The following is a 60,948-nucleotide window of genomic DNA, read 5'->3' on the forward strand; positions in this document are numbered from 1 at the left end:
TATCACAATGGTTGAAGTGCTGATTCATCCAGTCCTAAATGTAGACCAGATACTAAGTACAAGGGATACCCCAGACTTTCCAACTTTCCAAGGGTGATTTTTGAATGTATTTATACTTTTAAACCTATTTACTTATTCATTAATTCATTCTTTGTTTCTTCTTCTCTTTTCTTTTCTATCCCTTGAGTGTAACAGACTCCTTGTATATACTGCCTGTTGTGACAAGTTGTCATTTCTTTTTTTGTCCCAAATGACTAGTATTATATCTTATAAAAAAATGTCTAACTCTCCTCTTTGACAAGGTCTTGAGTGATTTATCTAATGATGTGGTTAGTTTCAACTGAATCATCCGTGTTCTTTCATCTGGCTTTTTTGGTGCACAGCATTGCTCAAGAATAGTGCTTTGAAATTCTGATTTCACACAGCCTTGGGCTAATATTTGAAGATTTATTTAGTGAAATAGAGTCTCTTTATTATCTAGTCTGTTTTTTTTTTATTAGAGTATAGTTGATTCACAATGTTGTATTAATTTCTGTTGTACAGCCAAGTGATTCAGTTATACATATATATATATATATATATATATGTCCTTTTTTAAAGTATTTTTTCCATTATGGTTTTAGACCAAAGTCATACTGTACTCAGGCTTTATCTTTCCAAAATAAAAGCTTGGTTTTTTTTAGACTATCACAGTGCCTAGCATATAGTTGGTACTTAACAATATTAAATAATATCGTTATGTTCATTATCAATCAGTCAATCAATCAGATATATGTATTAGGGATATGCCAGGAATATGCCATGTGCAAGATATGGCACTAAGCCTTGTGCAGACAGAGATGAATAAAAGAATACTAACATCCTTGTGGATTTTTTAGTCTAGAAGTGCTATCCAGTAGCACTTTCTGCGGTGAAGGCAATAGTGTATACCTGCACTGCCTGATACAATAATCTCTAGACACATGCAGCTATTGAACACGTGAAATGGGACCAGCATGACTAAAGAACTGAAGGTTAAATGTCAATTAATTTAAATTAAGTAGCCTCATGTAATAGTACAAATCTAGGCTACAGAGACAATATATAAACAATCTCAATACAGTAAATTAAGTGCTATATTAGAGGTATATAGAGATTGCTATGAAACAGAGGCAGAAGTGACCCTTCTTGGGAGAAAATTAGGAAAGGTTTTATATAAGTGATGACATTTAAGTTGGGCGTTAAAGGATGCATGAGAGTTTTCTGTGAGGAAATGTGGAGGGGAGGGCATTCTGGACACAGAGAACTCCATGTATAAAGGCAGAGAGCCTAGAAAGGGTCTGGCATACTCAGGATACTTTGAGTTATGCTTATTTAACTCCAAAAGCAATTAGAGTTAATGCTTAGCGTTAGAGTCAATGCCCATTTTTAAACAAATCTGCAATTTTTTTACCTACTCATCAATATAGCAGTCTTTCTACATACAGTTTATTCTCAACCTGTATGTTTTACAACGAGAATAAGTTCATAGTCAGCAGATTGGAGGGTTCCTCCACCCTTCAATCTTCATTCTCTCCTCCAAATTATTTTATGAACAGGTTAAATAAAACTGGCCTCAGGTATGATCTTTATGGGACTCCAATTCTTACCCTTCTCTTTATTTCTTGTTGCTAAGACATTTCCTTGCTTTTTCCATAATGTGATTCCATTGTACCTTCCCTTCACAATTCCCATGTCCAAATTAAAAATATGGCCTCCTTTGATTATGTGAACATCATTTTATCTCCACCTATACCCATATTTATTCCACACCTCCCCAAATATAGCAGCTTTGAGATTTTGGGATGGTTTACCTTATACCAAATTCCAGACTGTACTCTGGTTGTACTAGATCAATTAGATCATTGCTATCCTCTTCAGCATAGCTCTTGCCTCAGAGTCAATCTCTCAGGTCCAGTTGTGGTACTGCCTCGGACTTTGGTGTAATGATGTTTGGAAGAGATCCTCTCTCTGTCTTTGTATGTGAACCAGAAAGCATGTAGCCGTGATTCTGCTGGCAGTCATCTTAAGGCATGGAGGAAGGCATTGCTGAAACAATGTGCCTGAAACCTGACTATCCACACACATTGAATTTTCCTTTATCATTGGGCAGTTTTAAGTTGGTTTTTTATTATTATCAACAATGCATCCTAACAAACACACACAACTTCTTAGCTAGACTAACCTTTATTTCTTGATTGACTTCTGGATAAGTTCCTCTAAGGTTCTTAGGGTATTGATCTTCTCTATCTTGCCTATTTTATCCTTGAAACAGGCAAGAAGTTTCAAGATTAAACGATTAGCAAGCTCAAATATTAAGACACATCTCTTATTTCAATACTTACTTCTTGGCCCCATTTCAGAACTAGAGAATCTAACAGATGCAAGAGATCCCAAAAGTCATACTGATCAGCATGGTTGACTTGATAATTCATGACTCCTGACTTGGTCTAAGGCTGGTAACTTCTCCTCTGTGGCCATGGACTACTCTAGAAGGAGAATCTGTCCACGTATGATGCCAGGTTTTAAGAACTATTGGAGGGTTATCTTAGGTGATGCGGCACAGTTTCCTGACATCATAATACTATGAAATAATGGCAAATATTTGCATAATGCTTACCATGTGCTAAGAACTGTTCTAAGCACTTCATATAACTTACTTAACTCACGTAATCTTCATGACTACACTGTTAGTATACACTATTATTTCCACATTTTACATATGAGGAAACTGGGGAACAGGGAGGCTAAAACACTTGGGCAAGGTGAGACAGCTAGTAAACAGGAGAATCAGGAGTCAGATCCTTGCAGCCTTGTTCCAGACTCTATGCTTAACAAGTATCTCAATATAGTAAAAGCAATTCTTATATCAAGTAATGATAAATTTATAGAGGTACCTTTGGAAAAGCCCATAAATTTGAGCTTTTCTGATCTCCCTGAAGGCTTTGTGGTGATCCATCCACTCACTGTTTTTCATTGCCCTTGGGAATGACCAACATCTATGTACAAAGTTGTTAGCAAACATTAAGTGTGCCACTTCTGGACAGGAAGAGTATTACTTTGGGAAAGCTACCCAGCTCATTTGTGGCTTCAATACATCTGAGACTTGGTCTCAAAAACTGTAAGCTATGACCAATAGCATACAACTATACCATGGTCAAATGTGTCTGTACTTTGTGAAGAATATGTAGGCAGCTCATCTCTGTGGAAGTGTGATTCTTGATCCTAAAAATTACTTCTCCAACTATACTTCTTCAGGGCCAGGATGATATATAATTTTCCTTTATAGAAATAAATTTGTTTCTAAATACACATGTGATTTCCATATAGTAACTACACACTCAGAAGAATACCTAATATAAAATGGCTGACAATACCAAGTGTTGATGAGGATGTGGGTCAATCAGAATTCCCATATACTGCTGATAAGAGTAGATTTTGGCAGCGCCATTTTGGATGGCCGTTTGGCATTATCCACAGAGATAAAGATATGCTTATTTTTTAATTTTTAAATATTACTTCTAGGTATATAACCAACAGAAATACATACATATGCTCCCCAAAAGGCAAGCACTAGAAAGCTTTTTACAGCACTATTTGTAAAAGCCAAAAACTGGAAGGAAAAAACCCCCCAAATATCCATCAGCACAGTAGGCAAACCAACTGTGATATATTCACACAATAAAATACTACATTGATCTATGGATATGTGCAAAAATATGAATCAATCTCACAAACATAATGTTGAGTAAAAGAAGCCAGACCAAAAAAAGCATATATACTGTATGAGTCATTTTGTATAATGTATAAAAACTGGTAAAATTTCTGTGTGCTATCAGGTTACCCTTGGATGGGCAGAGCTGGAGAGGGGGCACCAGGGGGTTTCTGACATGCTGGTGTTGTTTTGTTTTTTAATTTGGGTGCTGGCTGCATGAGCAGTTTATTAAATTCAGCTGAGCTATACCTTTACGATGTACACACTTTTTTGTATGTACGTTGTATGTCAATTAAGATTTTTTTTAAAAAAACAAATTACACCCATGCAGTTTCCCTGAATAGTCTGGTGAATAGTAGAGACGTTCAGTGTTGCAAGACAGTGAGTGTGTTTGATCTTCCTTGGAGAATGACTCTTGATTCTGGGAAAAAAATGCCTGGCCAGATCCCATAACCTTTTAACCAAATACAACCAAATAAACCAAAAGTGAGCATTTAAAATATAACCAACCTATTTTTCAGATTTGTAAAATGTTTAGATTAAAAAATAAACAGGACTTTCAACTTTAAAAATTGTCCTGTTTTGACCTTTATATTAATTTTCTGGATAGTTGGATTTGGAATTGCAAACTTTTATGTGTTCATTTGTGGGGAAAAAATATGTTTGATTTGTTATGTGCTAGTGTTCCTAGCAGCATAATTTGGAGACTGTGTATGTTCTGAAAAATATACGTGATTAATTTAGTAAAATTCTAGAGTATTTGGGCTTTTTCAAACCAATAAAAGAGACATATATTGATAAATAATTCAGGTTGACCATTCTCTTAGGGTTTTGTGAATAATATACAATATTGTGATCAATGTTCAAGATGCCATTTTTCTTAGGAGTTCAAATTCAACTTCCTTGGCACAAGATACCATTCTGGATATTTCATATTCTTCATTTAATTTTTACTGCAACTACAGATATGGGTATAGATATTTATTCCCATTATACAAATAAGAAAACTGAAGCCATTGAAATTGTCTCGTCCAGCTAGAATTCTGACTCCAAATGTAAGACTTTTCCATCCTACTAGTGACCCTCAGAGATTGTCTTCTTCTGGAGACTGTCACTGCTGAGAAATCTAGGAGACAAGAAGCCTTATACTGTGCTCACCAAGGCACCATCCTATGCCCGTAAATCAGCATATGTTAGGCTAGAAGAAGCAGGTATGGAGAAAGTAATATGGGCCTGGGAAGGAATATGGCCAGACAGAACTTGCCAAGCAATTCCATTCCTTTCTATTAAGGATGAGGTCTAGGCAAACAAAATCCAATGCAAGGGTTTTTTTTGTTTGTTCTTTTCCTGACTCAGACATGATTTTGACTACCTCAATGCAGGGGAATCTAACAATCCTTTCTCTTCTGCACAAAATGTTAAGAAGGAACAAACCATGGGGCCCCTTTTGTCCTATGGACCTTGGAATTGCTAAAGAATGTGTTCATATTCCTTTGTCACAAGCTCTCTTGGAACTAAAGGGAAAAGAAATTAAATTCTGTAAACAAACCCTTTGGTTCCAGGAAAGAATTCACTTCGGCTCTGCATTCAATCAGGGTTGAATTGGCAGCTGCAAGATCTTTGGGAAGCCCCTGAGTAGCTTGGAGAACTGATGTTACATAAAAGAGTAATTGCTGTCATTTGAATTAATTAATGTTTGAGTTCTTGGGTGGTATTGTGAAAAGCAAAATATTTATTAAAGACTGGCCTGTGTATGTAAGGAAAAACTAGACCCCGGGGACAGTAACAATAACAAAAAAAAAAAAGAGTAGTGATCTCAACTCTCCTCCTATTAGGGAAAGAAGAAAAAAAAAAGGCTCTTGGGATGACAGACATTTTATTCTTTGTGCCTTTTTATTTAAAAGAAACAAACAAAAAAAACTGGGAAATGGCAACAGCAGGATCACTTAGGTATGTATGTCATTTTGCTCTTGATTTCTCCTTAGCTCTTAGAATAGTAGCTCTAACTGCTATTTCCTCTTTGAAATATCATTCTGCATGAATTAACTTATTTAACTGTGTGTCTAGTGAAACTTTTCTCTATCTTCTGTTTCTCTATCTTGAATTTGAATTGAGCAATGGCTAGACTTCGATTTGAAAGGTCAGCCTTCAAGAAGCTCTTAGAATCCTTCTAGACTCTAGGACTAACCTCTAAGTAACTACCATAAAAGCTGATGCCAAAAAGCTTTCACAGAGAGGGGTCATGGTTTCCGAATTTTAAGTCCAGGCCTATCATTTGACCAAAAGTTTTTCTGGTTTGTGTATTTGCTTATATTTGGTTGTCTACTTCAAAATAATTAAATAATTCTAATTGAGCCAAATTGAAGTACATCTGGGGAGTAGCTGCCCATTAACTACTCACTGTGTGAATGAAAAAATGAATGAACTGCCTTACCTACCTAAACCTGGTTCTGTCTCTGGATCTGAGAAAGAAGGCTTGACACTGACCCTTCCTTGCTTCATCGAAAACTTGTATGCAGCAACCAGATCTCTAGTTATTTTCATCATGAGTATTTCTCTGAAATTTCTTCAATGAAGGGACAAATTTAATGAATATGCAACCAGCTCATAAGAGGGGTTACAAAATAACAATCCATTAGCCAAATCCAGCCCCAAAACACTTTTTATTTGACTTATACAGTCTTTTTTCTTTAAATTAAAATTTAGGAATTGGGAGATTTTACCTAAAAATATAGGTTCTATCTCTTCTTGCAGTATGTCTATATTCTTGCAGCATCACATGGTGGATCAGAATATCATTCACTACCTGTTTTCGACAAGGCATGAGCCCTACACTTTGCTACAGTACATGTCTGATCTAAGAGGAGTTGCCCTGAATGATTGTATTTGCTCTGTTATCTTCAAATGTATAGTAAGTGCGTATTTCCCTGTACCACAAATTTAGACTGAGAGCTGTATAATTTTAGAAAAATGGAAATGAGCATGTGTTTTTCTCTTAATAAGAAAATGAGTTTTTTTACAGAAATTTAATAATTTTTCATTTGCCTGGCCCCTTTGGGTATTTGATTTTACAACTCTTGCCTTACTGTCTTTTTTCTGTGATGGAGATTCTATGCTTTTCATTTCTCAGAGCTTTACAAAAGCCAGAAGAGAGAGAGAGAGAACTGTTGTTTTCTGTAAAATAAATCTTTAGTATTTTTATTTTTCCTATCAGTGTATATCTGAATAGTGATAAACTCAAGCTGTAAGCTTATCAGAGACTGCTGACATATGGGTGAAAATCAAGGAGACGGAGTCATAGACAGGACATGAATGAAGCCAGTCCATGGCCTGAGGACCTGGGCTCACATGTGGGGCTGAGCCAAGTTGGAGGCTGGTAGGAAGCTGTGAATCGGAGAGTAAAGATCAGAGAGCAGCCAAGAGGGTCCAAGTCAAGACCTTACTGGAAGAGCAAAGTCAGAGCTCAGGAAACTCGAAGAGGAAAACATGTTTGGAACCTGTGTCCTGCCTAGGTTTCTAGGCTTGAGCACACATAGAAACTTGAGGCCAGGTTGGGTGGGTTACCTTTAATCTTTTTTTAAAAAAATCATATTCTAACACCCTTCCACCAAATAACTTAATATGACATAGGAATGGTTTCTTTAGCAATTTTTCTTAAAGTATACATTTTATTAAAGCGTAACACATACAAGTGTGCAGCTTAAGGACTTCTTTTTATACATGAACATACCATGTAATCAGCATCTAAATCAAAAAATAAAACATTACCAACACCTTCATGGTCTTCACAGGCATTATACTTCTAAGGTTAACCACTATCCTTATATAACACATAGATGACTTTTTCTTGTTTTGTAATTAATATATAACTGGAATCTTGCAGTGTATACTGGCTTTTTTGGTTCAATATTATATTTGTGAAAATCACACATTGTTGCACGTAGCCTTGTTTTACTGTTGTTGTATGAAAACACCGTAATTTATATATTCATTCTATTAGATGTGCATTTGAGTTGGTTTCCTTGTCTTTTTCATTTTAGCCATTCATGTAATTGTGAATTGGTATTTAAATTGTTTTTAATTAGCATTTCCCTAATAACCTGTAAAGTTGAGCACCGTTTATTATGTTGATTGGCCATTTGAGTATTACCTTTTAAAAAGCATTTTTTCATGGCTTTTGTCCACTTTTTCCTACTACATTATTCTCTTTTTTCCCTTTCTATGAGTTTTTAAAATATATGTATTCTGTATATGAACCCTTTTGTGATACCTGCTTTGCAGATATCTTCTCCCATTCTGTAGTTCATCTTTTCACTAGTGATGTCTTTTGATGAACTGATATTTTAAATTATAATGTAGTCCAATGTATCTGGTTTTTTTTTTATGGTCAGTGCTTTTTAATGTATTTTATTTAGGAAATCTTTGCCTACTTCAAAGTCATAAAGACATTCTTCTATACTTTAAGCTTGAAGCTTTAATTATTTTATCTGTCATAACATCTGTCTATCTGGAATTAATTTTGTTTACAGTGAGAAGTAGGGGTGAAATTTTTTATATGGATATCCTCTTGACACAGCGTCATTTATTAAGACCAACCTTTCCCCAGTGCACTGCAGTAATCAAGTGACCATATGTGATTTGTTTCTGGACTCTTCTTTCTGTTCCACTGGTGTGTGTGTCTGTTCTTGCGCCAGTGCCCCACTGAAACTGATTAACTGCTCTATAACAAGTCTTTGTATCTAGTAGTTTAAGACCGTCAGGTTTGTTTCTTCTGCAATATTGACTTAGTTATTCTTGGATCTTTTCATTTCTCACATAAATTATACAGACATCTTATTAATTTCTACATGTACACATACACACAAACTTGCTTGGAATTTGATTGGATTTGCATTATATTTATAGATCACTTTGGGGAGAAGTGACATTTTTACAACAGTGAGTCATTTTATCCATTAACATGATTTCAGTACCTGTTTTTAGGCTTTCAGCTTTCTCTCAAACTTATTTATATTTCTCAAAAAGACCACACTATCCTTCTCACAAGATTTTATTTTTTATTTATCACTATTTTCATAATATATAATTTTTATTACATACATAATAATTATTCAGTGTACGAAAAATGTTCAACTACAAAAAAGGGGAGAGAAAATCAATAATTCATTCATGATTTCTACCTTCTGGTAAAATCACCATGAGTATTTTCATGTAAATATCTTCCATATATGCCATAAAATGAGGACCATGCTATATACAATCTTGTATCTTCCTTTGTCTCCTAATATATTTCAGAGATATTTTCTCACTTGAATAAATTTCTATTTAAACACAACTTTAAAAATACTTAAATAGTACTCTTCCAACATATTGGCATCAAATAGACAATTTAACAGAACCATTATTATTGGTCATTTCAGGTTTCTTTGGAATCTTTCTCTATTCTGAATCATACTGGAACAAACATTCTTGTAAATAAATATTTGGTTTTATGCCTGGCTCTAGGATTCTATGAAACTGTTGGGGTCCCTCTTGCCAGGTGTCCTCATGAGAATGAATCATCTTTAAACCCTACATGACAATCTCTGATGCACCACCAGTTTGCCCAGGGAAGACAGCATGACCTGGGAATCCAACTGCTTCCTTAAGATCATCCAAGTATTGGATGATTATCCAAAATGCTTCATTGTGGGAGCAGAAAATGTGGGCTACAAGCAGGCATAGCCAAGCCACATGCTCCTGCATGGGAAGACCGTGGTGCTAATAGGCAGGAACGCATGATGTGGGAGGCTGCCGAGGATATCTGGCAGGCAACCCAGATCCCCCACTTCTCCTATCTTCGCTGACACCAAATGGTAATAAACCACATTTGGTAGTTTCCCACAGAGATACCCGGTGCATTTCCCCAATGCCCTCAGAAGCTCCAGAAGTGGCATGCACAGTGCCCCAGAGGACATTTAGAAGACATTGCTGGGCTTCCCTGGTGGCGCAGTGGTTGAGAATCCGCCTGCCGATTCAGGAGACACGGGTTCGTGCCCCGGTCCGGGAAGATCCCACATGCCGCGGAGCGGCTGGGCCCGTGAGCCATGGCCGCTGAGCCTGCGCGTCCGGAGCCTGTGCTCCGCAATGGGAGAGGCCACAACAGTGAGAGGCCCGCGTATCGCAAAAAAAAAAAAAAAAAAAAAAAAAGAAGACATTGCTTCACAGCAAGTTTTCCTCTGGTGTGTTTCTCATACTATAGGCACTTCCCCCGGCCCTTCCTCTCTTCTTTATGCCTCTCCTCCTTTGAGGAGGAAAAAGCAGTGGAGAGGGCAAAGGAAGTGGGCAAGCCAAAGTCCTACAACTGCTGTGGGCAAGTGTGCCTGGTTTTGTATAGAATCTGGTGCTCGTGTCTGTGGGAGTTTGATTCTTGATCCTAAAAGTTACTTTTCTGATTGCCCTTCTTCAGGGCTAGGATGACAGGCTTATCATTTGTTCAGCACTACTCTTCTGGGAATGATTTACCATTTATTTATATCCCATTCTGAAAAATCATTCCAGAGAGAGTTGTCTGTAATGGCATATAGGTTTAATGCCTGTATCAATTCCTCTTGTTTGGTAATGGGTAACTGGAGAACTAGGTGGAGAAACAGATTCCTCGTTTAGAAGAAAAGAATGCTAGAATAGTTTATCACTATTCATTAGGAATGTGTGCGCTGGGGGGAGTATATTTCTGATTCTGAGTCTATATTCTCATTGTTTAGGATGTTAAATTAGGGAAGGTATAGGAGGCTGCTGATAAGGACCATTAGGAAACAACTAGAGGTAAAAATTAGTTGAAAAGTATTAACAGAGAGCTCCTGACTGGCGCCTTGGCTGATGGGTCTAAATAATGTTTCCCTGAACCAACCCATTTCTCATCCTGTGAGAGGACTTTTCTCCCAGCCCAAATTTGTGTCCTTAAATTGCTCCTGATTTTTTCATAACTTCACCCTCACTTTCACCTCTACTCTTCTCTCTTCTAAGAAGTTTATTTTTCCTTCAGAAAGTTCCTTTAGCAGGAGGATTTGCAAATAATAGTAATTAAATTCAATTCAGTGCAACATATTAAGTCTTCATTTCAGTTGAGGGCAACCAAATTCCTCTAATGATAATTGTTTTAATTTATATACTTTCACGGAATCACACGAGGTACGTATACAAGCAAAAACACAAAAACGGTCACTTACTTCCAGTGGGGCTATCACAATATAAACTGAGTATTGGAGATGACTAATACTATGATAAAAAGAATTAACAGGGAGGCCACTTATCAAGAACTGTGATGGATCAGAGCTTTTACCCTCCTTGCAAGCTAACAAATTAGTCCAACGCAGTTTCCTGGAAGCTGTGAATTTCGTGTTTGTGTCACTTCCTCTTGCCCAGCAATTCCCACAAACGTGACTGGGAGAGACCCATCTGGATGTTTGCTTCATAGCTGAGGTCCCCTTGAGTTTAGGGAACATGAATCTAGTATGAAAGTACCACTCCCTCCTCTTCAAAGGGAGACATGGTATCTATCTTCCAAGGCTGCTTGCTGTATAAATATCCTTAAAAAGACAGCGAGAAACAAAAGGACTCTTTGTGTCTCACTCACAAGACATGCAGAATCACAAGAGACCCATGAAGAATTAGCTCTGCCTGGAAATCAAGGAGGGCTTCCTAGAAGAGTTGTCTAATTTTAACAATAAATTGGAGGTCACCAGGCAGAGAAGTAAGAGAAAAGACACTTCAGAGAGTGGAAACTGAGTGAGCAAAGACCTGGAGATGGGATGAGGAAAGTACCAGGACAATTTCCAATGACTAAAGACTAAAGTATTTTTCTCAGCTTCAAAGATTTAATCAAATTTTGATCATTATTTAAATTTATTTTTGCTCTAAATTGATGTAATCACGATCCCAGGTATGTTTGTGAGACAGATCATTGAGTTGAATGCACTGAGGGGTGGGGTACAGATCAGGATACAATCTGCTGGGATAAATATGTTTTGCCTTCTGGAGCCACACAGAATAAATGCCCCTCCACTCACCCCAAATTATGACAGCAGTGTTAACAGCTATCTGAAGACAGCTCCTTTCCCAAAGCCTTCAGTGTCGTCAGGTCTTTCAGCCACCCCGCATATGTCATGGTTTTTAAACTCTTCCCCAACTTAATCTTTTTCTGGACATATCCCAGAGCACTCTAAGAGTGTATTATCTGGAACTGGACAGAATTTTGGGGTCCTGAGTTCATCTTTTAAACTGCTGAGTATCTAAATGACTAACTCCATTGATTGTTTCTGGTTCTACTAGAATTCATGTTGCCAAGGCAACCAACTGAGCGGTAAAGGTATCATCCTATCAGCCCAATTGGTATTATATGGGGCTTTTGGACTAAGCTGGCCCTGCCAAGGAAGGTGCTGACCAATCTGGAGAAAAGAAATTTTGGTAGCCTAACAATCTTTCCTGAATTGGGGCCAGAGGACCATCTGCATCAATATAATGGGGAGGGGGGGAGAGTCGTGACTGATAAATGCAGATTTCTGGGCACTACCCCTAACAAATTAGTCTCCCAGCAGGTGGGGCCTGGGAATCTGCATTTTTAATAAACTCCTTTGGTGATATTTATGCACTCAAATATTTTTTATACACTTGAATATTTTTATGCACTGGACTATTAGAAAATTCCTGCTTAAGAAAGTCCTTAGGAAATGAGTCATTTTGTCCTGAAGGAGTTAATAGACCTCCTTCAGGAGCCAATGCACTTCCCAGCCCAAGGGAGGAATTCCCACCTATTCCTGCCAGTGTGTCTCCAACATCCCTCAGAGGAAAGGATAATTTATTCTCCTAGCTCATGATTAGGGGTGGAATGGGAGCTGAGATTGTTTCCTTTTGTCCTGAGGGTGACTCACACAAGTGACCCAGGAGTGGACCCTGTGTTATGCAGCTCAGACTTGATAATCCTCAGAAGAAGGTCCAAGTGGGTAGTCAGTCTCAGTGTAAGGACACATAGGTCATAGAGGTGAACAATACACGCTGCGCTTGGATGTCTAGAGAAAGAGACGAAAAATAAGGAGGTGGGCACACCAAAAAATATGCATCATAACTGGTGCTGTGAATGAAATAAGTGGAGTACAGTGAGAGAAGGAATAAAAGATGAATTGGGTGTGTTTTCCTTCAAGGGCAAAGAAAAAATGTAAAGAAAACACACTAAGTCTATGGGAAACCAAAAGGCAGGCAAATGCCAATGATATGTCCTGTAATATACATTTTCTGTTATATATGATTACATTTAACACATTGTGTCTTTTAGTCCTTACAATAATTCTTCTAGGTTAGATCCAATTACACCTGTTTGATAGATGAAAAAACTGAGAGCAGGAGGGTTTAAGTTATTTAATTTATTCCACAAACGTTTATGGAGCACCCTCCAGGCATGGGGTCATATAACCTGTATGATTAGTCAGTGTCTGGCCTCTGACTTCAGGATGCAGACTTTCTGTGATCTCTAGTCAAATTGCTCATAGCACGTGCCACAAGTATAAACGTGAAAATGTAAGTTACAATATAACTTAAATGTAAGTATAATGTACTATATAAACTAAAATATAAGGTTGTGTTTTAGTCTTTCTGTATCTTTTTTTTTTCTTTTTTCCCTTCTGTACCCTTTTTGAAGTAAGTTACTTCCTGACACTATAAGAGGAAACGTGATATTTTCCCCCTCCTCTTAAGAGTACAGATTTCTATTAATTTCCTATTTCTCAGAGCTTTATACTGTACCTTTCATTTTTCTTTTGCTGAGGCTGTACATCTTAACTTCCTACTATATTCAAGGTACAATACAGAATTCTTAGAATGGAATTTTTGTGTATTTTTATAGTTTTTTCCTGGGCATATATTTTTAATTTTTTTCTTTTATTAAAATATTTGAAACACTTATGACAACTGTTATTTGTTACACTTAGGTAGTGAGTACATGAGTGTTTTATTATTGTATCACACTGTGTAATATTGTATTATATTTATCTGTACCATATATATCACATTATATATTTAAATTTTTCAAAATAGAAACAAACGTTTTGCCCAGTTACAGTACTCCCAAATTCTTGGCACTAGGGATACAGCTCACAGCTACAATCCAACATCCAGCATCAACAAATGAGGCAAGCCCCAGGATAACTTAAGTCCAACACAGCAAGAAGGAGGAAGGTGGAAAAGATTACCTTGGGCTGACAGATACAAAACTGTTTTAATATAAAGGGGAAGGCAAAGCTCTAACTTCAGTTTTACGAAATCAAATTGTGATAGAGGTAAAATGCACCACCCAGAGAACAAAAAAAGAAATGGTATAATTCCACATTTTTCACTGTCCTCTTCTCTACCTCCCTCTAAGGCTTCCAAACACACAAGGTATTTATATCTCAAGTTAAGAAAAGGCCTTAGGGACTCAAGAAAGGAAGTGACTGGCTCGTTGCATAATAGTTTGGGGGCACAGGTTTCCTGGGAGTCACTCTCAAATCATAGCACATAAGTTCTCCTGTTGGACCTGGACTTCCATCAGAATAGTTGATGGAAGTGTTTCCATTTTTGAAAGTTTTGTGTTTGGAAGACAGTGAATTTTTTTAAATGGATTTTGTTTCCTAGAACAGATTTAGCGGTTTACAGAAAAATTGAGATGGTGAAACAGGGCATTTCCATATACGTAGCACCCCATTTCCCCTATTTTTTTATTGAGGCAACATTGGTTTATAACATTATATGTTTCATGTGTACAACATTATATTTCAACTTCTGTATACATTTTCCACCCATCACGTTAATAGTTGACTTTCTTAAAAAAAAAAAAAAAAAAAAAATAGTTGACTTTCTTTACCCATTTTGCCCTCCCCCTCCCACCTCTCCCACCCTGGTAACCACTACTCTTTTCTCTGTGTCTATGTGTTTGTTTTTGTTTCTTCATTTATTTATTTATTTGTTTTATATTTCAGATATGAATGAAATCATATGGTATTTGTCTTTCTCCATCTGATTTATTTTACTTTGCATAATATTTTCAAGGTCCATCCATGTTTTTGCAAATGGCAAGATTTTATCTTTTTATCACTGAGTAGTATTCTACAGTGTGTGTGTGTGTGTGTGTGTGTGTGTGTGTGTGTGTGTGTGTGTGTGTACTAACTACATCTTCTGTATTCATTTATCCATGGACACTTAAGTTGTTTCCATCTCTTGGCTATTGTAAACAATGCTGCAATGAACATAGGGGTGTGTATGTTGTTTTGAACTAGTGTTTTCGTATTCTTCAGATAAATACCCAGAGGTGGATATTAATTGGCTGGATCATATGGTAGTTCTATTCTTAATTTTTTGAGGAATCTCCATACTGTTTTCCACAGTGGCTGTACCAATTTACAATCCCAGCAACAGTGTATAAGTGTGCTTTTTTCTCCACATTCTTTCCAACATTTGTTATTTCTATTCTTTTTGATAATAGCCTTTATAATTCTAATTATAGATTTGATTTGCATTTCCCTAACACTGAACACCTTTTCATGTGCCTGTTGGCCATTTGTATGTCTTCTTTAGAAAAATGTCTATTCAAATCTTCTGCCCATTTTTAATTGGGTTGTTTGTTTTTTTGTTGTTGTTTGAATACTTTACATAGTTGAATATTAACCCCTTATTGGATATATGATGTGCAAATATCTTCTCCCTTTCAGTAGGTTGTCTTTTCATTTTGTTGATAGTTTCCTTTGCTGTGCAGAAGCTTTTTAGTTTGATGTAGTTCCATTTGTTTATTTTTGCTTCTGTTTCCCTTGCCTGAGGAGACAGATCCAAAAAAATATTTCTCCTTTATATCTGAATGATAACTTTGCTGGATAGAGTATTCTTGGCAGACAGTTCTTATCTTTCAGTATTTTAAGTATGTCATTCCACTGTCTCCTGGCCTGTAAAGTTTCTGCTGAGAAGTCTGCTGATTGCCTAATGGGGTTTCAGCCACTGAACTGCACTAGTTTATACTGCAGGGAACAGAAAGACACTACTCAACTCTCCCCAGCCCCAAGCTCCACCTAAGTTGTAGATCTGTAAGCAAACAAAATGATTATTGCTGTTTTAAGCCATTAATTTTAGGGTGGATTGTAAACAACAATTGATAACTGAAACACCTTGTCTGTGAACATGTGGATCAGCTTAGACTAGGTTTTACTACAGGAACAACTCCCCCAAATCCCAGAGACTTAATAACAGCAAAAGTTTACTTCTCACTCGTTTCCCTTGTCTGTTGTGGGTCAGCTGCAGTTCTACTCCAAATTATCCTGCTCTGGACCCAGATGAAAGAGCAGCCTCATTTCTGTAGCATAATGATGCCATAGTAAATGGCAAAAAGGAAATGAAGGAACCACACTAGGGCTCTTAAAGCTGCTACTCAGAAGAGGCACACATTTCCACACACACGCCATTGGGCAAAGAAATCACGTGGCCCAGACTGACAACATTTCAAATGGGGCGGGAAAGGATGATCCTCCTGCAAGAAGGAGCAGAAGTTGAATGTCCAGCCACACTGGGGCCTGCATATATCACTCTTTCACAGGGAGGAGTGGGGAACACTGGACAATGATGTGATCTGCCAGAGTGAACATCCTTATGTAGGAGAAAGAACAGTAAAGAGTCAATGGTTGGACACTTTCTAAATCTAGTTTCCAAAAAAACATTGCTCAAATTCAACACATTTCTTAAAACGTTGCCCACTATCCCAACCAGAGTTTAAGATTGTTTCCCTGTTCTCATAGCACTTAGTATTTCCCTCCTCAATATTTATCATACGCTTGTAATTACTCCATACTAGTGGGCAGGTGGTCACAAAATGAGTTAAACCTGAAGGCTTTCTCTAAAAGACGGTGAGGAATTGTTGAGGATTTGTGAGCAGAAGAGCAAAGCAATCTGCCTTATATTTTACAAAGACTGATCTGGGGACTTCCCTGGTGGTCCAGTGGTAAAGAATCCGCCTTCCAGTGCAGGGGACTTGGGTTTGATCCCTGGATGGGAAACTAAGATCCCACATGCCGTGGGACAACTAAGTCTGCATGCCACCACTGTTGAGCTCGTGCGCCTCAACGAGAGAGCCTGTGTGCTGCAAACTACAGAGCTTATGCACCCTGGAGCCCTCACACCACAGCTGGAGAGAGAAAACCTCACTCCACAACCAGAGAGAAGCCCGAGCACTGCAACGAAGAGACCACGCGCCATAACAGGAGATCCTGCATGCCTCAACGAAGATCCCGTGTGCCGCAACTAAGACCCGACACAACCAAAATAAAATACAGAAAATTTTTAAATGAATTAAATAAATATTAAAAACACAGTGTTTTAAAAAAGAAAGGAAGACGGATCTGGTGGCAATTTGGAAAATGGGTTCAAGTAGGGTGAGACTGGAGGCTGGCTAACCAGCAACTCTGAGGATTTTGTCTAGAAGTGTGGTGAGTAGAGGCTGAATAAATTGATAATGGGACAAAGATCAAGGACATGGTTAAACAAATATTAAGAAGTTCCATTGACTAGCATGGGAGATAGATAGGATGTGGGAAGTGAGGGAGAAAAAGAGGATGAGGATGCTTGAGTTTTAAAGCTTAAACGATTTCTCCTTACGACAGAACAGCTGGAATGTTTCCTTTCTAATGTTATCATTTCTGACTTTTCCAGAGAGCCTGATCTGCGAAAGTCTTCCAGGAACTTATGTTCAAGGCACAAGTTTTCTACTAGTTTATCAATGTTTGTGTCATAGCTCTTAGATATTTCTTACTCAAAATCTACATGAAAAAAGTCTTACACCAAGAAAGGAAGTAATGGCAATAAAATTTAGACCCGAACTCTGCTAAAATGTGTATCTGAGAATTCCTGGCAAGGAAGGATGTGAAGCCATCAGAAATGATGCTGTCTACTGCTCCATGACAAGTCATGAAAAGACATAGAGGGTTGCTCAGCAGGCATATCTGTCTACTTGGATGTTCTCCAACTGAGTGGCAAGGAGAAATTATCCTTTGAGGAAAGAGGAGGGAGAGAGGATTTATCTGCCTCGATTCCTCGCAATGGATGTTTTCCAATGGTCAAAATTTTCCCCACAAGGAGAAAATGCCCCTGTACTTCTGGGTTGTGTCATCTGGTCTTTTCAGTAACCTCTTGGGATGCTAGACTCCAAACCCTGATATGTGGCGTTCTGTTTAAACCCAGAAATGATGATCAGAACCAGAAATGCCAAGAGCGCGGGTGGTCGGTCAAGGCTGAGTCAACACACTCAGCTCGAGTTACTGGGTGGCCTTAGGTGGCAGATGACAGGGATAAGCAGAGTTTAGGGGACTGTACTTGATAGGTGGAGTAGTAGTTGGGGCCCTGGGAGATAGGTGGAGTTGAAGGAATCTGAAAGGGCTCAGAAGATTTGTACTCCATACATAACCTATTCTTCTTTTCTATGTCATTGCTGCACACTGAGTGCTCTGTTCACATCATCTAATCTTTTTAACCTTATAGACATTTTACAGGTGAGGAAATTAAGATCCAGAGAGGTTACATGTGTTAGCCAAGGCCACACTGCTAGAAATGCAGAACGATTTGGAAGGAATTTACGGGTCACAGTACTAAATTGGCAGGCTTGGAGGAAAGTCTCCTGCACTTGACTGTCAGCATCCTGAAGTTGAGACCTTGTCTGTTCTGTTGCCACAGATGGTATGCATTCAGTTAGTATTGCTTAAATGAATTTAATAAACAAGACACTCCATTACTAGAAAAAGTATTATATTTGCAATTCTTTCTCCTTAACTTTCCTATTATGTAATTTTTCAAAATCATAGGATTCTGGGCCCCTTTTGAATGCTGAAAAATATAGTTTAGAAGAAAAAAGAGAGTCTTAATTATATACAATGTGAATTTTCATTGGTAGGAATAATTCTCTCACCTACAGTATATTATTTATGGAAAAGTGCTCACCTAGAGCAGAATGGAAACCCCATCTCATCATTTAGAAACATTGTTAAATTTTAACAATATACCAGCAGATTTTTTAACTCAAATGTTATACTTTAAGCATGTAACCTTAACTCCTATATAGTAATCAGTCATCAACAGTATAAAAGCCTTTGAAGCACAACACTTAGTAAGTTATTAAGATCCCATAGCTTTGAAAGCCCATAATATTACAGATATTTTGGGTTTTCCTTCTTTGACAGCTATAATTAAGTTTTTGTTTGATGATAGTTTGGTGAAAATTGAATATGGAAACATTATTTAATAACACAGCATCTTGAATAGTATATATGTCTACCAATGACATATATATTCTGAGTCTAATATCAAGAAAGAAGAGGGAGATAAAGTATAAAATGTTGTTTGCAGTTACATGGCTTTTTTATTTCTCACGAATGTAAAAACTGATCCTAAAATTTATATGGAAATGCAAGAGACTTCAAATAGCCACAGCAATCTTGAAAAAAAAAGAATATAGCTAGAACACTCATATTTTCTTGTTTCAAAACATCCTGGCATCAGGATAGATATATGGATTGATGGAGTAGAATTAAGAGTTCATATATAAACCCTTATATTTATCATCAATTGATTTTTGACAAGGGTGCCAAGGCAGCTCAATGGGGAAAGAACAGTCTCCTCAACAAATGGTTCTGGGACAACTGGGTATCCACATGCCAATAAATCAAGTTGGGTGCCTATCTCACACCATATAACAAAATTATCTTGAAATAGACATAAACCTAAAGGTATAAAACTATGAAACTGTTAGAGGAAAACATAAGAATAAATCTTTGGGACGTTGGGTTAAACAATGGGTTCATAGATATAATACCAAAAGCAAAGATAAGAAGATAGATAAAGACAAGAAGATAGATAAAGTGGACTGTATTAAAATTAAAAAGTTTTGGACTGCAAATGATATCATTAAGAGAGTGAAAAGGCAACCCAAAGAACAGGAGAAATATTGCAAATCATATATCTGATAAGTGACTTGTATCCAGAATATATAAAGAACACTAACAATTCAGTAATAAAAAAGAAAAATAAGCCAAAAAATGGGTAATGGATATGAATAGGCATATCTCCACAGAAGATGTACAAATGGCCTATAGGCTCATAAATTATAAATCGACATCATTAGTCATTACTGAGTTGCAAATCAAAACTACAGTGTGATATCATTTCACATCCCCGTGGGATGGCTATAATTAAAAAGACAGACAGTAACAAGTACTAGGGAAAATGTGGAGAAATTGGAGCCCACATTCATTGCAGCTGGAAATGTAAAGTGGCATAGCCACTTTGCAGAAAAGTTTGACAGTTCATAAAAATGTAAACCATAGAGTTACCATATGATCCAGCAATTCTAGGTATATACCCAAGAGAAATAACATATGTCCACACAAAAACTAGTACACGAATGTGCATAGCAGCATTATTTATAATAGCCAAGAAGTTTAAGCCACCCAAATATCTATCAACAACTAAATTAATTGTGACACATCTATACAATGTATATTTTATGCAGTATTCACCTGTAAAAAGGAGTGAAGTACTGGTACATAGTAAAACATGGATGAACCTTGAAAATATTATGCTAAGTGGAAAAAAGCCAGTCACAAAAGGCAACATATTGCATGATTCCATTGACATCCAAGGTCCAGAATATAGAGACAGAAAGTAGATTAGTGGTTACCTAGGGCTGGAGGTGGGGAAATGTGGACTCATTGGTAATGGGTATGGGTTTTCTTTTGGTGAGGTGATGAAAATGTTCTAAAGTTAGATTATAGTGATGGCTGCACAATTCCATGAATATTTTTAAAACTACTGAACTACACACTTTTTAAAAACACCTTTATTGGAGTATAATTGTTTTACAGTGGTGTGTTAGTTCCTGCTTTATGACAAAGTGAATCAGCTATACATATACACATGTCCCCATATCTCTTCCCTCTTGCATCTCCTTCCCACCCTTCCTGAACTATACACTTTAAGTGGGTGAATTGTACAGGGGTGTTGAGGAGGTGGAGGGAACAGTTAACTTCTCTGAGCTTCAGTTTCGTCGTTTGTAAAATACTTAGTCCATACGTTTTTGTTGGAGGGAAGTGAAATGCCTGATGGGCATCTGGCCCTTGAGAAAATCAATATTCTTCAAGGAGGTGATTTGTAACCCATTTTCAACGTGGATTTTAGAGAAGATGGTGAACAGGATGGGCTGTTTCCTAGACAAATTGACATGCAACCTCAATTTAATACATAATTTTAGAGGATTCAAGGCTCCTTGAAGCCCATCTACAGGTCCTCTAAGTCAGTATTTCTCAGGGGGTCTTCACTGGAATTCACTAATGGAGAACCATGTTAGGAATTCAGATGTCAGCTTTGCTCCTCTGCATTAGAATCTACACATGAGAACAGTCCTCTACGTTTTAAACTTACCCCACAAGGTGATTCATGTGCCCTCATTACCATACAGATTAAATGACCACAGTCAATATGTCCTGCCTGACATTTTGGGTTATTCGCAGGAATAAGAGAATGCAGCCCATGTGCTCTCAGAATGTGCTTTTATGTGATTGGCTTGTCTTTCCCACAAGACAGCAAGCTCCCAAGTACTGGAAACTCTGCCCAGTAGCCTCCTTCACATACCCACACAGCAAAGGTGCTGTGATCTGAGTGAGTTCATCACAAAGGAGGTCCACTGGCTGGTGTTACAGGAAAATTAGCCTCGTGTGATGGCTTCAATTAGGATCCAGCAGACACTGTCATTATTTGAGTTTGTAATACCTATTTTTCAATCCAGTTCTCGGAAAAATAAAACATCTGAGATTTCTAAGTTTCTCTATGAACATAAAATAGCTCCTTATTTAGTAAAAGTTACAAAGTCAAAGATACAAAATCAGCAGATTAAACCAGTTTTTGATTTGATTGTGCTTAAACCTAACTTTCAACAAATGTGTATGTACCTTATCTGCATAGGAAGTGCCTTAAAAAATAACTTATGTTTTATATATGTGTGTATGCGTGTGTGTGCAAAAGACTAATCCCACATAATTCCAATGCTCACTGCCCGGAGATAATCATGTTTTAATTTTTCATGAATATCTGTTCATATCTATATAGAGATACATTTAGATATGGAAGAATACACAGTTTGACATCATTTCCTTGAGAAGCCCTTCCCTAATCTTCTAGCCCATCCCAGTCTAGATTAGGTTTCCCTGTTACACCAATTCATAGCACCTGTACTTTTTCTTGATATACCTCATTAGAGAAGAAATTATTTAATTAGTATAGATGTTTTCTGCTATATATTTCCACCATGAGATAAACTCAAGAATATATATATATATATATTTCTTGAAATATATATATTTCAAGAAATATATATCTTGAGTTAACAAAGGGTAATATTAAAGGTCTGTGTGTATGTGTGTGCTTCTGAAGCCAGTTAGCTGCCATCTCAAACATTTTGTCAAGAGCAATCATGAAAGCATCACGTGGAAACAATGAATGCTACTATAGCTCTCATTAGGAACCACTGCCTTTGGTAGACTTGAAACAGAATAGGGAATTCACACATACACAAACACACACACATACTCTCTCACACACACTCACACACACACACACACACACACACACACAGAGTTTGTGAAAATCGGTGTGAGGCATAGAGGATACCTGGCTGAATTGAGCCTGGTCTGGTCATCTTTACTGAATGTCACTGACAGCCTTCTCTAGATGGGGGCAGGCACCCTCTCATCTAACTCTAAATCTTATGTCAGACCCATGTTGGTTTTCAATGAAAGTTCATTAGGCTTCTGGTGAAGGTATGACTAAGAGTTCCTGCAAATGACACTGCTCATTATTTTAGAACTTTCTCTAGAGTATAAAAACTCAGTCTCAGCTATCAGCAGAAAGATGTATAAATTTGTACAAAGCTTTATCTTCTTAAAGCCTCAGTTTCTTCATCCTTAAAATGGGTGTAATAATACCTACCTCAAAGTCTGGGAATAAAATTCATTGATGGAGTTAGAACTGAAAAGGATTCTTGAGGGGCCCATTAATATTTCTCCATAAATAGAAGAGTAAGACTACCTCGAAGCTCTCCACATCTGAGACCCTCCATCCTCACTCTCTGCAGGAAAACATCTCACTAAACTTCCCTACTGAAACATTTGCTCTTAATGACAGTAAGGGCAGAAATTGAGGTAAGGCTATGAAATGATCTATTAAAGCTATTACCATTGTCACCTGTATTCTGGATTTTTTTTAAAAAAATTTATTGGAGTATAGTTGATTTACAATGTTGTGTTAGTTTCAGGTGTTATTATAGATCTTTATCCAAAGAAAACTTGCCCTAGAAAATAGAAGTCTGACAATCATTGTATATGTCACCTTCTGAAGCTGAAGAAATCAGAAAAGCCTTTGATTGTTACTATCAGATAAGAACTAGCTGGCATTACACTTCCTTTTCTGACTGTACAGAATTTAAATCTGCAGCTTCACTTGCATGTTTTTGGAAATACTGTTTCATGAAAGAAGCTGGACATAAAAGACCATATATTATATGTTTCCATTTATATGAAATGTCCAGAAAGTTAAACCCTTAGAGACAGAAAGCAGATTGGTGGTTTCCAGGGGCTGGAGGGAGGAGAAGGGGAGAAGTGACCCCTTAATGGTTACAGGGTTTTCTTTGGAAGTGATGAAACTGTTTTGGAACTAGATAGATGTGGTGCTTGCACAATACTGCAAATATACTAGATGCCACTGAACTGTACACTTTCAAGTGGGTAATCTTATGTGAATTTCATCTCAATTAAAAACAAAGTGAGGGGAGAAGAAAGGGACTTTCCAAATGCTGTGTTCTTAAAGAAGTCCTGTCTCAGTGAAAAGATGACTAAGGTGTGAGGAAGAGGTCAATCCCTAGAAAAGTTGGCAGAGCGAAGAAAATGCCCAAGGGCAGAGTGTACTCTGCACAAGGACTTGGCAGGATGGGGTGTAGAAAATGCGTTGAGATCCCCCCTCATTTACTGATTCAGGGTTCCACCAATTCAACAGATGGTCTTTACAAAGACCAAGTGCAATCAAGTCCACTTATTGTTAATTGTGTGTCTCCTGCTGTTAGAATCTCAGCTCCACAAATAGCAGAGTCTTTGGATATTTTATTAACATTTCAGTGAAAGGCTTAAAATGGTGCCTGGCTCAAAAACAATTGCTCAACAAGGATTTTCTAGAATACTAAAAATTCTGTATTTCTATTTAAGCACCTTCCTTTCTGTAGCAGTGTGAAGTCTGAACAAGGTCCAAGTGAAGCATATTTCTATAGCCCTTTTGGAAAACTTTGCTATCTCCTGTTGCCTAAGATGAAACTAGAAACACCCACATCCAGGTGCTGGGGTTGTCACGTCTGAGCTATCCTACTCTAGCCCCGCACCCAAGGGGCCAGACTGCACGGTTCTCCTGCTCTGTTCATCCTTTGAGTGGGACCTTCTCTGCTGGGGCAACAGCCCACTGGAGGAGCACCCTCTGAAGAGTAGGGGTGCCGAGGCTTTGCGTAGAAATTGTGAAAATGCTGCCAGTACTGGTCAAAAAATCCTGGTGGTCTGTGACAGTCATAGTGACAAGCAAAGCTAAGACAATTCTGTTGAGTCTGTCAAGTCCTGTTACCCAAATATACCCATAAATGGGGTAAAACTTAGGGATGCTCTACAGACTGTCCTAAATCTGATTATCACACAATAAATATTTCCAAATACTTGCTGTGAACATGAAAGGATGAACAAAATATACATTTCTGCTTTGATTAGTTAATCTATGAGGAGAGGGGATATCATAAAATTTTATTCAAAATAGAAAATAATTAGTGCCATTACAAAGGAAGTTAAGAATAACTTCTGTGCCTTAATCTCTCTCTTTCTACTGGTATGTATTTGTATAATGCAGTTGCTTAAATTATGGTCCAAGGGCCTTCAGCATGATGATTATCAAGGGTGCTTGGTAATATGCACATTCCCAGGCACGGCCCTGGATCTACTGAACACCTCTGGGAGCAAGACCTGGGAAATATGCAGTTTAAAAATTTCCTCAGGTGATTCTTATGCACATTAATGGTTAACAACTCGTTCCATAGTACATTATAATTTATTACACTTGCCCATGTATTTTCTTCTTGTTCCTCTCAAAGTCACAAGAAAGGCAAGCCAGATGTGTCTTTCATCTTCTAGATGAGGAAACAGTAACTTGGAGATGTTCAAGGTCATAAGTTAGTTTGTGGCAGAGCCAGAAATTGAACTTGGATTTGCCTGATTCCAGACTGAGTCTTCACCTACTACTCCAGGCTGTGCTTCGCCTCTACTAGGAAAACAAAAAACAAAAAAAGAATAAAAATATGAGATAACTGGGATATGTTTCGGTCGGGATAAGTCTTTCATACAAGCAGGGCAGTTAGTACTAGGAGAAACACTGCCATCTTGTGGCCAACTGAAAGCAAAGAGTAGCCTTGTTATTTATTTTTAAAATTATTTTAATTAATTAATTAATGTATTTATTTATTGGCTGCGTTGGGTCTTCGTTGCTGCGCACGGGCTTCTCTAGTTGCAGCAAGCGGGAGCTACTCTGTGTTGTGGTGTGCGTGCTTCTCATTGCAGTGGCTTGTTGCCGAGCACGGGTTTTAGGCACATGCGCCTCAGTAGTTGTGGTGCACCAGCTCAGAGGTTGTGGCTCGCGGGCTCTAGAGCTCAAGCTCACGCGTTTAGTTGCTCCACGGCATGTGGGATCTTCCCGGACCAGGGATCGAACATGTGTCCCCTGCGTTGGCAGGAGGATTCTTAACCACTGCGCCCCCAGGGAAGTCCCTAGCCTTGTCACTGAACAGGGAACATTTCCTCTCTTGTTGACCTTGGTGAAACTTTCATTGATGGATATGTGTTGAGCCATCCTCACTCTACTGATGCATTTGAAGGACCAGCAGACTAGTCCTTTGACCTTTGGCCTTTAATTTTGTAGTTGAGATTTTTTTTCCTCCTAGCTGAAGTTAGCTTGTTCATCTAGGGCAGACGCCACAAGATCATTAGTGCCATATGCACAGTAGATCCAAGGTATCCTGATGAAATATTTTCTGAGGCCAACATATCCTGGATCTCTAGATCCTTATTCTTTTTTTTTAATTTAAAAATATTTTTTTGCCCTGGTTACATAACCTTCCTAATGAAACCAACGTGAAAGAGAGAGAGAGAAAGAAGGGAAAGCACACAGCAAAAGCATGGGATGGAGGAAAAGACAAACAAGAGAAGTCAAAGAGAGGAGAGGGCAAGAGAGAGGTGATTTCATGCCAGTGCTATAAAAGAGGGTGAAAAGGAGAAAGCTGAGAAAATGGGGTGAGCAGGAGGGAAAGAAGAGGGTCTGCTTTCTTGGTTCGGTGGCCACCGGTGGCAGCCAGCCTCCATGTTTCTGGATTAGTGGCTCCAATAGGAGCTGACAGTTGATGACCGGAGACGTCTCACAAGGGAGCTAATATTACCAGCTAGATTCGTCTCCTCTCATTAAAAAAAAAAAGATTACTGTTGATATCAGGAAGTTAATCCCTCCCTTCAAACATTCTCATGGAAAAAAAAAAGAAGAAACAGCTTGGTCTTAGCTTCATCAATGTAAGTATTACCAGACAAACGCTCACTTGGTGGCTAGAAATTAAACATAGGACTTTTAAGCAAAACCTGCAGAAGTCTCCTGATGTTCACTGGGTTTCATAGTAAACTGATCTCTCCTACTTTAAAAATGTAAGGTAATTACTCCCACCATAGCAATATCAAGCTACCAACAGTTTAACAGTTGGCTTACAAAATTCCTGAGTGTTGAACAATTGACTCTTGTGAGCTGATACAAGTAGGCTTTGCTGTACCACTGAGCCATGCCTTTGGACTGCCTGTGCTATAAGGTACTACATTTTTCTATTGTCAGTTTGAGTTGGGTACCCAAAACATCCTAGCACTCCTACCCAGAACCCCCTTTTACCCTCTTAACAAGAGTCCTCCTCCCAGCTACAGATTTGGAAACTCAGGGGAACCTGATCCTACCCCAGGCTCAAAGAATGAGGCATGTGGATTTAGCCTACCAGCACATCTTACCCCCCCTACATAACTGTTGTCTTTTCTGGATGCTGTGATACACAGATAGGTCCTGGCAGCTTGTCACTATCAGTCCAACCAGTAGATCCATATGAAGAGGGCAAATCCAAGAGAATCACAAGGAGTCATGACTGGAGGCACTGGATTAGGTTAGTGCTTCTGAACCCTATCTCTGAACTTCTAGTAAAATATGCCAATCAATTTACATTTTGCTTAAGCATCTCAGTTGGATTTTTTATAACTATCTTCCAAGGTATAGAGTCAGGCACCATGGTATATACTTCATAAACATTTTATTTAATCCCCATAAAAACTCCAAAATATTGAAACAATTTTCCCATTTTATAGATGGGGAAACTAAGGCTCAAAGAGATTAAAACATGTATTTCTACCCTTAAGGAGAAAATAAATATTTAATCCCAGATCTGTAGGACTCTAGATTCACCACTAAAATAAACCTCAGGTCTACTTGGGAAACCCTACAGTCTCTGTTCTCTTGATTTCTATCAAAGGGCTCTATGTAACTGAAAACAACTTGAGTGTTAGTTGTAACTTAAAAATGTAAAACAGGGCTTCCCTGGTGGCGCAGTGGTTGAGAGTCTGCCTGCCGATGCAGGGGACACGGGCTCGTGCCCCGGTCCGGAGGATCCCGCATGCCGCGGAGCGGCTGGGCCCGTGAGCCATGGCCGCTGAGGCCGCTGAGCCTGGGCGTCCGGAGCCTGTGCTCCGCAACGGGAGAGGCCACAACAGTGAGAGGCCCGCGTACCGCAAAAAAAAAAAAAAAGTAAAACAAAACATTGTTTCTGATCATCTAATGATAAAATTGGGGCCTTGGGGTTAATATAGAATTGTAAGTGCACTTCTTGAGGGCCACCCCCTCTCAATCTGAACAAACAGCAATGATACACAACACATTTTAAAAGGAAAACTAAAAGGCACAGCCAAGCTAAAGAATAAGAAATCCTTCCTTGCTAGAAGAATGGAAAACAACAGCAAGATAATTAATGACCTGGACAGAAGCCAAAGCCTTGTGAGATCAATGCCTAGAAAGAAAGCAGAGTTTGCTCCTGGGTTTAGCCAAGAATAAATGTGCCCACCTGAGGCAGAGGACAAGACCCAGGCTCCCTTCTTAAAATCGGGGACTGAGGCAGAGCTTTTTGACTGGTGAAAGACAGCTAAACAGAACTTCTGCCAAACACTGCCTGGGACTATGGCTTATATGATGCTGTGGGGCTTGGGATCCGGTAAGACCTAGGCACAACCTCATGCCATGGAACTGAGCCAAGCTGCCCCCAGATACATGACTGAATATCTGACAGCCCCAGTGTCACCAAGGGCTGTGAGCTGCAAAACACATCTATAAATCCAGGCTCAGAACTGGGGACTCTGGAAGCCCTGGTAAAAGAAGGCACGAAACTACTAGAGTGAAGTAGTTATTCAAGATGAATAATCTGTTGAAGTGAATCTGTTATTCAAGATGAACCTACAGAGCTCAAAAATACAAGAAGAAAATCACACCAGAAAAGCCACACTACGAAATCAGCATGAAATTACTGCAGTTAAGGTTAAGATAACAAAGCAATTCTTCCTTTTTTTTTTTTTTTTGCTCCGGACGCGCAGGCTCAGCGGCCATGGCTCATGGGCCCAGCCGCTCTGCGGCACGTGGGATCTTCCCGGACCGGGGCACGAACCCGTGTCCCCTGCATCGGCAGGCGGACTCTCAACCACTGCGCCACCAGGGAAGCCCCAAAGCAATTCTTAAAAAGACTTTAAAATAACTGTAAGATCCTGAAAGAGATAAATGGTGGAATAAAATCTATTGAATTCTAATAAATTGCCAATGAAAAACAAGCAGAAATGAAGCAGGTACAAGTGAAAATGTGAAAGGAGCACTTAGAAATGTTAAGAATGAAAAATGTAGACAACAAAATATATACCTCAGTGGATATAATACTCCAGCCTGATTAGTAAGAAAGAAAATAGTTAATTTGAAGAGAATGACGAGGAATTCCCCCAAATGCAATATATAGACAATTATATTAAAAAATAAAAAAAGTAAAAGTAAGAAACCTGAAGAATAAGCCAAGAAGCTTCACCAGATAATACTAAGAGTTTCAAAAGAAACTCTTCTGAAAGAGAAAATAGCTGAGAATTTTCCAGGACAGAAGCTACAGCCCTATCTTTCTGATTAAAAATCTACTCTTATGAAATAAGTTAAGTAAAAATAAATCTACATCAAAGCTCATTGTAGTGAAACAGCAGAACACCAAGGGAAAGGTAAGGGAAACTTTAAAACTTATCAGAATTTAAAAAATAAACATTACCTTTGAAGGAATGATATTTAAACCAACAGTAGACATTCCATCAGCAGCGATAAATGTAAGAAGACAGTAGATTAACATTTTCAAAGTGATGAGGGAAAACTGCAAATATTCTGGCATAAAATTCTATACTCAGATAAATTACCTTTCAGGAGCGAGGATGGAAAAAATTCTAAGTTGTATTGATTATATACCTTATCCAGACAGCTCTATAGAAACTGATGATTCAATAGCTAAAAAATTTCTGATCAAATTGAAGTTGGGAGAACTCCATATGCAAACCAATGAGGAAGACCAAGATGTCTGAGTAAGCAAGTCTCACCATATGATCTACGACCTCTTTCTACAAATAACCTTTTTTTCTGCAGCTCATGGGTGACACTCTTACCCAGGATGTCCACCACAAAGAGGACCAGACCAGGTTCACCACAATAAGGGTGATCTTGAACCAAGGGCCACCTCAAGCTCTGGATCATGGCTGTGATTATTGGGAACGGTCACGCTCAAGTGAATCTATGAGGGAAAGAGCCATACCACCAAGTCCCAAGACCTTCTCAACTTCCCTCATCCTCCCAAAGGAACGTGAAATTCTCAGATTGGAACTTACCAGAGTAGGTACAGGATGTTCTCTAACTCAACTTCACCTTGCAAAGTACAAGGTGAAGATACTGTGGATTCTGTTCTAGACCACCGCAATAAAGCAAATATCGCAATAAAGCGAGTCACACAAACATTTTGGTAGCCCGGTGCATATAAAAGTTATGTTTATACTATACTGCAGCCTATTTAGTGTATAATAGCATTATGTCAAAAAAATGTACATACCTTAATTTTAAAATGCTTTAGTGCTAAAAAATTCTAACCATCATCTGAACCTTCAGCAAGTCGGAATTATTTCTACAACAGTAACATCAAAGATCACTGATCACAGATCACCATAAAAAATATAATCATAATGAGAAAGTCTGAAATATTGCAAGAATTACCAAAATGTGCATGAAGTAAGCAGATGCTGTTGGAAAAAAAATGGCACTGATAGACTTGCTCGACGCAGGGTTGCCACAAAACCTGTTTGTAAAAAACACGGTATCTGTGAAATGCAATAAAGCAAAGCACAATAAAATGAGGTGTGCCTGCAGGATTTCTGCTTCTGGCCGTGAAGATTAACTAGTATCAGACTTGCCCCCCCTGATGTCTAGAACCAGAAAACCAGGTAACAGACAGTGCGGACTATCCCTTAGAGAAGAGAAACTAATGATCACTCAGCCTTCCTGCCCACAAGCCCTTTCCCGATCCTAGTACAGGAGGAACTCTAAGCGGAGAACAGTCATCTTGTCAAGTTGAGGGGCAGAGGTTAAGTTTAGGAGGCTGAGGCTGCCAGGCTTTTCGGAATAGAATACTGAAAAGAAGGAAGCTACAAAGAAAAAGAGTTCCAGAAATCGGTACAGAGATTCTCCGGAGTCTTTGGCTGATATACTATGTGCACATGCAGAGATAAGACTCCAAGAGCCAGCAAAGGACAGCTACGGGTGCTGTAAGCAGAACAATTCCCAAAGCTGACATAGGGGTAGGAGACTGTTGACACTCCAACCAACCAGAGTGAAGAGATCCCACTGAAAAGATGCAGAGAGTACTGGACTTTAGTAGTAGGGCTAAACCAGCCACAGAGTTAAGGTTGCCAGATCTGCCCTAACAAAGATATAGACCTGAACTATCAATGCCGTAACCAGTCCAAACTGAGATGTGCTTGTAAGTATAAATAAAATACAAACCAGATTTTGTGGGCTTTACTATGAAAAAAATGTAAATTATATCATTAATAGTTTTTATACTGCTTACATGTTGAAATGATAATGTTTGAAAATGATGGGTTAAGCAAAATATATTATTAAAATTAAGTTTTAAAAAAGAGAGATAGTCCAGTGGTCACTACGTAGCCAGAAATGGAAAGTATGCAGGAAGGATTATTTTAAAATCCCCATTTAGCTTTCTTACCAGTAAAACCAACCCTTTGAAATATTTACTTTCTTAACCACACGTTCAGTGCCTGATATATAATCCTGTTATAGTAAATCCTCCCATAATAACTAATTATGTGTTGTTTAGGAGAGGGGTATTTTTGAGAGTAACAGCCTATGGAGGAAATTATTTAACTACTAAAGGGCTTTAAAAAGGAAATACCTCCTAAGAGGCCAAAGGAAGGATGAAAGATTTATAAGCAGGTTACATTTAGCAATAGATAGAAAAAAGAAAACAAAAACAAAAAGGCCCCACCAAAAAAAGAGATAACCAGAGATACCAAAAACATGATTTTAATTAAATAGTTTTACCTATGTTTTCTATTTCCAAACATAAGAGGAAAACACCTTCCATCAATGGAAGCTCTTTAGGTAGTACTGAGTATCTGTTTCAGCTTATAACTGTCTTCAGCTTACAAGTATATAAATATTAATAGTATTTATTAACATTCACATTTAGTATAAACTTTTGAAAGTGTTTAAACGTAAAAGTAAGGAAGTGGTAGTGGGGAGAGGGGCTTGCTTGTCTAAGAAGCTACAGGAAATAACCAGAGCAATTCCTGAAACCTGATATGATTTCACTTTTGCTATATATAAGCTGCCTTTGCATCAAGAGAGAACACATGGGGAGTTACTGAACATTCTGTGGCAGATGGAGCAAAATAAGAATCTACCTTGTCAGCTTTGGTGGTAGACATGGGTTCATGCTATGCCACAAAGCTACCTTCCGTAAGAGCAGTTAGTCTCTCCAAACTAAATTAGGTGTTTCCAAGAGCAGTCCCAGCTTTGCGTGAATCAGTTGTTTCTTAGGGGGGTGCACAGGCCACCAAGACGCACATCAAGGAGAAAATGGAGAGGTGCCAATGATTAGTAATTCTTTCCTGATCAAAATGTTTCGACACCTGAGAAAGAAGTGGATTATTTTGATCCAAAGTGACAAACAAATATAAAATAGCCAAGCATTATAACTGAGTCTGCGTTTTCTATGTGAATTCAAAACTGAAATATTTCCCCATGAAATGCCAATAAGCTGTGCAAAGACCTTTGAGGTAGAACCTTATTAAATTCTACATTCAGAGGTATGTGCAAGCTTTCCCTGAGTATTCTCCCCTCAAAGCTGTAAACAAAATTTACAAATATGGTAAAATCTCTAGAATTATCAGTGGAGCTGGGGAGGTAATTCAGGGGCAGTTGATTGTGACATGACAACAAAAGATCACATCTACTGATTTATGGAATGAGGTCAGCCTGTGGATAGGCATTTGTATTTACATATGTTAATTACATTCATACTTACAGAATCATATGTTAGATACTTGAACATGATCTGAAATCTTTTGTCCTTTGCATACGTTCTTTTTTTTGCACACTTTACATGCCCCTGTATTTATTCTTAACTGTGTCCATCTTCCCAACTAGATTTTAAACATCCTTGAAGGCAGAATCATGAGATGCTCAAAGCCTGTAAATATATTAGCTCTACAAGTCTAATAAATGAAAAAAGAAAACACACCCAGTAAAAAAAAAAAAAAGCCAAGCAATATTTACAGCTTGCAGCTACCCAGAACTTATTCGAACGTTAATCTTTCTTTAGTATATTCTCAGAACTGAGTTAGTTGTTTTTCACTTTAAGCCAAGCTTTCATTTTCATTTTGCAAGTTTGCATTTTCATGTTCACTAGTAATGTCCTTCTGGACTATATCTTGAATTTTCTCTGCAAGAGCATGAAGTTTGGCTTTTCTGAGACTTTTAATCAAAGTGCAATATGCATCTTTCTTCCCATGACTTTGATACCAATTACGGAGCAGTTGGACCTTCTGTTCAGCTGTATCTTGGGGATTGTCGTGCTTGATCTCATCTATTTTAGTTTCCTCCATACCATTCTTCCGAACAAATTCTTTAACTTCAGTTATTTTCATTTGTTCAGCAATACTAATGATATGTTTTACCAAGTCAATGTCTGAAAAATAGAGAATAGTCTCTGAAAATTTGTTTTTCTAAACAAAATTCCCACTTCTGAAAACCATTTCTCTTCTTACAGTACTTAAGAATATGGGTAAGTCCTAGAGACCTAAAGAGCCAGTCAGGGAAAAACAAAAACAGAAACAACCTCCTCCTGTGTCCCCAGTAATTTGCCCCATTACCTGGGCCAGATACATAACATCTCTGTGCCTTCTTTTGTCATCTATAAAGTAAGAGGGCTGGAAAAGAGCATCTCTAACGTCTCTGTGGATTTGATGATCAATGACACACACATCTAAAAGGCTGGCCAAGAGTTTATATGACCATCTTATCACTGACCCACAGGTCGAAGAACAGAACAGAATAGAATCATGAATGTTGTTACGGAACTAGGATACACTAATAATAACTGAGTCTACAATTCAGATTAGCCTCTGAGTCAATGTAGGCAGGAGTTCTATACTACACCTACCTGCTTGTGAAGGAAAATTAAGCCTTCAGAATACAACATTTTATGTTACCTGAGTGTTGGTTATACATTTAAACAAACTGCTTAATAAATCCTTTTTGGTGAGCAGGAAGAACTGGACCCTCAAGAAATGGCAAGACCCCACTATATGTTACTGAAATTTGCAAAATTCTTTAACTCTAAAATTACCCCGTGACTCCTAAGGAAGCCATCTCGATGAAATGAAATGAAAAAGTCTTACCTGTGACATTCACTGGCATCATTTCCTGGGGAGAAAAAAAAAAACGGAGGGAAGGAGAGAGATAAAATATATTTAGAATACTCTAAATGTAATAGAATACTCTAAATGTAATAAAATACTCTAAATGTATAAATTTAGACTAAATGATTAAGGAGGATTCTTTCACCATTCAAATTTTTATTCTGAAAGTTTGCAGCCTAACCAGAAACTAAGGAATATTGGCTTTTTTTTTTTTTTTTTAACAGAGGCAAGGAACCTAAGTAATTTGTGGAATGTGCTGAAATTATTCTTTATATAGACTCATGAAAATAAACATAAAAACCATAATCATTCTAAAATTTTCTTTATGGTAACTATTCTAATTTTTGACATGACAACATAGTTTAAGTTGAAATGATTTTTTACCATGTTGATTTAAAGAACCCTAAGCCCCACCGGCCCCAAATGAGAAAATCATTTTTCATCAAATGAACTGGTTACTCTCCCCAGTGTATCTTTTGCTATATGTGTGTGTGTGGTTTTTTTTTTTTTTTTTTTTTTTTTTGCTTCTCTGTGCATGGCTTGTGGGATCTCAGTTCCCCGACCAGGGATTGAACCCAGGCCAGGGCAGTGAAAGCCCCTAGGCTACAAGGGAACTCCCTCTTCTGCTATTTGAAATGCTTTGATTCCATGTTGTAAAAAGACATGGTGACAGATAAGGTAACAAGTGTCTGGAGAGAGCTGAGTTGTACCTTTACAATGGCTTTAAGTGTTATCTCTGTGCCTGGACTTGGATACTGAATCCCTGCTCTGATAAAGGATGTCTCTCTGCATTTCTCTTCAGGATGATACCAACATGGAACATGGAAGCTTGGCCACATCCTTTTCTCAACTCCTTTTGTGTAAGTGAGAATTTATTATTAAGAATTAATTCTTGTTATTTGTATAGAAGCTTCTTATCAACTGGGCACCATATCTTAATTCATTTTTGATGCCCCTCTAACCCATGCACACACAGGCATCATAAATGTTTGTTTTTAAAAAAGTAAAAGTAAAAAGCTGAATGACTTCCTTCTCTATTTTTTTAAGAAAGCTGATGCATGTTTCAACACTTACAGTATTTGAGGCTATAGATTTCTGGTGACCATTCTTTCTATTCCTGCGCTGTCTTTTCACCTCTGAAAGATCCAAGAAATTTCTATCAGACTCAGGTCTCAGCCTTGTAGGAAGCATGTGAGAATATACTCTCATACTAAGAGAAGTGTGAGAAGGAGAAACTCATTCATTGAAATTTAAAGCAACCAAGCAACATAAGAGGCAGATTCGTCCGGATTTTGAAAATTCCATCCCACCGAGTCAAGTGGTCTAGAGATATGCCACACCTTAAGGGAGCCATCCAGTTACCACACACTGGCCTAGCCTGAAGCTGGCTTTTGACTTATCGTATGGCCATCACCACTCCCTCTCACTGGCTTGAAGCTGGGCACAGAAACCATAGGCTATGGAAAGTCGACATCAGTTTGCCATGAAGTGGCATTTAATGCCCCCAAACTCAAGTACACACACTCACAAATAACTCAAATATATATACTCAATAAGTGTATGCCTTCAAGTCAGTATGAGGTGGAAGAAAGAAATCTAGAAGTCTCCAAGCACAATTTAAGTGTTTAAACATTGAGTTTATATTTTTAGTTAAACAATCTCTAATGGCAAGGCAGTCTCTTTATCTTCAGCTGACCTGGAGAAACAGTGATTTGTTCCAACAGAAAAAGAAAAATTGGATGTTTCAGAGTTATTGAAAGTTGGCACCACCATGTGTTGTATGAATGATCTAAAGGGATTTTTCTAGAGTAATTATAAGTATATCCAATTTTGGTTTACGTGCTGACTTTACTAAGTAACCCTAGCATAAAAGGTATTGCCACAGTATTTTAAGTTAAGGTGGAGAAATAATCACAAAGCATGGAGTCTGGACAAGGGAGAGGAGGCACAGACAGGGGTGAATTTATCAAGTGTCCCCTGCAATGCCTTCACTCCTTGAATTCTCTTTGTGCATGGGATGATCTCAGTGTAGACTGAAGGACTACTTCCGATTCTTGGCCAACTCAGCTACTGCCTAAATACAAATACCCTTGTTCATGGGGAGGATGGGAACACCCCATCAGTGCCCCAGAATGGTTGCTCAAAAACAGTAGCTGAGAGATAACATCATCTGTTCTTACCAGCTCTCAGGGGTGCATTTAGAAGCAGGAATTTAACACCATACCAGAGCTGCCTACCTGGTAGGAGCTTTCTTTCTCCTGGTAGGTAGGAGACAGGAGGGAATTCCTGTGAACAACTACTTCCCAAGTTACTTCAATCTACAGTTTGAACAAAGTAAGAACTTACCCCTGTATATTAGTGCAGATATTGGAATGAGGATCAGGAGGGCCCATAAACTGTGTAAGTTAGATCTGAGTCCTGTAGTTTGGAACACTGGACATGGTAAATGAAAGTAAGCAATTTTTAAGGTTAAAACATAGTACTCTCAAAGAATCAAAAGTTTTGGATTGGCTTTTCTTCATATTTTACAGTGGGGTTGGAAGAAAGGAGAATATAATCATAAAAAGAAATAATTACCTTCTCTGCATTTGGTATTGCTGGTTGGTGTGCATTTCTCAATGATTCCATGTTCACACCTAGAAAAAAATACAGAGGGAATTCAAAAAGCCTGGTGGACTGATTCCTTGATCATTTTCAATGACACACTATAAATCCAGGGCCATTTTATTCATTTTTGCATTTTTGGCAAACACAGTCCCTCAAATATTTCTAAATTAGCCTCTACACTGGTGCAAATTCATAACATAATTTGGTTGTTTAGATGAAAAATATCCTAAAGAATGACTATGGTTTAAAATGCCTTGAGGTAAAAGAAGGTATTAAAACATCAACATATAAGAAAAAGGATGAAATAGACACAAAAATAAAGTTTAATTTGGCTATAAACTGTGCTCTTAAAATCATAAATTGCCAAAAGCAATTTCCAAACATTCCCATAGAACAATAAAATGGCCAGACAATAGCCACTGCCCAGGCTGCTGCTTAGGGAGTCTACCTAGGTGGTCCTTAAAGGTTACCCATTTTAGCATCAAGTGGTGATTACAACACTCAAGAGGTTCCTGTGGGATTTTCTTCAGACAGCCAAACACTGACAAATTGTCTGAATTATAACCGGGCTCTGCCTATTACTTAACTAGGTGAGCTTGGGCAAGTCACTTAACCACCATGAGTCTGTTTTCTCATCAATAACAAGGAGATAATATTACTTGCTTCAAAGGGTTACTGTGAAAAGAAAACTAAATCAAGATTATGAAGTATTTAGAATTATTATTATTATTATTATTATTATCATTATTTTACTACATTAGTTCCCCTCCCAATCCCCACTTACACTGTCTCCATGACCATACTCTCAGACACTTAGGCTAGAAAGGAGAGTCTAGGTTAACGGCACATAATTTAACATTTTCTAGTAAATAAGAGACATAAGGCATTGTGTCCCTGCTTTTCAAGTCTACTCAGTGAACTCCTAAAAATTTCCCAAGGTGAATTACAAGTTTAAGGAGAGGCACATGAATATAATCCTAAATATTTATATTTATACAAAACAACATCTTACAAAGCGAAAGCTGTTTTTACAACACATATTACCCAGTCTGCTTTTCACAGAAATTAGGTTGATAAGACAAATGAATATTATCTGCATCCTATGAATGACGAAACCAAAGCTCAGAGAGGTTAAGTGATTTGCTCATAATCACCCAATTAATCAGAAGAAAAGTGAAATATATAATCAGGTGTTCTATCTTTGGGTCAAAACCAAGCTCTTTTAGCATGAAAGACAGGTCTTTCATGATCTGACCCTGGCTCCTTCTCAGTCTTTCCTACACTCCAGCCAGGTCGTCTGCTTTCCAGAGCTTCCTTTCATCTCTTTGCAGCGGCTGTTCCCATGCCTGAAATGTCCTTTCCATCCGTGTACACCTGGTAAGGCTCTTTCTTTCCTTCAAGACTCAAGCCATGTGTCATATCTTTACCCATCTCCCCAGGCAGAGTTGAAAGCTCTTCCTATATAATTCAACACCCTGAGTACAAGTCTCTTCTTGCCACGTGGTGTGAACACAATAATCACTGCTTTTCTTGACACTCTCTGCCTCTAGCCTTAGACCTTCAAAGCCTGGCCCGTGTCTTCTCATATCGTTGGCTTGAGCAGCCAGCACAGTATCAAGCACATAGGAGGTGTTCAATAAATGTTTAGTTATAGGATGTTTGGGTGAAGAAATGGTTATCTAGTTGCTTGGAGGCTTCCCTTTAGGAAATCATTCTCTCTCAAGATATACCTAGTGTTTTAACCAGAGAAAGACTAAAACTTACGTGGTACAAGGGTTACAGTGTTCGCACAGAGATACGTTACAAAAAAAGTTTGGTTTACATCTGCACTTGGTATTCTGGGTCCGGGTACAGTTTTTTTCCACTTCTAGGCCTAGAAAACCAATTTGCAGACTATTAATTAGAGCAGCTAGTTATAAATGGACGATGAAGAGGATGGGCTGGAGCTGCATGGATTTTTGAGACCCAGCGCTTATGCTAGCAGTCACACCATCACACCTTTAGTAACACAACTAGCATTTAAATGCCAAATAGGCAACCCCAGGTTGAAAGAGTTGAAATCATTTAGCAGAGTTTTAAGTAGACAGACAATCCAGCAACGTAGACAACCCCACCTGTCCTTAAATGGCTCCCTTTTTCTCATCTAGAGCCTGGCTACTCAAAGTATGGCTTATAGACCAGCAACATCAGCATGACCCGGGAGCTTGTTAGAAATGCAGAATGTCAGGCCCTGCCCCAGACCTCCTCAATCAGACCAATGCCAAAACCCTCACTTAGAGATTCCGATTTTATTGCTCTGAGACGGGACCTAGATGTTGGCATTTTTCGGAGCTTCCTGTTTGATTCTAATGTACAGCCAGGGTTGAGGAACACTGCTTTAGAGCCTAAATAGGGATAAGAAAAGCTTTACCTCCAGAGAGTTCTTGATGTCTAACAAAACTGGGAATACTTCCGTTTTATTTTAATCTGAACCCTCAAGATAGATTGGGATATCCATGAAAATTCAGGTCCCCAACTGGAATTATCAGGACAAACCAGATCCCCAAAGAAGGGGGAGCAAGCAACCCACCCACCTCTTGGGTTCCTCTCTCCTTGTATCTGCAGGCGTCTGAGCTCTTTCTGGCTAAGAACAAAAGCCATTATACAAGCATAAATCAAAGCAGGGAAAAACAAGTCCCCGCAATTTTGATTGGAGCTGATGGAGCCTGTCCACCATGTTCACATTTAGTCAATTCTCCTACATCTGGGAGAACTGCCTAGACTTGACTCATAAATGTCACCCAGTACCTGGCCCTGCTTCACCCCAGCCAGGCCCCTCCTATCCCTCCTGTATGCTGACATAGTGCCAGAATAGGTCCCAATTTCAGACTGTATTATACATGGTGTTACATGCAGTACCGTGATTGGCCCCTTTCGTTGGTTTTTTAAGACACTTACCATGTTCTCCATCACAAACTCTACATCTTCTGCAGTTATAAGAATGATGGTTCTTGTCTGTGTACTCCTCCCCCTCTGCACAGAGCACACATTCTGGCTCACCTCCATCAATTTTGCAACCGTCATTTTTCCGTTTGCCTGCCCAAGAAAAAAACCGGAGCAAGTGTTTAAACACGAAGTAGTCATGCAACAGCAAGGGAAGTCATCAGGGATGATAATAAAACAGGAGTTGAGGGGCTAAGCTAATGAAATATAAATATAGTAGGGGAGAAAGTTGTTGTAAAAATCGTGGCAAGAGACAGAATTTCTCCCAAGACAAAAGCTAAAAGAGTCACTAAGGAATATGCCTACAGAAATAGGATGATTAAAAATAGGAGCATATAAAACAGAGGTAGAATGACCAAAAGCACTAGAAGAGACGCCTTTACCAACATTGGGGGGAGGTGAAAAGAAGGTTGTTAGGTATATATTCATGGCAGCGATGACTGCCACTGGCCACTGAGGTTACCTAATTAATTCTGCTTTCTCTGACTTATTTTACTTTCCAAAGTCCACAAATCCTGACAAGGACAGTATTGTTTAAGGAAGAGAACATTTGAAGTTCTAAAGACTTTGGTCAAATATTTAATAGCAACAATATCTTTAACAAAGTGCTTAATCTGGGACTTCCCTGGTGGTCCAGTGGTTGAGAATCCACCTTCCAATGCAGGGGATGTGGGTTCGATCCCTGGTCAGGGAACTAAGATCCCACATGCAGTAGGGCAACTAAGCCTGTGTGCCGCAACTACTGAGCCCGTGCACCACAACTAGAGAGCCTGCATGCCGCAACTATAGAGCCCTTGTGCTGCAACTACTGAGCCCATGTGCCACAACTAGAGAGAAGTCAGTGCACTGCAACAAAAGATCCCACGTGCCTCAACTAAGACCCGACACAGCTAAATAAAACAAAAGAAAACAAACAAAAATAAGTGCTTAATCTCTCTAAGCCTAACTTCTCCCTGCATATGATGGAGGTAATCATACTTCTCTTGCATGGCTAACATTACCACACAGGACCTGCCTAGTAAGTGTTCACAGTTCCCTTTTCACTCCCCTTTCTTTCTATTCCTGTGCCGTTAAGAGACAGAATATGTTATGATGTGCAGGCATGAACGTATTTACAACAAAATTTATTACCAGGTTTGCTATCTTAATACGCAAAAGTTTAAATCATATTCGCATTTACTTTTATTTACTTTAAAAATAAAATGAGTCATTGGATTTCTATTAGTAAGCATTATACAACAATACTTTCTGGAAAATTCATTTATTTAAGAAGTGTTTATTAAATACCTATTGTGTGCCAGGCACTTTCTAGCAGCTGGAGATACTGCAGGAAATAAGACAAAGCCTGGTCTCCAAAGGCTTCACATTGTCAAGGTAGAAGCAGGCAATGAACAAATAAATACAAGACAGCAAGTGGTGGTAAGTGCTGTGGGGAAAGCTAGTTTAGGGCAAGGGAATAGAGAATGAAGACGAAAGAGATAGAAAATATAAAGGGAAATCTGAGAGAAAAGCCTGACTAGTGACTGTAATTATTATGTTATAACTAATTAAAAAGAATAGGCAAAATCTAATCTGCCCCCCTCGCATGTACAGCAAAAATAATTTATGCTCTTTCCCCAGGTACGTGACTTTCTTAAAAACCTCACAGCATTCTTTTTTTTTTTTTGGCCTTTTAAAAGAAAATTTATTGTAACATTTCAGACAATTACTTTACATGACTATTCAGAAAATATTCTCATTTTAGATCCCATGACAACAACAACAAAAGATTAGTAGAACAACAACAAAAAAGATTAGTATACAGAGAAGGTGAAAGAAGGAACATTGGATATCTATATTAAATTTGAAAAGAAAATTCCTCAGTAACAGTAGCTCCTTGCCATTCATGAGCAATATGTTATAAAACCAACACAAATACTCAGTTTCACTTATTCCAGTATAGCATGTAGTTTCCATCCAGAAGAATGCAAGTAAAATGTATGTGCACCCATCAGATCCATAACAATTCTTATAATGGTAATAATAAATGATAATATTAACACTTATTAAGCCAAGGACTCTGCTAAACACTATTAACATATTTCCATTTAATGTTCACAATAATCATAAAAGGTTAGAACTATTATTATGTCCATTTTCCAGTTAAAGAACCAGAGTCAAAGAAGTCAAGTAACTTGCCAAAGGACCTGGAGCTTGTTAATAGCTAGGAGGAACAACCATCCCTGTTTGCCCAGGATGTGGGACTTTTAGTGCTAAAATTGGGGATGTCTCAGGCAAACCAAAATATGTTGGTCATCCTCTAATTGTCAGATGAAGGATTTGAAAGCAGGGTCTGATGCCAGAACAGAACTTGAGCTATTAAACATTATTCAATATCTGCTTGGTAAAGATTTCAGCTACCATGTTACAAACTAAGACAAAACTTTGAAGTGCTACTACAGCTGGTAAAGTGTAGGAGTTACATTCCAAGACTGGAAGCTCCCTGAGGTCAGGAGCTCTGTCCTGTTTCTCTGCCTTCATCTCACAGTCTCCGTGGCTTGTCTGCTACACTGGAGAATGTGTGCCCTGGGACATGGTTCTTCACTTGCTTTGCCTTTTCCTTTTTAACACTGGCCCATAACTCTCTCTCTGAAGTCAAAGCTTCCCCATTTGCCTTCCTGGGATCACTCTATGAAGGAATTATTTACTTGGTATGCCCACTCTGGATGCCAAAAACCTAACTGCAAATGGTGATTAGTACACAGTTCAACACATTACAACGTCTTTACGTTTTCCCTAATTTAGGACTTTGAAAAGGATTAGTCAATGTGGCAGAGATCCCTGATTGTCACCCAATATCCATTTTCCCTTCTCCCATAGGAATAGGATATTTACCAGGGGACATGGCTGCCCTGAATCAAGACTACATCTCCCAGCCTCCTTTGCATGGCTATGTGACTAAGTCCCAGCCAATGGGATGTTAGCAGAAGAGTCCAGTAATACCTTCCAGGATGTTTCTCAGAGCTGGTGTGCAGTTTAAGTCTAAAGTGTAATCTGCCGTATGTGCATGAACAGCAAAAATAATGTATGCTGTCTCTCCTAGGAACATGACTTTCTTAATGATATCACAGCATTCTTTTTGATAAAACAAAATACTACATAAACAAATCATGAAATTTAAACATATACAATATTTTAGTAAACAAAGGCAATGATAGGTCAATAGAAAAAAAATACATTGTGGAAACTCAGAACCAAATTTAAATACAGTGCATAAGGGTTCTGTACCATTGCAACAGTATGTTTAAGAAAACCAAGCCAAAGTACAACTTTAATTGCTTGACAGTGGAATTACACTGCTTTCTAAATGAATTGGCCTCTTTTTTTTTTTTTTTTTTTTTTGCGGTACGGGGGCCTCTCCCTGCTGCGGCCTCTCCCGTTGCAGAGCACAGGCTCCGGACGCGCAGGCTCAGCGGCCATGGCTCACGGGCCCAGCCGCTCCGCGGCATGTGGGACCCTCCCGGACCGGGGCACGAACCCGTGTCCCCTGCATCGGCAGGCAGACTCCCAACCACTGTGCCACCAGGGAAGCCCGAATTGGCCTCTTTAATGAATTACCTTGCAGCATGTGCCTGGCACAATGCCTACAGCATGACAGGGATATAATATCACAAGTTCGTTCTTTCCTCCAATGTATACAATCTAAACTTATCAAAATATTTAAAAAGTAGTTGTTTTCTTGAAAAGAATATTTTAAAATATATTTGTTTCTGAGTATAATAGTACATATGCTCATTGTAGAAAATTTGGAAAATTTAGGAAAGTGTAAATAGCACCTATACATCAACCACTCTGAGATACTGTTTTCATTTTGGTGCATTCCTATGCATATAAATACACACATATATACATGTGAGTATATGTGTGTGTACATATATATGTGTGTATGTACATATATATACATATATATAATGTATGCAGTGTACAATAGAATCCTTCTTATTGGATATGGTGATGTGATGAGGACTTTTTTGATTAAAAATGTCAGTTCACATAAGGGATCATTGAAAAAAATACTGTCAATATTTCAATTTATAAAATATAACTATATAATTATTTGCCACTCTTGTGATGGAGAAACAAGTTATTAGAATTCCACAGTCTTTCTCACTTAAGTCACATCCAAAATGCATCGCCTATGATTTCCTTTTTCTTTTTGGGGGGGCAAAATCCAACTTCATCTTTATTTTATTTATCTATTTATTTTTGGCTACGTTGGGTCTTAGTTGAAGCACATGAGATCTTCGTTACAGTGCACAGGCTCTGTAGTTTGCAGCACACGGGCTCTCTAGTTAAGGTGCATGGGCTCAGTAGTTGCAGCATGCGGGCAAAGCCCCGTGGCATGTGGGATCTTAATTCCCTGATCAGGGATCGAACCCAAGTCCCCTGCATTGGAAGGCGGATTCTTAACCACTGGACTACCAGGGAAGTCCCTGATTTCCTTTCTCCCTTTCTTTCTTTCTTTTCTTTCTTCCTTTTTTTTTTTTTTTTTTTTTGCGGTACACGGGCCTCTCACCGCTGTGGCCTCTCCCATTGTGGAGCACAGGCTCCGGACGCGCAGCCTCAGCGGCCATGGCTCACGGGCCCAGCCCCTCCGCGCGGCATGTGGGATCTTCACGGACTGGGGCACGAACCCGTGTCCCCTGCATCAGCAGGCGGACTCTCAACCACTGCGCCACCAGGGAAGCCCTCTTCCTTTCTTTTTGATGGAAAGAAAACTTAAAGACATCAATAATCTGTGTGAAAGGCTTTAACATTTTTGTGATTTTTCCATGTATTTTGCCTCCACCTAATTCGTTAACATTTTTTTTAGTAACCCGACTTTACTGAAATTCTCCAAAGCATTCAAAATAATTTTCATAGAAATAAAATCTGTTTTTTCTGTGTATTCATATATTGATTTATGTAATATTTAATTAAATTACATATTAATATCACAACACCAATGAGCATAAACAAATTTGGAAGCAATCTGAATATTGATAAGCTTAAAATTTTTAAAAAAAGGAATAGAAGTGGAAAGAGTGGTTAGTATATATTGGACACCATCCAGGATCTTTTAGAGATGGAGCAGAGAGAATTAGTTAATCCAGCCAGCAGATCAGTTAGAAATCTCTTAAGGGAATTTATATACATTGAGGCTTATATCAGAAATTTATCAGAAAACATGACTTTGATTCATACATAATATTCCAGTCTTTGAATACTCCAAAATTTACTTAATCTTACATCATTGGGTATCATAGTGAAATGTCATGCATACATTATTTTCTTTTCTTTTTGACTATTTTCTTAAGACATTTTTCTATAAACCTATTACTGTATCAGTGTATTTTCAAATTTTTGATCCACATATCCAAATTTCCTTCTTAAAAGGTTTTTTAACAATTTACATCCCAAGAATGACATATGAGAGTTATCTCACAAGCAAACTCACCAGGACTGAGATCGCTTCTAAAACAAAAATAAAACAAAGCAAAACAAACAAACAAAAAGCAAACAAAGTCCTTAACAGTTTGATATTCAAAGCTTATTATCTTCATTTTAATTTGCATTTTAGGTTTTAAAAATAGGAGTAAAAGTGTCAGTTCACAGGAAAAATAGATGGTGTTTAGCAAGTTACAAAAAAGCCAGAAAGCCATTCTTCATTCTCATTTGGAGAAGAGTAAATGTGAGTACGCTTAAATATAAATGGGTTGGATTATGAGAGATTTTCCATAAGGGTTATTAAAACCTGGAGAGAAGGCCAAGAAGGACTGTTAGAATCTTTTTATAAACAGGGCCTGTGCCTGTTTAGCAACTAGAGTGCTGGAGGCCTGGAAAGCCAAACATGAAACTTACCACCATCCTTTATGGTTCTATTAATCTATCGCATATGCCCATGTGTTGTTTTCCTTTATCTTCCTGTTTTCCTTCACAATACAACTGGGAGATCCATATCTGTATAAAGTAGTAGTCAACTCTACTCCATGTTGAAAAAAAAAGTCTGCCCAATTGCATTTTGCTTAGCTTCCTTCCAACTTGTTACTGTTTGATGGATTTCTAATCTGAAATTGGTTTGCATTTCAAAAATACTGATTTTAAAAAATGGTTGGTTTTTGTCCGTTGCTTTCCTAGCTTATCTAGTTATTTGGTTGTAAAATGCAAATGTATTTTGCAGGCTTCAGTGCTAGGACAAACAGCTTTCTCAGAGACTTTCTGATCGAAGGGAAGTGTTGAGACATCTCTTAAGGATAGAAGTCCCTTGCTTTCAGAGCTCCACAATTATTATGATATATTCTAACCAGTCTGATGTGCTAAGTTTTAATATCCACAAATTAGTCTGCTTTTGCTATTGAAAAATGGAGCTAAATAAATAAATCCTCTCATTTCTGAGGTACATGTCATTTATAAATTATATTTACTTATTCTCACATCCAACCAGTGTGATAAAGATGACATAAGCTGGTCTTTGGAAAATAATGTCATTATTTTTTTTCCTTCCCAGTCAGGCCATAATGCAGGAGAACTAAATGCTGTAAAAACACTTTCTTCATTATTATTAAATGCTACTCCTCACCCTGATTTTCATTCTGATCGCTAGATTTTTGTTGTATAACATACCAGGAGGACACGGCTGACAACAAAATCCGTGCTCACGATACAGGCCTTCATCGCAGCTCTCCCTTTTAGTAATATTCTTACTCAATTTCAGCATCTCAGAGTTGCTATCAGCCACATGAGCATTATCACCTTTAGACAATGGTCCAGCAATGGAGGTAAATATCTGTAAAAGAAAAACATGAAGAGAATTTTACTGACTTCTGAACTAAGCAACTTGGTAAATAGGTGTAAGCCGCCCCAAATGGCTGTATTTTTATTTGCCATGCACAGGCAAAATCAACGTGCGTTCCATCCTTCCACTGACTCATCTCCGAAAAAGGAGCAGATCAATTGCGTGACAGTCCAGACCTCGGGTTCTCCAAACTACCCGAGAAACAGCATCACGGATGGTAGGAGCCACAGCTCTGGGCTCAAAAGTCACGGCTCCCACTTATCAGCCCTATGATTGAGGGAAAAGTCACTTAAACTCTCCAAGTCTCTGTTTTGTTATCTATAACGTGGAAATAATCTCTTCTTCATAGGTTTGTTGTGATGATTAAATAAAATAATGCACTTCAAGTTCTTAGCACAATTCCTCACACATAATAAATAGGTGCCTGGTAAGCATTATTATTATTATAAAGTTCCAGTGAGGAACAACATAGCAGAGTAGGAAAAAACATGAAATTTCAAAACGACTGTGGTTTGAATCCCAGCTCTGCTGCCAACGCTGGCTTTGGGCAAGTTGAAGGGCCTCACTGATCCTCAGTTTCCTGATCTGTAAGTGACAACAGTACTTTCTGTCTTGAAGGGTTATTGTGAGGATAAAAAGTGATCATTTCTCCCAAACCTGGTACTTAGCTTACAGCATGTTCTGTTTCTTCCTTTTTTATATATAGCAATAGAATCTACAGTTTTGATGAACTCCTTCCTGGTTATCTAACCATACGATAAATCCAACAGGATTTTCTTTACTTTTATTCAGGAAAAATGAACTTCTCTTAATAGAGAACCAATCTTTAATTTATTATTTGTCCCTTGTTTTCTGGAGACAAAACCCATAGGTCCAAGTGACACTGTGTCAAATTTATCTTAGTTAGGCTTGAGTTCCTTAGAAAAATGAGCCTCTAAAATATATGGAAACATTTGGGGGTAATGTCTGTTTGATTCCTTTCTCAGGTTCTCTAAACATTTATTGTTTGTCTCTCTAAACACAAATACAAATAATTTTTCATCTTATGTGGAATAAGTAAATTCATTGCTAAGCATCAAAAAATTTTAAACTGGTTCTGAGGATTTCTTCCTCAAGGTCATTTTTCATAGTTTTCATGGCATACTTTTTTTCTTCTACTTTATGGCATCTTCTGGGTCAAGGGAACTAAATATTCTTCACGTATCAATCACTGCCACAGGGGTCACCACATCTTCCCTTTTAGCCCTTCCCCCTTTGTCACCAAAGCCTGAATCCCTTCTAAGTCACAAGATACCATGGGACCTCCAAGGAAGGAGGGACGAAGGAGATGCGGTTGCCATCTTTTCCTCCTGGGATGCATGTATTGATGTATTTAAAAATACATTCCGGGCTTCCCTGGTGGCGCAGTGGTTGAGAATCCGCCTGCCGATGCAGGGGACACGGGTTCGTGCCCCGGTCTGGGAAGATCCCACGTGCCGCGGAACGGCTGGGCCCGTGAGCCGTGGCCGCTGAGCCTGCGCGTCCGGAGCCTGTGCTCCGCAACGGGAGAGGCCACAACAGTGAGGCCCGCATACCACAAAAGAAAAAATAATAATAATAAATAAATAAAAATACATTCTAACATCCAGACTCCAGGAGGGAAAATCACACCAAAATATCAAAAAAATACCTGACTTATCCAGGGTCACTCATGAGCAAAAGGTAGAGAGCTAGGACTCGTCTGAGTCTCCTCACTCTTATTACAGTGTTTTTTCCCCTACACCTAACTCACCATAAAATATAGCTTACTTTCTCTATATGAACAATTCTATGTAAAGAATAATTGGAAATGGTAAACAGATCGGAGGAATTATGCCTAAATATACTGGCTTCACTATCAAACCACTGCCTTTTCAACCCAACAGACATTTCACTAGCACCTTCTAGGTGCCAGGTTCTGTGAACACAGAGACAAGTAACATTGATTATAATCGAAAATGAATGTTAAGTTTCCAAAAGCAGATTTGCACATGCGCATATTATTTGTAATGTATTAATCACTGGGGGATTTTTTTAACATTATATTTGCATGACTCTTACTTTTAAAAACACATTTGAATCTATGATCTTCTTCTAAAGCAGCTTTGAACAAAAACTATTTATTAGTATCAATTTCTCTTTGCAAGATGACAGTTCCCCACTTCTTACCTTTTCTACAGAAGGTCATCCTGTCATCCTGTTAATATTCGTCCCTCTTCTAGATCAGAGCATCAATAGCTAATGAACAGTAACTGAATTGGACACTTTAGGAAATAATAATGTGATTGAAATCACACCAAAGGGTTAACTGCTAAGACGGGAAGGGCTTTCAAATGAAAGTCACTCACCTTTTAGGATCCTTATTCTATAACAAACTTTGTTCTACTTGACAGTCAGAAATTAAATATACTAACCATGTAACATTCCAGACATTGCCAGCACATGAAACTTCTCAAACAAATGTAAAAATCTCTGTAGCCAGAAGAAATCAGTAAGTCCTTTTTGCAACAGATAATGGAAAACTGAATCTAAGCAACCAAAGTGAGTAGAAGCAATTCCTTTCTGTTATCAGCCACCTCTGTTGATGAGAAGAGGTGAGATATTACTTGCTCTCCTTCTCTTTCAATTCTGGTTTCTCACCAGAAACTGAAGAAAATGACACAGATTTAAACTCAAAGAGATCTGAGTCAAAATTGGGTAGCCAAAATTGACAAGTCAAAGGTGCTCAAAGTTGATACCCAATAGTGTGTGGGTGTGTGTGGGTGTGTGTCCCCTACAGCTATAGGTCCCATCCTTTCCTTGGTAAGCTAATTTCACCCAGCAGTCATGTGACAATATTACAAGCAGGTCCACAATTCCTGGTTTAAATGATCAAGCACTCAGAGTGCTTAACATTTATGTAATGTAACATTTATGAATTGTTACCTCAGTGTTATTTCTAAAAAAAACTGTGCATATACTAAACGTTCTGGAGCTGTCTAAAAGAAATGTACTTTCTAATTTTGCTTTAGTTTTGAAGTTTTTGACTGGAAATCAAAACCCACTGTCCAAAATACATTCAGAATTTGAGAAATGTGAATCTTGGAGTAGAACAGTGAAAGACATAAACATCACTGGCCATGCAGCAGATACCAGTGCCAACTCCTCTCATATTTGATCACACCTGCTTCACAGAGCTGAATTTCTGGAAACATTTCCTACTTAGTTCAGCATCAAAGAGTTATGTCAAGGATAAAAAAAGATAGATGGGTCTAAAGAGCATGTTCTAACTCTTACAAGATATTATGTAAGCAGTGTTCCACACAGCTTGTACTTTTTTAAGTTTTTGCATTAGCTCAAGTTTGTAGTATGCAAAGATTTAACCCAAACTTTCCAGGCAGAAACTGGGGTGTTTTTGACTGCGACAAGGCAGGAAACCCACAAAGAACTAAATGATCAGAATGCTCAAAAAATTGTTTCCAAAAAAGCTGAAAAGGCCAGAAAATGAGTTAAATAAAATATGTGAAAAGTGGATAAGCTAAGGCAAATGATAACCAAATGGGAAAAAAGGAATAAAATTAATTTAAAATTTCTGTCATGACAAAGATTAAAAAGTCAGAGAGACCTCAATTTTATATTCTGCTGGGAATAATATTAGCTAACACATTAATCAATTACTTAAATGAGTAAATGACTAGCTGGGAAGGGCTTTCCAGGCAGGTCACACCCAGAGGAACTTGGCTTAGCCCAAATGGGGACATACCTAAGGACCTCAGCAAAAGCATTATTAGCAGCTAGCTATTAAGAGAGATAAAGGTAAATGTCTCCTGAATCACACTGGTAATTAACATGTTGACCACTGAAGCCATAGTGGGATCATACAGCCAATCATAACCATAGACGCTGCAATCTCATAGAATCCTGGAACGTCAAAGCAGAAAGGGACCATATGAGCATCGGCTCAGCTTCAATATAGATTATTAAAATGGATCTCTTTGTGTCTTTCATTATCTACAGGATTTTTATATTTTCTGCAAATCAGAAAATTTGCTTCTCTCTCTCCTCCTGAATCATTCGTGAAAATGTTAAGTCAGGAAACCAAACCCTAGACATTTGCCTGGCTTTTTACAAAGTTCATTCACATACATCACCTCGTGGTCATCACAATAAATCTACACATGAGGAATTATTACGGTCTTATTTTATAGCTGAGGAAGCTAAGCACAGAGTATATGAAATGACTCATCCAATAACCCACAGTTAGGACTGGCTAAGGGAGGATTCCACTCTTCTGGCCCAAACACCTCTGGGCTGTTTCAAGTTTACAAATTACTTTCCTAGTTGCTTTCTCCACTTAGGCACGCAAACAACTCAATTTGCTTTCAGACAATTGTTCTCCAGACGCCTGTGTGTTAATTATACAATGAACCTTCAAAGCAAATGCATGTCGAAGGTGGAGGGAGTCTGGCAGGAACTTCCTGGAAACCAGAAGTCAGTCCCCTGCCCTCTAGTCTGGGAAAACTGCAGCAGGACTGTCCAGGTTGGGGTTCTGGCTGGCAGGGAAGGTAAAACTCCCCAGCCTTGGTCTGCAGCTTGAAAAGAAGGGGAGTTTAGGTTTCCCTTCCTCCAACCTGGGTGCCATCATACCCACTGTGAGTCCCTTGCAGGGGTGGGGATCTGCGATGCACAAACAGGAATCAGAAGTCCTCCTATCCTCCAATCTTTGCATTTGCTCCATTTGAAACTCTCAGAAACAGGGTGACGTGAGAGTTTGTCCCTTGTATCAGATGATGAGAAACTGAGAGAACAGTTGGATTTTTATTAATTCTCTGCATCAGTGATGAATCACTTTTCATAGCCAGCCTGGTTACTACACAGAAGAAACAAAGCAGGAATGGAGCAGGAATGGCCAGACCCAGAAACTGATGACCACCCTTGAGGTATATCACTTCGCTTTGACAAGCTCTCCACACTTTCCCAGGAATCATAAACACCCAAGATTTAATATGGCAATTACAAATAGAATAACATTGCAGTGACTGAATTAAACAAACTACTGGAAGAAACTGAAAATCCCATTAGCATTACTTCAAAGAAGCAGTGCAGCAATTGGCCCTAAGAGATGAGCTAGGGTTTGAAAAGGAAGTTTAAAAAAATCACCTTTTTTTTTTTTTTTTTTTCTGTTCTTAGTGAAGTTCAAAGCAAACAGGAAAAGAATTTTAAACAGCAGAGGCAAAGAAAAGGTGTCTGGTGGTGAAAAATGGCAGCCCTTCAAATGGCAAGAACAAGTAGACATAGTCTGGAACAGTCAGTGAGATTTTTCAATACTGAGCACACACTTCAGACTGATTATAAATATTCAAGCTGACTACAAGCTCTCCAGTAATCATGGTGAAGAGTTTTAGAAATGACCCAACCCAAGTCCTTCATCTTATAGGAGAAGCTATGCCCCAAACTGGTGGTAGGGTGACTGGTCCATGTCACACAGCTAGCTCAAGAGAGTCAGACTCCTATGGGCTGAATTGTATCTCCCTCACATCCATATTCCTATGGTGAAGTCCTAACCCCAAGGACCCCAGAATGTCACCATGTTTGGAGATAGGGTCTTTAAAGAGGAAATTAGTTAAAATGAGGTCCTTGGGTGCACCTTAATCTGATATGACTGGTGTCCCTATAAGAAGAAACTTGGACACAGGCACAGACAAGGGGAAGATGACGTGAAGACACAGGGAGAAGGCCATTGACACACCAAGGAGAGAGGCGAGGAAGAGATCGTTACTTCAGGGTCTAGGCTCCTTCTAGCCTCCAGAACTGAGAGAAAATAAATTACTGTTTTTTAAGCCACCCAGTCTGTGGTGCTGTGTTACGGCAGCCACAGGAAATAAATACAGGCCCAAACCACCATCTCTTAATTCCCTCAGATTCTGGATTTGAGGGAGGTCAGTGGTGCATACACACTTGGGAATTCCTCATAGCTCAGCACTAGGATTTCCCATCTTGAACTATCACTGAACTAAACAGACAAGAGATTGCAAATAGTCTTCAGAACCGGCATCATCAGGGGCCCATAGGAACCTGAATTTCTTCCCAGTCTTACAGGCCCCACTAGGGGGTTGAAATCTCACTGTCCCCTACTGTCCAAGACACAACTGGAACAACAGGCTAGTTCTGGTCATTCGCTTTTTAGACTTTCAGTTACTTATCAATACTTTAGGAAAAAGGAATTCTAAAAAGACCATTAATAGTTCACCATTTCCAATTGTATAATGCATCTCTAATATATTTGTGTAAAGGGTAAGGAAATAGTCATGACATTTTGTAGTAGGTGCATTATTGAAAAACTGAAATAAAAACAAATAAAAGAAAATTTCCTATATAAAAGAGATAAGTGAAGATTCCATTCGTTCTTACTTTTTTTCAAAATGTGTAAATAAAATTACACAAGGTAATCTTATTCCAGTAACGTTTTCATTCTTTCTTAAGGCTAGTTTCTTGGGAAGACCAGGAGAGAGATAGTTGAGGCAGTAGGAGTACATGACTGGTTAGACCCCTGACTGAATCAAGCCATAAATAAAACAAAATTAGGAAACCCAGAGAATTCCATCTGGGATTAGATTTTGAGTTTAGTACTAGAGTTAGAAAAATCGTTTTCAAAACCCTGAAAGACATTAGAATCATGTAGTGATGGATTAAAAATTTTAAAAACGCTTAGGTCCCAACACAGACCTAAAGAATCTGGATCTCTGAGAATGGGGTCTCCTTATGATTATGTTCAACCTTGTTACTTAATATTTAATAACCCTGGTGGTTAACTTTGATGCTCCTCCCAGCTGAAGACCAACTGAAGGAAGCACAATTTGAGGTTAGCAGGCGACTACATTTACATGTGAGAAGATAAGAGTGTTACAGAGTAACAGCATCTGTGCTTTGCACTTGCAAATCAGAATTTTACTTTTCATGGAGAAATAATGACCCTTCTAAAAAGAAGCCCGAAAAGAAGTCACCTTTGGTGGAGGAAATGGGTAATGGGAGGGCTACCAAGTCCTAAACTAGAACCCTAGAGTTCTTAAATGTCCAGAGGGGTCACAGGGCTACCACAGGAGTAAAGCATCCAGGTGGAACAGACAACTAAGTGTAGGAGGGGCTGGTCAAAGGGAGAGGTGCACGCGGACCAAAGGGGCAGCCATTTGATCCAGGGGAGTGGGGGTCAGGTGGCATGTGGATCCAGATCTTCCATTGTTCAAGAGAAACCAAAATCTTCCAACATTTAAGTGGTGGCAGCTAATATTAAAAATACATACCTGCATACATACATACTGTATGTGTCAATACTGTGCAGGGTAGACAAAACATAGTCTTGGGGCAGTGTAAGTCCAATTTTTGAAATCAGGCCTTAATCCATACAGACACCCATGTGAAAAAACAGTCCATTAGGAACAAGGATCCTCTTGTGAGGATGGCTAAAAACCATAGCTCAATCCTCAGCAAGGGGCAAGAGCCTTACACCACATGTTCTGAGTTCATTTCCTCTCTCTCTCTCCCCCCTCTCTTTCTTCTAAGATCTCTGACCTCAGAAATCAAAAGTGTTGATGTTTCTCACATCTTATATTTTTATGGCCTCCCAGAACACAGAGGTGACTAAATCCATAATGCTGCATCACTTGACTGTAGGACAGCCTGACATTAATGACTCCGAAGCAAAGTTTATTCTAATTTTCCAAGTTGATCCCAGTTCACAGCTTAACAAAACCTTCCTACGGTAGGCTTGCTTGCCTTGCTGGGCTGAGTACATCTGCCGATTGAATTTGTAGTCAGATTTACTAACTTACAGGATTGGCCTTACTCAAAATGTACAATTTCATACGAAAGTCACTATCTTCCCCCACTTAGTGGATCTCGGGCCAGGTGTCCAATAGAGCAATGGCTGCTGTTTCTAACTGCCCAAAGATGGGGACGGCTTGGTTGCACAAAAGCTCATTCCAAATCAGAAAGGGAGCTGTGATCAAAGAGGAGAACTAGCCCATTTCCTTCTGAGGAAGGTGAAGTTAACAATCTTACAATGATCAACTTTCTAATTTGGGCCTTACAACTCATAGTCTCACTTCAAAGAAAATATTATGAAAGTAGGCAAGTACTTTTGAATTATTTGTTCCTGTTTAAGACTGAATGGAAAATACTTAATTGGTGTTAGGAGTGCAACTACATAAAAAGCTAAAGATATGTTATTTTATTTCATTTTGTTTATTTATTTATTCATTTTATTTCTTTCATTTCAAAGCAAGGGTCTTCCAGAATATGACAGGACTTACTAGGTAGTTAAATGCTGTTTTCCCACTTTTGTGAATAGATACACACACATAGCAAAAAGAATACAATACTATCCATTAAGGTACTTACAATGGTCCTACAAATAATTTTTTGGTAATAATCTATATATGTTATTATCTTTACATTATTACTTATTATTTTTCATCATGAGTCAATAAGTCTTTAGTACTTATTACAAAACATGTGCTCACTTAAGGGACTTTTGGAACCTAAGATAATTCACCAAAAGACACTTAACTCACTAGGGGTTTTCAAGTGGGGGATTTCCTTATTCAGGTTTTTGATCATCTCTTAGAAAATGATTACTCTGTCCTTGGCATTTGTGGTATAGTGCTAGTAGCCTTCAGAGAGATTCCTTTGAAATACTGACATTTCCACTATTAAGAACTATTTAGAAGTAAATTACTTGTTTAGTGTCCCAAAGAAACTTACTTAGAGACAACATCCAAATCCTGAGTCCTCTTTGTCTTTCACCTTTTTCCTTCTATAAACTCAATGCAAGAATAAAAATTGCTTTCTCTAAATTAAACTCTAATTTTGCCACTAAGGGTGGTAATTGTACTATGGAGACAGACAATAGAAGATTTTTCATTCACCCAGTTGTAGCTAGTCATGAAGGACCGAAAGATTTCCATATATCAATTTCATTTTGCCTTTCCAATCTTGCCATCTTTTATAAATTTCTGTTTTTCCATCCTGGTTGTTAATGTTTTAAATTACACTTCATGGGGCTTCCCTGGTGGCGCAGTGGTTGAGAGTCCACCTGCCGATGCAAGGGACATGGGTTCGTGCCCCGGTCCGGGAAGATTCCACATTCCGTGGAGCGGCTAGGCCCGTTGAGCCATGGCCACTGAGCCTGCGCGTCCGGAGCCTGCGCTCCGCAACGGGACAGGCCACAACAGTGAGAGGCCCGCTTACCGCAAAAAAAAAAATAATAATAAATAAAAATAAATTACATTTCATAATTTATTTAATTCATAAGAATTTTCAAGTTTTTTATGACTTAAGGAAAACCTGTTAAAAACAACAATAAACAGAAACACATTGCAACCTATTTCATGTTTCTTAGGCTGGTTTAAGAAAAATTATTAAATTATAAACTAAACAACTGTCCATTATTTTGTCCCTGTAACTCTTCTGTATGATTACTTATAAATACACCGACTTCTTTTTCAGCTGCCCTCTCCTTGTCCTCAACCATAATTTTGAAAAGTGCTCTAAGAAATAAAGGAGAGGAAAATGGCTAATCTAGTAACTGCCTAACCATAGACCTAAACAGTACAAGACAAAACCTATCAGGACTATGTGCTATTAAAAGAAGCAGCAACAGTCCTCACAGCTATTTCTCACACAAATTTCTAAAGTAAGTTTGCCTCTTTTTCTGTATCCTTTAGACACTTGTGAATTGTTTAGGGCTTTCCAACTTACTTATCCTAGGTCCCATGGAAATGACACCAGAAACTAGGGGAGAGAAAACTAACTCCAAGAGGGAAGAAAGAAGGGAAGAGAAACAAAGAGGTAAAGGATGGGATATTTGCTGATCATAGATTGCACTAGAGACCAGAGGACTAGAGGAAGAAAGAGGAAAAGAGAAAATATGGCCGCTCCCTCCCACCCACTTCCAGCCCACTGACATGATTAAACCAAATTTACTTCTGTGTTCCATGTAATTAGCACTCGTGCCCCCATTTATTTGCACACTAGTAAATAAAGCCCTACTAAGTGCAAAGTCATAAAAGCAAGCATTTTCTGGAGACACACAAGGTGACATAATGGTGTGGAAACTTCTTTAAGAATAGAGGCGTGATATTGTGCCAGTGATGGGTGCAGGGCAGCATTCTGTGTAACTAAATTTAAGAATCATATTAGAAAAGAGAACTAGAGGATATACTACAAAATGCAAACAATGATTATCTAGGTGATAGGGTTATGTCAGATTTTTTCTTTTTATACATCTGTATTGATAAATTTTATTTGATAAATGTTAATTTCTTAGGCCATATATCATATATAACAGTAATAAGCAAATTATGTTTAATATATATTATAGATATTATAACATGTATATATAAATAAATGTGAGTGTATATATATGCACATATGTGTGTGTATGAATGTGCATTCTTTCAGAAAAGCAGTTTCCTTGGTGCCTTAAACATGCACCTCTGGTAAAGATGCTATAGTATAAAAGTTAAGCATAGCTCTGGGCTTTGATAATTTTGCTACACTTATTAGTATCGTTGTTCCAAGAACTAAGAGATTGTCAAAGCAACTAACACTTCACTAAGGCGGTGGTTAATGATAAGGAAGAGAAGAGTGTGATCTGAGGTTGTATAAATGGTTTCTCAATTTTGAATCCTAAATTTTCTCGAAGAAAATTTCTAAAGGAGCCCAAATATTGTACATTATTTCTGAAAGGATCAGGGAGAATTTTTTTTTTCCAATCCTACGATTGTTCCAGACATCAATGCGTTTTTCCTTTCAACTCTTGGTGTCATCTAGACATCGGGTGCAATCAACGAACCCCCCGGGCTTTGGAATTGGATCTAAATTAAATCCCAGCTCTGCCGCTTACTGTTTGGACTCGGTCTAATTACTTAAGCTTTCTGAACCCCATTTCGCCATCTGTAAAATGGAGATGAGGACATCTTCCTTACTGCGCAGCTGCTAATTAACTGAGATCACATTCCTAGACATTCTGATCACAATGCCTTGCACTTTGATGGGGCCCAACAAAATAAGAATCCGTTGGCTTTCAGAGAATTCGGAACTCAAATGAACCTCTTGAGGCCAAGTGTCTTCGATCAGCCATCACCAAGCTGGCATTGCTGAAGTAGGGACTCTCCAAAAGAGGTGGCCGCTTCTTAGGCTTCTAGGCCAAGTACAGGCTCCCCAGAGCGTGCGCGGTGGCAGCAGGTACCACCGCCTGAGCAGTGAGGCCCAGGTTCCCTACCGCCCCGGAGTTCAGCAAGCAATTAAAGATAACAAGAAAGAAAATGGAGAGAAGAAAAAAATTTTTAAAGACCAAACCTGAGACAGTGACTCACGGTCTTAAGGAGAGGGATTACCGGAAGGGAAACAAGTTTCTTTTTCTGTGTAGCGATAAGGTAAACAAGTCTCTTAAGGCGCATTCAGCCCCAAGATAACTTTTTCAAGAAAGAAACGGTGCAGTCCAAAGCCTCAGATTTAACCACCGCCTCGGGGCTGATTTATTCTCTAAAGTTGGGAACTGCCAGAAAACTTGTATTACCAGCTCAGGGAGTGCAGGTTCTCACCGCCCCGCGGCGCGCACATCCACCAGCACAGCAGCGGTGCTTCGGCGTGACTTGTAAGGACTTCTCCAGAAGATCCCCTCCTGGCTCCGGTCCCTCCAGCGACCCTCAAACCTCGCAGGCCCCGGCCCGCCCCCCGCGCCCACACCTCTCTGGGCCGCGGACAGCGTCCCCGGGGAGCACCCGGAGCTGTTCCGCCTGCCCCGCGGGCTTACCGCTCTATATCCAGCCCCAAGAAAAACGAGTTCCCCGGTTTCCTGAGATCCCGCCCTCAGGGAAAGTCCTGGCAGCCCTGGTAACCCAGACTGTCACAGGCCGGACAAGCCCGCCGCCCACGCGCTTATCCCCCCGCCGCCCCCGGAGCTAGTCCAGCGCCCGCCCGCACCGCGCCAGCCCAGTGGCCGAGTGGGAGAGGCCCCCGCCTGGGCAGGAGAAGACTCACCAGTGGCCAGAGAACCCAGATCTTGGACATGGCTGTGGAGCAATCGCCAAAGTGAAGGAGCCTCTCCAACTGGCACCCGAGCGGGTCACACACCCCGTGAGAAGTGACAGCCCCGCCGGGCCCCTCCCCGCGCTCCAGCCAGCCTGGGAGAGTGTTCCCGCCGGGACCCGCCCCGGGGCGCTCACGCACAGTTACTCCGGTAGCGCTTTTCTCTTTCTCCTGTAGCGTCTCCGAGCGCCTGCGTGCCTCTTCTGAGAGACCCGAAAAGACTTAAAAGAAAGGTCCCCGAGCCCGGGGGCAGGGGGGAACCGAGGTTGGAGGAGGAAGCTTTGCTGGGGAACGCCCGGGTGGGGGAGGGCACCTTCGATTCTGCAACTCAGCCTGCGCGCTCACGGGGCGGGGTGGGGGAGTGACGGAGGTGTAGAGCCGGGAGTGGGGAAAGAGCCAGGGCTTGTTGCACAAACGGGCATTTCCCGTTGTGGGCGTTTCCGCAGTCGGCTGACATGCCTAGCTCAGGTGAGGATCTTGAGAGCGGGCTTGATGTCCTTTCTAAACTCTTCCGCAGTTTAAACTGGGAAGGCTGGGGAGGACTGGGGTCCAGAGCGCAGACATCCTGCCGCCTTGCAGGAGCCTCGGCTAACTGTTGGGATTCTCAGAAAAGACCCAGTCTTCCCTCAGCTCCACGTGTTGTGGTGGTGACCTGAGAGGCTCACAGGAGTCCCCGGACTAGTGTATGTAGTGAGAGTTACTGAAGAAAAGTTTCAGATATTGTGCTATGGGGATTCCGAAGAGGACGGACCCCTTACCTTTTATTTCTCAAGAGGAGTGCAAAGCTAACTCCCAAGACAAATCACACAGCTCCAGCCGTGTTAGAAGTTCACAATTACTTACCCTCCTTTGTTACTCATTATTTCCTGGCCAATTTTCTTTAAAAAAAAAAAAAAAAAAAAAAAAGTAGTACTTTAGTGCTTTGGTTAACAGCTCGAAGTCACTATTGTTTTGGAAAAGTTGATCTGTTTAGCCAGTTCTGCAAGAATTTTACAGAAGGGAGTTTGTATAATGACATCATCAACGAGCATAACTCTGAAAGTAGTTCCTAGGCTGGGCACCAGTGAAGCGGTATTTCCTTAGCGTCCTTCACTAAGCTTTTTACCCTCACTCTGGTGCTATTCTTCCTTCCCAGTTGGCTGTATCCCATTAGGAACACTCTCCTTTCCCCCCCTTTGCCTGGCTCATTCCTCATCCATCAGGCTCCCTCTCTGTGGACATTTTCTTCTGGTAGTCTTTCCAGACTCCCAAGTCTGGGTGAGGTCACCCTCCTAAATGCTTTCACTCACCTGGTATTTTGCACTGCCCTCATGGCCCAGTCTTGTAGGTATGGATTTACCTGTCTCTGCTTCATCTCCTTGCAGATTGATAGTGCTGTGAAGAAGACCCTGGCTGGCCAGTCCCATTCCTACAGTTCCCAGCCCAAAACAGACACAAAAAGAAGTGAATGGTGGGGGGCTAGAGCCAGGAAGTTGGGGGGGTGTGTGGGATGTGGAGAGACTGTGTATTATCTTTGCAACTCTTCTGTAAACCTAAAACTGTTCTGAAATGTAAAGTTTATTGAAATCAAAAAAGAATCATAAAAGGAAGGAAGGGAAGAAAGGAGGGAGGAAGGGAGGGAGGATAGAGAGAAAGAGAGACAGAGAGAACACTTGACAAAATCAGCATCTCATGAGAGTGAATCATGAGCCAGCAACTTTTACAAATGATTCTTCCTTACTTAATATTTACCATTTTAACCCAGTGAGGTAGGTGATTCTTAAACTTACTTTATAAATAAAGAATTGTAGCCCCAAAAGTTTAAGCAACATTGGCAATTTGGTTAGTTAATAAATAGCAGATCCAGGAATTAAACTTGGATATTCTTGTTCCTGAGGCCCTGCTCTTTCTAACCCGCTCCGCCCCCCTCCAGCCAATTACCCTCAAGTTCAATGAAATAGTTATAGATGCTTTGTGGGGAGAAATGTGTTTCATGATCAAATGATTTTAGAAAATTCTGGGTTAATTTAAACAGCTCTCTTAATCCAAGACTTCTCAGAGCCTTCAATATGCTAATATGCACTGTGACTGTCTTAGAGGGGGCTATGGCATATACTGTTCCCCAGCCTTCTTTGTCTTTATTATGGAGTCCTTTGAAGGACACCTTCTGAATGACCACCTTAGGAATGCTGGTGTTCTGGGAGAAACAGTTCAGACTTCTCTAACGGTTACTTTTATTTAACAATGCATTCCTACGGGCCTCCAAGCCTTCAAGGGCAAAGAAATACAATTTTAATAACAGAATTTCCGGCACTCTACCAGATGTGGGAGATACTTTGGACAACCATCCTGATTTTACTGAAACCACACCATATGAGTTAAAGCCTGTTTTTCTACTCTAATGATATCCTTGCCATTGAACATTTCATTCTGAATAACATTTAAACGCACATCTGCCTATTTTAAAAAGCTGGGAGGAAGAAAAACCCCAATACCTTTTTACCACCAAGACTACCTTTATTTCTTCCCCACGAATGTTTTAAAAATTGTTGTCAAAAAAATTGCTCTTC

General features: G+C 39.1%; 1 protein-coding gene across 5 annotated transcripts; it reads right to left on the reverse strand.

Moving 5' to 3' along the window:
• Positions 1-24,579: 24,579 nt before the first annotated feature.
• Positions 24,580-58,758, reverse strand: FAS (Fas cell surface death receptor). Of its 5 annotated transcripts, XR_010838892.1 has the most exons (11): positions 57,888-58,150; positions 46,141-46,303; positions 39,454-39,591; positions 38,281-38,389; positions 36,487-36,545; positions 36,256-36,342; positions 34,984-35,045; positions 33,889-33,913; positions 32,514-33,176; positions 31,891-32,118; positions 24,580-25,108 (listed from the first exon to the last, which is right to left on the reverse strand). XR_010838892.1 is itself a non-coding variant. In XM_059054577.2 (9 exons), the coding sequence occupies exons 1-9, from the start codon at positions 58,379-58,381 to the stop codon at positions 32,845-32,847; spliced, it is 1,005 nt and encodes a 334-aa protein (XP_058910560.1). In that variant the 5' UTR covers positions 58,382-58,758; the 3' UTR covers positions 31,495-32,844. The 5 variants fall into 5 exon arrangements, 3 of the variants coding, with proteins under 3 accessions (XP_058910560.1, XP_058910561.1, XP_066881188.1); XR_009334083.2 differs by lacking the exons at positions 24,580-25,108; positions 57,888-58,150 and adding an exon at positions 58,352-58,720 and having other exon boundaries at positions 31,495-32,118; XM_059054577.2 differs by lacking the exons at positions 24,580-25,108; positions 57,888-58,150 and adding an exon at positions 58,352-58,758 and having other exon boundaries at positions 31,495-33,176.
• Between the last annotated feature and the right edge of the window lie 2,190 nt (positions 58,759-60,948).

Source organism: Kogia breviceps, chromosome 2, assembly GCF_026419965.1.
Source record: "Kogia breviceps isolate mKogBre1 chromosome 2, mKogBre1 haplotype 1, whole genome shotgun sequence".
Classification (NCBI taxonomy): Eukaryota; Metazoa; Chordata; class Mammalia; order Artiodactyla; family Physeteridae; genus Kogia; species Kogia breviceps.

What these genes read in the sequence shown, in the direction of transcription:
- FAS (XM_059054577.2), bottom strand. Translation starts at nt 58,381, where the DNA reads ATGTCCAAGATCTGGGTTCTCTGGCCACTG. An exon ending in TTGTCAGCCGTGTCCTCCTG is followed by an intron (nt 39,592 to 46,140) that starts GTATGTTATACA and finishes TTTCTTGGGCAG; the next exon opens with GCAAACGGAAAAATGACGGT. An exon ending in AATCTATAGCCTCAAATACT is followed by an intron (nt 33,914 to 34,983) that starts GTAAGTGTTGAA and finishes TTTTCTCCCCAG; the next exon opens with GAAATGATGCCAGTGAATGT.